The 72,089-nt window shown below is 41.2% G+C and overlaps 2 protein-coding genes across 3 annotated transcripts; one reads left to right on the forward strand and one right to left on the reverse strand.

Moving 5' to 3' along the window:
• Positions 1-1,768: 1,768 nt before the first annotated feature.
• LOC138444815 (gamma-aminobutyric acid receptor subunit rho-1) lies at positions 1,769-20,182 on the forward strand. 2 transcript variants are annotated; one of them, XM_069598290.1, is made up of 8 exons: positions 1,769-1,787; positions 3,434-3,501; positions 5,372-5,595; positions 9,961-10,043; positions 12,991-13,131; positions 15,507-15,659; positions 17,518-17,714; positions 19,472-20,182. In XM_069598290.1, exons 1-8 carry the CDS (start codon positions 1,769-1,771, stop codon positions 19,763-19,765), a joined length of 1,179 nt encoding a protein of 392 aa, XP_069454391.1. In that variant the 3' UTR covers positions 19,766-20,182. The 2 variants fall into 2 exon arrangements, 1 of the variants encoding a protein (XP_069454391.1); XR_011258605.1 differs by lacking the exons at positions 1,769-1,787; positions 3,434-3,501; positions 5,372-5,595; ... (2 more) ...; positions 17,518-17,714; positions 19,472-20,182 and adding an exon at positions 10,924-11,038 and having other exon boundaries at positions 12,991-13,052.
• A 6,959-nt stretch (positions 20,183-27,141) lies between these two features.
• PM20D2 (peptidase M20 domain containing 2) lies at positions 27,142-44,512 on the reverse strand. Its single transcript, XM_069598288.1, has 7 exons — positions 43,775-44,512; positions 41,318-41,466; positions 37,010-37,152; positions 35,526-35,680; positions 32,786-32,921; positions 31,678-31,785; positions 27,142-31,453 (listed from the first exon to the last, which is right to left on the reverse strand). Exons 1-7 carry the CDS (start codon positions 44,228-44,230, stop codon positions 31,314-31,316), a joined length of 1,287 nt encoding a protein of 428 aa, XP_069454389.1. The 5' UTR covers positions 44,231-44,512; the 3' UTR covers positions 27,142-31,313.
• Positions 44,513-72,089: the final 27,577 nt, after the last annotated feature.

A 72,089-nucleotide genomic window follows, 5' to 3' on the forward strand; every position in this document is an offset into this window, starting at 1 on the left:
GTGCAACACTATGTAGTGTGAAAAAGAATATGAGGCTTGGGATACTTTGATATGGAAAAAAATCCAAGTTATTATATATATAAAGAAAGAAGTAAAAAGTGTAAGTTTATGTGTTACTTGATGTGTAAAAATAAGAGACCATTTGCCACAGCATATATGACAAATCACTTCTATGTGGAATTAAAAAAAAAAAACTAGTAGATACGGAGAACAGATAGGTGGTTGCCCTAGGTGTGGGGTGTGGGGTGGGTGAAATGGATGAAAGGGATCAAGAGGTACAAGCCTCCAGTTATATCATAAATAAGTCCCGAGGATGTTAATGTACAGCATGGTGACTATAGTTAACACTACCATATTGTGTATTTGAAAACTGTTAAGAGTAGCTCTTAAAGTTTCTCATCACAAGAAAAAAAAACTGTGACTATGTGAGGTGAGGGATGTTAACTAGATGCATTGTGGTAATAATTTTACCACAAAATATACATGTATCAAATCATCATGTTGTACAACTAAAACTAATACAATGTTAAGTGTTGTTTATATCTCAAAGCAACTGGAAAAATACAGGATATAAAAATGTATGTTTGTATTTACTTGTACCTACAAGATACTCTGAACAGGTAGACCAGACATGAATAAGAGAGGTACCAGGGGGAAGGGGGACTTGCCTGGCGGTCCAGTGGTTAAGACTCATGCTTGCAAAGCAGGGTCTCTGGGTTGATCCCTGGTCAGGGAACTAAGATCCTACAAGCCCCACGGCCAAATGAAGAACAGAGAGAGAGCAGTAACAGTGGTTGGAGGAATGGGATGAACGGAGGCACAGGTAGAAAGCCAACTTATCACTGCATTTCCTTTCTCTTTTTAATTGTCAAGCCCTGCAAATATATTACCTACTTAGAAAAACTGAATACGAATTTAAATGGCCCTAGATTTGATTCAGAAGCAGAAGCACAGGAAGCTGCCTCCCAGGGAGCCAGAATGGTTGGCATTTGAACCAAGGGCAAGTCCATGCTTTCTCTGCAGAATGGGCCAGAGGGGTCTAAGGGAGCCAGGCTTGGCCAACACCCACTGCCTCTCCCCTCCAGCTGCAAACTGCCCCAAATGGCTGAGGAGCTTTGGGTGAGTTTAGACTTATTAGTAAGCCCAGGACCAGCAGTTTTCAGCCTTGGTTTCACATTAAAATCATCTGGGAGGCTTTTAAAAACATTAATGTCCAGGTTCCATTCTGCCCAGATTGGCACCTCTGAGATGGGGCCTAGATGTTGGATTTTAAAATATTTTATTTATTTTGAAGTCTTAGTTGAATTTGTTACAATATTGCTTCTGTTTTATGTTTTTTGGGTTTTGGCCAAGAGGCATGTGAGATCTTAGCTCCCTGGAGAGCGAACCTGCACCCCCTACGCTGGAAGGTGAAGTCTTAACTGCTGAACCACCAGGGAAGCCCCCTAGATGTTGGTATTTTGCAAGCTCCTCATTCACATTCCTAAACTCCTGTCTTGGATCATCTGCGTTGGTTCATTGACCCAGAAAGCCGGAGAATGGAAGAGAGGATTTCCAGTAGCTTTAAAGAAGAAATACCACAGCCCATCAAACTTGTCAAGATCAGGTCTGAATGCAAATAGTTTTCATCTGACTTAATTAGGGTATGTGATCAACCTCTCGTTTTCTCTCGCTCTGCAGCCCAATTCTTAAACGAAGCCCTGATATTACGAAATCGCCACTAACAAAATCAGAGCAGCTTCTGAGGATAGATGATCACGATTTCAGCATGAGGCCTGGCTTTGGAGGTATGAGGCATGCACTCTTGAGGCTCGTCTTCTTTCCAGGTCCTTCTGTCTGTCTGTGGGCAGCATCTGACCAGGGAACCATTCAGCATTGCTCCCTACTCCAATCAGGTCTGCCTAGGTTGTGAACAAGGCCTGAGCCCTCAGCATCATCTGAGCACCTGCTCTGGCTAGCCTGCCTTGGACTCTGCTGAACACATTCTTGGGAGGCAGCTGCTGGTTTGTGGCCAGACCAGCCGAGCTGTCCTCAGGCCATGGCTCCCAACAAGGATGTCTCAGTATTAGAGAGGCTAATAGCTGGCTGTGGGGACAGTTGCAGTCTAAAGTTGCCTCCTGAAAATGCTTTGAAATAACAATTTTTTTAAATTGGGTCTTCTAAATTTATTTGTGGAAGCAGTTTTTGAAATTTTCTTAAATGATGCTCACTTTCATAGCTCCTAGAAATGCACAGTTTTTAAAATAAAATGTAAAAGTTCTGTCTGCAATATACATTTAAAAATGTACAATAATCATACCCCTAAAATCATGACTATTATCAATTTAATGTGAAATATGAATCTTGGACTAAATTTGTTCTTATCCTGGAGCTGGCAGACAGAACTCTGGGCCCATATCCTAGGGTAGAGTGTGGTCTGCTGAGTTTAATTAAATGAAAACTCTTTAGAAAATAATGAGTTAGTGCCAGAGCCCTTTGAAGCTTAGCCTGCAGCTGCCACATTTCAGATTTCTTAGTGTCAAATAGGGTTTTCATTCTTATGAGGTTTTTTTTCCTCCCACTGGGAAAAAAATATTTATTTCAGAAATCATTCTCATGCCTTTTACTTCTTCCAGTCACTTTTGCCTAAAGGATAAACAGGTTCTAGAAGGGAGTCTTTATTCAGTCCCTAATCTGCTGCTGTTGGACCCAAATTCACCTTTTTACTCCGTGATGATATTCCATGATGATATTCTGTGATGCTGTTCCATGCCTGTCCTACACACCTGAAAGCAGGGAGGGAAAGAGGCAGCAATCTACTTCCCTGATAATTCTTTCTTTTTATACATATTAAGTTTTTATGGCCTAGAAATGCCCCCCAAATATAATATTTTCATATCCACCCAGTGTATCACATCCCCCATGGAGGCGACTCCATCGTCTAGCAAAGATACAGATCAGTACCTTGGCAAATGTTTTGAATATGACCTTGGTTCTAATTCACCAAGCAGGGCCTTTCTCCTGGCCAGAGACACTGGCTTCCAAGATGAAAGAGGGTACAAAATCAGGAGGTAAATACAAAAATTAAAAAATATGTGACTTCATGTTAAGGAGTAACTCTTTAGATGGGACCCAACTTTGACCCAGGTCTCATTGTTCCTTTAGATGAGCATATGTAACCAAAGACAAATGCTTTGCATTAACTTCCTCATTTCAGAATCATCTGACTGATTCAGACCAAATAGGAATTTTTTTTTTTTTACCTTCACTGGAATATTCTAGGGAGCGAGCCCATGATGCCACCCTTTTATCTCTGGTTTGACTTTAGCCTGGCATGTGGGACACCAAACCTTCAAATCTGAATGTGCTATGAGAAATACTGCTTATGCCTGTCTCATTCGTAGTCAAAGTTCAAATAAAAAGAGTAAATGCTCTTGCCATGCCCCGTCCCCAGGGCCAGCCATTCCTGTTGGCGTGGACGTGCAGGTGGAGAGCTTGGACAGCATCTCAGAGGTGGATATGGTAAGCGCTTCTCTGGCCAAGGCTGCGGGTGGGGGATCCCCTTGGGCCCTGTGCTGGGCCAGGAATGCCACACACCACAATTCCCCGGGCTCACAATCCCGGGGCTCACAACCCCGGGCAGTGGGAATTCCCACACTTGATTTACAGGTGGCTCAGCGAGGTCGAGACACTTGCTCAAAGCTGCCCCGTTGGCAGGGAACAGAGCCGCATGACAGACATGACCGTCCCCACCCCAGTGTCCAGGCTCTTGCCACCTGCATGTATTCTCTGCATGCTGTCCAGCGTAAGCAGCGGGATCCAAGGAGCCAGACACAAGCTACTCCTGTGGACTCTGTGTCTGGCGGTGAAAATGCAGAAAAAGCTCAAGTTTCCTCTGTTTTTCTTTTTTAAATCGGCTTTGATTAACAAACAGAACATTCTGCAACTCCTTGACCTACAGGACTTTTTAGAAGCTTGTCTTAGCTGCGGAGAAGCAGGCCTGAGACTAGCACTCGGGCACAAGCAGTTTAACGGCAGCCACCCCAGTATTCTCGCCTGGAGAACCCCGTGGACAGAGGCGCCTGGTGGGCTGCAGCTGACAGGGCTGCAAAGAGTCAAACGCGACGGGGCGCACACACAGACACCAAGGAAATACAGGAAAAGAGTGGGGGGATTCTCTGATGACCCAGGGCTTAGGACTCCATACTTTAACCACTGAGGCCTGAGTTCAATTCCTGGTCCCAGAATGAAGATCCTGCAAGCTGCGTGGCACAGCCTGTGTGTGTGTGTGTGTGTGTGTGTGTGTGTGTGTGTGTGCGCGCTAGCTCATTTCAGTCATGTCCAGCTCTGTGTGACCCTATGGACTGCAACCTACCAGGCTCCTCTGTCCATGGGATTCTCCAGGCAAGAATACTGGAGTGGGTTGCCATGCCCTCCTTCAGGGGATCTTCCTGACCCCAGGAATTGAACCTGCATCTCCTGGGTTTACCTGTATTGGCAGGCAGGTTCTTTACCACTAGCACTACCTAGGAAACATATATATATATATGTTATATATATATATATATAACAGAAGAGGGTGGAGAGGTGAGACAGGGAAAAGGAAGGAAGCAAAAACAGTCATGTCATCAGATCAGATCTATGTGAGAATCAGTCCCTCTGGGCTTCTCTGCTGCTGCTCCTAAGTCGCTTCAGTCGTGTCCGACTCTGTGCGACCCCATAGACGGCAGCCCACTAGGCTCCCCTGTCCCAGGGATTCTCCAGGCAAAAATACTGGAGTGGGTTGCCATTTCCTTCTCCAATGCATCAAAGTGAAAAGTGAAAGTGAAGTTGCTCAGTAGTGCCAAACTCTTAGCGACCCCATGGACTACAGCCTACCAGGCTCCTCCTTCCATGGGATTTTCCAGGCAAGAGTACTAGAGTGGGTTGCCATTGCCTTCTTCGCTGGGCTTCTCTGGGAGTCAGCAAAGAGCTCACCTCAGGGTTGTCCCCACTGAGGGGCCAGAGAGCTGGGTTATCCATCCCCCTTACCCATCCCCAGCCCCACTCCCTGGCTGAGGGCTGCTTCCAGACGCATGAACTCTTAGGCTGGCAGTTGGCCCTGTGTGTGGGCAGGCTGCCCTCAGGCTGGGGTCCCAGCAATGGCAGGAGCAGCCTTCTGCAAGTGGAGGCAAGTGCCCAGGGGTGGGGTGGGGTGGATTCAAGGCCCCCTCTGTACAACCTCCTGCTGAGTCCCCCATGCAGGGTTCCCTCCCTCATGAAGCAGCAGAGACTAGAAGCAAGGCCGCCCTGGGCTCAGTTCACTCCTCAGCCTAGTGGTGGGGGTGCAGGGTGCCCTGCTATCACCCGGCTGTTCAGTGTGTGGGCTCCTCCTCCCTACCCTTGGTCCCAGGACTTCACGATGACCCTCTACCTGAGGCACTACTGGAAGGACGAGAGGCTGTCCTTCCCGAGCACCAACAACCTCAGCATGACATTTGACGGCCGGCTGGTGAAGAAGATCTGGGTCCCTGACATGTTTTTTGTGCACTCCAAGCGCTCCTTCATCCACGACACCACCACAGACAACGTGATGCTTCGGGTCCAGCCCGACGGCAAAGTGCTCTACAGCCTCAGGTGAGCCCTTCCCAACGTCCTTCTGGGCCTCTTCCCCTCAGCGTCCTCTTAACCCCAAAGCTGGGAAGAAGTACAACTCATTTGTCAACCAAGAGTATCATTGCTCCCACCACAGCACTTTTGCTTTTGGCTTTGAACAGTGAAATTCTAACTTTCCAGGGGCTCTGACTTTTCAACATCAGGAAAACTTTACACATGAGTAAACATTTTAAAGAATTATTTCTCCTTAAAAATACATTTGGGGAAATTTCTCATACTGATGCTTATGATTTAGGCCCTGTGCAAGTTCAATTTCAAATGTTTAATGAAGGTTTTAGTTCTCTAGTAGGAGTCAGAAAAGTAGATAATGTAATTCTTCTCAAAGACCTGGCTCCTTTGACCTCTCTGATTCCCATGTTGGAATTTTGCTTTAAAAAAGGCATTTACCTCACCTGGTCAGTTTAGCCATGTTTCTTTTTTAAAAAGTTCCTTCTCACCAGAGTGTCTTCCTTGAGAGACTATGGGGAACCCCGGGCCACTTGAGGACTTTAAATGGTATTTTGAGCATCACTTCGAAAACATAAAGAATAAAATCATTGAGCACAGCTGACTTAGAAATTTTTTTTCTTTTTTTTCTTTATTCCTTCCTTCCTTTCATTCATTCATTCTTTCTGTGCAGTTGATTTACAATATTACCTTAGTTTCAGGTATATGACATACTGATTCAATATATGTATAGACTATACTCCATTAAGTTATTATAAAATATTGGCTATATTCCCTGCTCTGAACAGTAGCCTTAGAAATGTTTAACTACTCATTAAGCACTGACCTGGATAACCTTCCCTTAGCCACAGACATTGCAGTGGGGCTTTCCCTGTATGCCCCCTTGAGAAAATCTTGGTGCCCACCTCCCCCCGGAGGACGTGTAGAGATGAGCTGCAGGCCTTTAAAGAGCAGCACCTCAGCTACTGGCTGAGATTTACTCCTTCTGTGCTGTGCTGAGAGTGCATTTCAGTTTTACAGACTTTATTTTGGTAAAGCTGAATCCACACACCAGTGTCTAAGAAGGGAGTGCCTATACCGATGCAGTGTATTTTTAGAGTCAGAGATGGCAATATTGAAGCTGAATTTCTGCCCTAAAAGAATATTTATAGTAATCTTTTATTACTTCATCCTGACTTAGAATCTAAGCAGCTAGGTCCCAGACTCAGAGTTTTACTTCTGTTCTTAACATAACATTAATTTTTAATAATGGCTATGTTTGGGACCTTCTTGGTGGTCCAATGATTAAGACTCTGAGTTTCCAGTGCAAAGGGGACTCTATCCCTGATCCCACATGCTGAGCAGCATAGCCAAAAGAAAAAAAAAAAAAACAACTTATGTTTAACAAGAGGCTTTCAAACTTCTGATAGTCTAGCATCAGGTCTCATGAACTGCTGGAGGTCCAGTCTGGCACTATTGGACATGACACCAGAGGCAGAAGAGAGAAAAGAGGAAGTGGAAAACCTCAGTTCATTCAGCATCAAAGTTGTCAGTGAGCCTCCAGGTGCCTAAAAACATAGAATTTGATTTTTCATTGCAAATGAAATCATGGATTTGTTTAAGGGAGAAATAAAGAGGTCCAAGTTAGTGAGAGCTGTCACTTTGAGATTTATTTGGGGGAAAACATGGAGGAGCTGGGTACTGTCACCTCTGTTAACAGCAGGTTAACACCAAATCAGTACTAATCTGTTGCCCTCCACCGCATCCATACTCATTGATCCATTCAGCAGAATGTGTTTTTATTAAGACTGGCCGCCAGAGTTGTACAGATAAAAACCCTGTCAGGTCTTGTCTTAAGCTCTGGGTACATAAAGATGAATAGTATAAAGTCACTGAGCTTAGCATGATTGCAGCCTGGTGGGGGAGCCCTGCAGGAACCAAAGTATTAGATGCAGAGAGAGGCACGGACACCAAGGAGGTATGGGCAGGGAGCGACAGGTAACAGGATGGTGAAGTTTCCTAGGCATCAGGAGACAATAACAAGTGAAATTCACAAATGAGATGCTCCATCACACTAGGTAGATTGAAAAATCAATTCCATGGTTCTTGAATTCCCAGTCAGTTTCAAGATTTGAGAGTCAATGATTGTTGGGAGGAAGAGATTTTTCTTGGGAGAGAGGTGTGGGCACGCCATTTGCCGGACTGCACAGGACACATATGTGCTTATGGTTGGGGGACACTGCAGTTAGAGGGTGAGAGAAGAGCTGTTTAACTGCTGAGGGGCAGAGCTAGGAGGAGTTTTGGCTCTCATGGGGCCAGTCTGCATTCCCAGGCTTGTTGGGAATAGTTCAGCATGTGTGGCATGGAGAGTGGTGAGCCAAGAGATGCGGTGGGAGATGCTGCTGGAGGATGGAGGTGCCCAGTGGGGGGAATGAAGGACCTGGGAAAAAAGTCTCAGCTTCAACCACATAGTGGTCCCAGAGAGCTTGAAACCACCTCACCAGAGAACCATCCCTCTCTTATCTCACTTCTACCCATGTGGGAGGTGATTAGAGATGGGCAGACACTGACCACTCAAACGCCAACTCTGTGCCTTAGCTGGGAAGGAGGAGCAGAAGTCTCAATGTGAATGAAGTCTGAAGTGTCGATACCTTGGACCAAAATTCTTTGTTTCTGAACTGAGATATGTTTGGTTACTTGTGAGGGTTTTGACTGCCTGTTACATGAGAGGGTTAAGCAGGAAAATCTCAGGACTGGCCAAGCTTCCAAGGGAAGATGCTCTAGATGAAATAATTCAAAAGAACTTGAGGGAAGCAACAGTGAGCATGGGTGAGATTATACCACACGCTGTGCTTGTTCAATGCTTGGGTTACAAGTGGAAAAGCATCAAGTCAGGGTGCCAAGAACAAGTCTGATAATGTCTGTGATTCTAAAAAACCTGCTCCTGTATCAACTGACAACAGAGAAGAGCTATTTAATACTTTCTTTCATAGCAAAACCTACCTGCATTTGACATTGGATGTCCCCAAAGTTTGCCACAAGTGTCTCCAAGCTTAGCTCCTAGTTTCTTTCTTGCTGGTGACGCCATCATGTGTGGTTGTGCTGGTGATGTGCCCATAGAAATTGGAGCCCACCCATTAGGTGTCCAAGTCAGAGGCTGGCCTGACCACCCCCAAAAAACATCCTGTGTATCAGTATTCCCAGGAGAGATAAGATGATCCAGCTGCTAACAATATAAGATCCCTCCCAGACCACAACACTCAAATGGAATGAGGAAAATAAGGCAAATATCTGGATAACTGAGTTTCAAAAAAGCTCTTTTCCTTGAAATTTCCATTTAAAAGTGGTTTTTCCTCTTTGGTCATGAATTATCCAGATAATTTTCATAACTTATACATAGCCAATTTTCTGTGGCTGAAGGAAAAATAGTATGTTCACTAGCTAGTGACTGTTAATCATACCCTGCCATGGAATTCCTCACTGGGTGGGAAATCTTTCTTCTGTGACTAACAATCTGTATTTGCTTATTCTTTGATGCAAAAGCCAATTTTCCTGTGTAAACTCTGAAGCAAAACCATTAGATGCCAGCAAGTGCTTGCATGTTGATGCATAAGATCTTCCAGTGTTTTTCCATTTTCATGATCTCCATGGAATTATCCACTAAGAACACCTGCGCCCACTAGTAGATGTTATTATCAATATAGAAATATCAACATTGTAAAAAAAATAAAGTGCCTAATTTGGCAACTGGCATAAATACTTCATGAATATTATTGTAAAAACATTGTACACAAATAGTGAATGTCAGTAAAATCAAGAAAAGAAGAATTTGAATGAATCTGAAACAGGAGAGCAATATACTCTTACAGTTTCTTTTAAGAAACCATAGGAGCTGGGGTTTCACGTTGTTTTATTTTTTATTTATTTTTAATTTCAGAAGTGGCTCTTTTAAAAAATATTTATTGAATTTGTTACACTGCTGCTTCTGTTTTATGTTTTGGTTTTCTGGCCACAAGGCATGTGGGATCTTCGCTCCCTGACCAGAGACTGAACTTGCGCCCCCTCCACTGGAAGGCAAAATCTTAATCACTGGACCATAAAAGAAGTCCCCACATTGTTTTATCGATGGAGACCATTGCTTCTCTAAAATGCTTGCATGCGATGGGGCTTAGTGGAGTCATTGTTGGCCCCATGGTGAGCCTGGGGTTAAATATAAACACCCAAGAGTTCTCCAGTGTGGAAATCACACATAAGCTATTTGGTTCTCTAGGTCCTGCACACTGTTTATGAACTATAAGATTCTATATTGGGAGGAAGCAGAGGCCTTTTCTTTTTGTTTTATCATTCTGTGCTTGTATTTTGCAGCCTCTGCACATTTGGACTTTATCCGTTTGTTTCTAGGGTTACAGTGACCGCCATGTGCAACATGGACTTCAGCCGGTTTCCCCTGGACACACAAACGTGCTCGCTTGAAATTGAGAGCTGTGAGTAAGCCTATGCTCAGACAGCCCCTGCAGACCTTAAGTTACCCTAGAGCCTCTGACTCTCAGGAGTAGGAGCAGGATGTGTTCCTATTTGTGACTCTGCTTTTTTTTTTACAAGAAATTTAATCTCTTAATAAATTTTAATTAATTTATTTTCAATTGGAGGATAATTGCTTTACAATATCATGTTGGTTTCTGCCATATATCAACATGAATTAGCCATAGGTATATGTATGTTCCCTCCATCTTGAACCTTCCTCCCACCTCCCATCCCATCCCACCACCCCTCTAGGTCACCACAGGTGACTATGCTTTTGAGATGACTTTTCAGGTAGAAGCAACGTCTTGGGTAAGTTTGAAAGTCAGGAACAAATTTGGCACTAAAAACCTTCTATTCCCATAATTGACCCTTTTAATACTCATGGCAGTGGTTATAAACTCGGTCCTGTGGAAACTGAAGGTTTGCCAGTTTCCCAGGGCAAGTGCCTGGGGAAGGGGAGCTGAGGGCTCAGCAAACGTGGGTCTCCTTCCAAGCCCCCACATGGCACTCATCACACAGTCCACCAGAGAGCTCCTTATGGATCTCTGTTATTGCTCTTCTGAGTAGGATTTCCGCTGAAGAAAGAATTTCCTGGCAAAAACAAGTTGGGCAGCAATTGCCCCAGGGTACAGCTGCTGTGAGTGCAGGTGGTGGCTGAGACACTCAGGCATAACCTAGGGGCCTTGGGAAACTTACACACATGCAGAAACCCTGGAAAATTAAATAGCCATGGGAGGACCAAGGCTGCGGCCGCGTCCAGGACTGGCCTCCCTAGCTCTCTGTGCACCTGTCCGTGCTCCAGTTTCTGCCAGAATGTTTCCTCTGACTGTCACAGTCTGATCCACCCCCGACCACGACTCCCTCTACACTCGTCTCAAACCAGCGCACACCCACTGACCCGTCCCGGCCCGTGTCAGAGTCTCAGTGAGGACTTTCGTTGGCCCGGCGCATCCTGGTAAGCCTGCCATGGCCGTGGTGGTGGATCAGGAGTCCTCTGGCTCCAATCACCCAGGGCCGAGGAGTTCAGGGACATGGACTCCACACATAGGAGGGACAGCTCTGTGGGCCGCTCAACGTGGGGTCAGGGAGAATAAATCCCAGGACCAAGGGAGTGACTGCCTCGTGCACCATGGCTTTCCGCCTGCTCTGTCCTTTAATCCTCCCAAGCTCCCTGTGAGAAGGTTACTGTTATCTCCTTTATGGAGCTTAACAGAGAAGGACTAATTTTGCTTTCCCCACGACACCCAGGCAGTGGTACCCGTCAGGCTTCCACCAGAGAAGCAGAACCGTAGAACAGGGGTCCCCAGCCTTCAGGATCTAATGCCTAATGATCTGAGGTGGAGCTGATGGAATAATAATAGAAATAAAGTGCACAATAAATGTAATGTGCTTTAAACTATGCCCCTACCCTGGTTCATGGAGGAAACTGTCTTCCACAAAACTGGCCCCTGGTGCCAAAAATGTTGGGGACCACTGCCATAGCACATAAACAGGGAGAGGCTGGTGTGGAGGACTGGCTCATGTGAGCATCTGTAGGGCAGGTGGTGGCAAGGGCAGGCTGCGGCCTCTCGGGCAGGAGCCCACCCTGCTGTCCACATGTGGAATTTTATCTTCCTCCAGGGAACCTCAGGTCCGCTCTTAAGGCCTTTCAACTGATGGGATCAGACCCACCCAGGTTATCCTGGGTCATCTTTATTTCAAGTGAGCTGGGTGTAGATAACACAGCAACAAGCATCTCCCCAGCAGCATCCAGATTAGTGCCTGATTGAATCCCTGGATACTTCCGATAGCCTGGCCAAGTAGACACGTGAAAGGGGTCATCGCATAGGTCAAAGGTTAAAGGTAGAATAAGAGAGGAATAAAACAGCCTCGGGGAGCCCCAGAAAGAACTGTCGACACAGGAGCAGCCCCTTCAGGTTTTACCCCTAGATCTGCCCAAACAGCAGGTAGGTCTGCCGGGTTTGGGTAAGCAGTATGCTCACCTAAAATAAGTGGGGTGGGGAAGTATGGGGCCAGAGGGAGGGATCCTCAGGGAAATCCCCTTGATTCTACCCTGGGCAGAGCAACGAGAGGTCTACAGAGAAAGACCTTGTTAGGGTGCAAATCTCCTTGTGGGTCTTTCCTTGCTAGAATGCAGCCCCTATTACCTGAGCATGTTTAAAGGTATTTGCCATCAATGATGCATCATCACCCTTTGAAAGAAGAAAGGGCTAAATTACCTGTGGTTTAGAAAGTTGAACTATATGCAATGTTGCTGCCTTGGACTGCAAGGAGATCCAACCAATCCATTCTGAAGGAGATCAGCCTTGGGATTTCTTTGGAAGGAATGATGCTAAGGCTGAAACTCCAGTACTTTGGCCACCTCATGCGAAGGGTTGACTCATTGGAAAAGAGTCCCACATCTGATGATGGGAGGGATTGGGGGCAGGAGGAGAAGGGGACGACAGAGGATGAGATGGCTGGATGGCATCACTGACCTGATGGACGTGAGTCTGAGTAAACTCCGGGAGTTGGTGATGGACAGGGAGGCCTGGTGTGCTGCAATTCATGCAGTCGCAGAGTCAGACATGCCTGAGCGACTGAACTGAACTGAACTGAACCTGCAAAATAAAAAAAAATTTTTTTTTTAAAGAGCAAATTGTAGTTTCTGGTCTACAAAAATAGCAATTTCATCTGCTTTTAGGCTGACTTGAAGGGTGAACACTTGCAGTTAGGATGAGTATTTAGGCCGGAGAGCTTTGCCCTGATGATTCTGGAAGACTGAGGAGAATTAGATTTGTCTTTTTGGATTTTGTTGTGCTTTGTTGGACTGCAGTTTGTTTATTCAGCTGATCTTGTTACAACCTCCACAGAGCCTCGCAGACAGGCTCATCTTTCCTGGCGTCTGATGCCATCTTGTCTTTTTAGATGCCTACACGGAAGATGACCTCATGCTCTACTGGAAGAAAGGCAATGACTCCTTAAAGACAGACGAGAGGATCTCCCTCTCCCAGTTCCTCATCCAGGAATTCCACACCACCACGAAGCTGGCCTTCTACAGCAGCACAGGTGGGGAGGAGGGGGATGGGGGGCGGGGAGGGGCAGGGAGCTAAGAGAGAGGGCTACTTGGATCTCAGGAGGCGTGTGGACTGGTTGAGCAGAGCCTGTGCCTCTAGGATTTGAAACCAAAGATGAGATTTCCAGATCGGGTCTAGAGGGCGGTGAGCACAGGGTGAGAAAGGTTTTTTGATACCACCACAGCATCAGAAGTGATAACCTAGAAAATCTTAATAAAAACTCCAACATAAGCCCTCTGTGCAGGTCTATTTGAGACAATTGCATTGACAGTTTAACAGCAGAAATTTCACCCTGATATGACTCCCAGAGACACCTCTCCTATGGGCAAAAGATAGTCCAATTTCAGGTTTATTGTTTTCTGTTTATGTTCGCTTGACTTCAGCCCCTTTGAGTTCTTCTCTCTTAACCAATCCCCTGCTGCCATATTGTTTGCACAGCTCCTCTTATGACCCTCTTGTGAGCCACAGTGCAGGAACTACAGCCCACGGGCAGTGTCGTTGTTTTTTGAACCGAGTCTGGGCAAGCTTGCCATTGTCACCCCCTGCCTCCACCACCATATTGTCTGAGGACAGGCACTGTGGTCTTCTTGGCAGCTGAGGTTACAGCTGAGCTTCACTCTCTCCAACCCTTGCCTCTTTCTTAACTAATCCCCTTTCAAGATGACTTTGCTCTTATCTTTCTGCAATTTCTGTTGCTAAAACACTGCATGGTTGAGTACACTCTTTGATCTGTAACAGGAGGCATTGCTCATTTCCAACATATGGTGATATCACATCTCTTATCTTTTGCACACCTCACCCACCAGTCTTGGTCCTTTGGGGAACCCTCATTCCTTTGACTCTTAGCATTTTGACATTCCCTCTTGTCTGAGTGTGCTTGGGCTGCTATAAAAAACTACCATAATTCTCTCTGTGTGTGTGTTTGTGTGTGTGTGTGCGCTTAGTTGTGTCTGAGTCTTTGCAACCCCATAGACTGTAGCCTACCAGGCTCCTCTGTCCATGGGGTCAAGAATACTAGGATAGATCACCACTTCCTCCTCCAGGGGATCTTGCCAATGCAGGGAGCGAACCGGCGTCTTCTGCATGTCCTGCATTGGCAGGCAGATTCTTTACCACCAAGCCACCAGGAAGCCACAGACTGGGTGGCTTCTAAACAACAGAAACTGGTTTTGCACAGTTCTGGAGGCTGGGAAGTCAAGACCAAGGAAACTCACCCTACTTACAACCCCACAGAGCCTCACAGACAGGCTCATCTTTCCTGGAGTCTGAAATATTCAGTGTCTGATGAGAGCCCGCTTCCTAGGACTCACTGTGTCTTCACAGGAAAGAAGTCGCAAGGGAGCTCTCTGAGGCCTATTGTGTAAGGGCACCAATCCCATTCACAATGAAATAAAATTCACAAATGAAATTCACCTTCCAAAGGCCCCACCTCCAAATACCATCACTTAGAGGATTAGGTTTCAACACATGAATTTGAGAAGGACATATTCAATCTCTAGCACCTCCACAATCACTTTCTGGAGCTGTTATAAATATAACCGTTGCACTAAAATTGTCCTGGGATGCCAGTTTTCCAGTTAATGTTGCCAAGTCCCCATTTTATTTTCAGTTCTTGTCATGTCAAGTTTATCCTGCCTTTTCCTCTCCTTCCACCATTTTTTGTTCCCTTCAATTCCTCCATACAAGTTTTCCTTGTAAAGAGCACCAGGGTGAAGCTAAAGCATAGCCGAAATGTACTGTTGTAGTGAGCGTGGTATTTTTACTTTAAACATATTTTTCCCCATAAAGAAATCCAGAGGGAGTTGTTAAATCCACACATCTCAAGCTTTAACATATGTAGGAATCATGTGGAAAGGAGTGTTGAAAGAAGTTTCTTTTTCTTTTTTTTGACCACAGTGCGGGGCTTGTGGGATCTTATGTCCCTGACCAGGGGTTGAACCTGGGCCACCACAGTGAAAGCACCAAGTTCTAACCACTGGAAAATCAGGAAATTCCCAAAAGGAAGTTATGATTCAGTAGATCCAGAGCAGGGTCCAAGAATCTACGTTTCTAACAAGCACCCAAGTGATGGTGATGCTGCTGGGCCGTGTGCCATATTTGAGTAACAAAAGTCTTACATGGCCTTCCTGAGGGGTTCCCTTTGTGTATAGGATGGGGGCCAAAGATTCCTTGAAATGTACTGACCCTTATGATATGGGTTATCATATAATCATTCTGTTCCATGGTTTTTCTGTCTTCCATTTTATAAAGATAGGGTAAGTTTCCAGGCAAGCATCTAAGGCATTTATGATTCTCTGAATAAAATCTGTCCTATGGGGAGGCTAAGCGGCTATGGTGTGTATTCTTTCTTCTTCCTGTGTCCCGCAGGCTGGTACAACCGTCTGTACATCAACTTCACGCTGCGTCGCCACATCTTCTTCTTCTTGCTCCAAACCTACTTTCCTGCCACCCTGATGGTCATGCTGTCCTGGGTGTCCTTCTGGATCGACCGCAGAGCCGTGCCCGCCAGAGTCCCTTTAGGTAAGCAACATCTCAAGTGCACGTTCAAGACATCTGAAAATACAAGGAATTCCTTCCAGATAAAACCCTTCTTTCCAAATGGGTCCTGAATCCCTGTAGGCATTATAACTCAGAAAAACATCAAGTTATTCATTCACAGGTATAATGCCACTATTAGGAATCTGTGTAGCAAAGCCGTTTCTAGGTCCCCCTGGGAATCCACACAAACAGTTCATCTTTTAATCGTAGTAGAGCTGAGTTCTGGAGTGGGTTGTTCTGGTCTCCGGTGCTTTCTCTGCTCATCTGGATATGAAAGTCACATTCTGTAGCAGGGCTTTTCAAAAGGTGGCTCAAGGGATCTTTGTGATAGATTCTCTGGGGGAAATTGTTTAAAATGAAGAATCCTGGGGTCTATCTACATGTATAGGATCAGAATCTCTGAGAAAGTTCCAGGAATTTGCATTTTGAACAAGCTCCCCCAGTAAACCGTTTTTTTCTTTTTCTTTGATGTGGATCATTTTTAAAGTCTTTATTTAACTTGTTATAACACCTTCTGTTTTATGTTTTGGTTTTTTGGCTGAGAGGCATGTGGGATCTTAGTTCCCTGACCAGAACTCGAACCTGCTTCCCTGCATTAGAAGGTGAAGTCTCAACCACTGGACTTCCAGAGAAGTCCCTCCCCTAGTAATTCCTATACATTCTTGACTCTGAGAATCCCTACTGTACTATCAATAGCTGTTTGCCATCCACTCTCCTCCCTGATTTAAATATTGCACCCATTCCACACGCATCCCCATGGCTCAGAGGTCCAGGGGCTTCAAGGGAGAGAATGACTCACCAGGTTTTAGTGAAACTGGATTGGTGCTGGCTCTTAAGATGACCCCAATCCGCTGTGATTTGGTGTTTGCCAAGCAAATGTTCTGAGCTTAATTTGAAATCTCAGGGACATTCCCACTGACAGATGCCCTGGCCTTTAACGGCGGTTCTGTAGCTTGAACAGTTACTGTGCTGAATAAATAAATATTCTAGTTTCAGAAATCTGTCTCCCATAAATGAGGTTAACATCATTCTTGGTAAAATTGACAGGGTCCTTAAGTCAACACTGCAGTATGGGCAGCCAGGTCCAGGACCCAGACAGGCCCTGACAGCTGATAACACAGGCCAAGGACTACAGGATTCTATACCAGCAACAAGGACACAAAGATTAAAATATAACTTGTGTACTTTTCCCCCCTCTTTTGGAGAAGGAGTTCCAAGAAACATACATACCTGCTCGTATATACAGTCTTCTTCTTATTTTGTTTATAAATATTTATTTTATAAATAAAGTTAATTAATGTATTTTTTGACTAGTTTGCAAGGTTTGTGAAATCTCAGTTTCCCAACCAGGGATTGAATCCTAACCACTAGACTACCAGGGAACTCCCCTGCAACCTTTGTTTTAAACAACTGAATGTAAAGAATTGTCTTACTGCTAACATGTCAGGGGCTCTCTGCACAAAAACAAAGTGATAAAGGTGCCATGATGAAGACTCAAGGAGGGGGATTTCCCTGGCAGTCCTGCACTTAAGATGCCATATTTTGACTGCATTAAGGCTCCATGCTTTTACTGCAGGGCACACAGGTTCAGTCCCTAGTCTGGGAACTAAGACATGCCACTGAGCAGAGCCAAAAAATAAAAAGATTCAGGGATACGGCTGGGAACAGAGTAATAGGAGAAACTTCATAAAAGCTAAAACTGGAAATGTGAGCAGCTGGAGGGGCAGGGAGGGAGACGTTCTAGGCCAGAGGAGCAGCTGGGAGAAAGAAGAGAGGCACGGAGCCATCCAGTGTATTTGGTGAAAGACAAACCCCTGCACCTTTCTCTCTGTGTCTGCAGGGATCACCACGGTGCTGACCATGTCCACCATCATCACGGGCGTGAACGCCTCCATGCCCCGCGTGTCCTACATCAAGGCCGTGGACATTTACCTCTGGGTCAGCTTCGTGTTCGTGTTCCTCTCGGTGCTGGAGTACGCGGCCGTCAACTACCTGACCACTGTGCAGGAGCGGAAGGAGCGGAAGCCGCAGGAGAAGGTGACTTTACCATGAGCAGGAGTGTCTGCAAGGGTAGGATTTGGTCTAGCAAAGGACCTTGGGCAGGTCCGACCGCCTCAGTAAAATATGGTAATGACACTCCCTTCTCCACTATTTCACCAGTTAGCTGTGAAGAACAAACAAGAGAATAAGTTTAAATGGTGTGAAATTTACTCTGAGCTGCCTCTTTTACTCATTCAAACATACATTTAGCATCTACCATAAACTAGCTTCGGAGAAGGCAATGGCAACCCACTCCAGTACTCTTGCCTGGAAACTCCCATGGACGGAGGAGCCCGGTAGGCTGCTGTCTATGGGGCCGCACAGAGTTGAACACAACTGAAGCGACTTAGCAGCAGCAGTAGCAGCATAAACTAGCTTCCTGGAAATGGCAACCGACTCTAGTATTATTGCCTGGAAAATTCTATTGACAGAGGAGCCTAGTGGGCTGCTGTACATGGGGTCCCATAGAGTCCGACATGACTGAGCGACTTCACTTTCACTTTTCACTTTTCACTTTCATGCGTTGGAGAAGGAATTGGCAACCCACTCCAGTATTCTTGCCTGGAAAATTCCATGGACAGAGGAGCCTGGTAGGCTGCTGTCCATGGGATCTCAAAAAGTCAGGCAGGACTGAATGACTGAGCACCCACACATAGACCAGGAGCTAAGTCAAGTTAACTAAGGCATCTCTTCAATCTTGGTGGTGTTCCTAGTTCAGGGATAAAAGTAAATGGCAATTCAACATGGTGGGACAAATGATTTATGAACATAGAGGAATCATAAAAGAAGCTTCCAGCAATGTCTCTTTCCAAGACAGTCTTTTAAATAGTTGCATAATAAAGAATGTTTTGGATGTATTATAACATGATTTATTCCCCTATTGATGGGTAGTGTTTTTCTTTTCCATTTTTTGCCACTATAATATATGCTGCAATAAACATTATATATATGTATTATACATAGATAGATGGATAGATATATTTGTCTCTTGAAAGCTTATATATATATAAGCTTCCAAGGAACCGCATCCTCCATTCTAGGAAAATTTCCTTCATGTGTGAGCTCATACAACTCCCATCACTTCCCAGATCACCTTCCCTCCCACCTGGTTTCCCCTTCATTCTCCTGTCTGCAGTTCAGTGATTATCTCCTCCAGAAAACTCAGGCTCTGTAGAGGAAACTATCCCCACAATGCCACACCTTTCAAATTCCCACCCCATCTCTCTCTCTTTCTCTCTCTCCGCCTCACCCCTCACCCCCTCACACACACACAATAACTGCAAACATTTCTATCAGGAGTCATATCAGAGAACACGGCGATTATCTGATCATGACCCTTCTTGTGGGCCTCCAATATCACTTGGTGTTTCCTAACAGTTGATGGGTTACCTGCTCTTTCATTGATAAAATGTTTACAGTGCCACCATCATTATTCTCCCAACCCCTTAAAAGAAAGGACTTCCCTGTAGCTCAAATGATAAAGAATCTGCTTGCAATGCAGGAGACTAGGGTTTGATCCCTGGGTCAGAAAGATCCTCTGGAGAAGGGAATGGCAATCCACTCCGGTATTCTTACCTGGAGAATCCCATGGACAGAGGGGCCTGGTGGGCTACAGTCCAAGGGGTCACAAAGAGTCGGACACGACTGAGCAACTAATACACACACCTTGAAAGAAAGTAGGAAAAGGCGATCCCTTCCTCTGTGCAACTTTGTTGGTTGAGTTGCATTCCAGCGTGCATTTGCTATATCCGCAGCTTCCCTGCACCTGCGGGTTGCCTCAGCCGCGCGCAGTCCTCCTGGACGGCAGCTACAGTGACGGGGAGGTGAATGACTTGGGCAACTATACCCCCGAGAACGGAGACAAGCCCGACAGGATGATGGTGCAGCTGACGCTGGCCTCGGAGAGGAGCTCCCCACGGAGGAAAAGCCAGAGGAGCAGCTACGTGAGCATGAGGATTGACACCCACGCCATCGATAAATACTCAAGAATCATTTTTCCAGCTGCATACATCTTATTCAATTTAATATACTGGTCGATTTTCTCATAAATGCCTGTAATTCTATACATTTTACATTCTTATGTATGTACTAGAGAAATAATTGAGTGATGAGACATAATTTAAGGCTATGATGAGAAGAAAGCTCCCAGTACCCACCCTTCTCCAGCTTTCCAAAACTACGCTGACAAGGCACTTACTGTTTAATTTACACTTGTTAACTGCTTATTGTATACACAGCATTATACTCGGTACTGAAGGTATAGAGACACCCGGAGCAACTGATGGTAGTTGTTACTGGGATCTCTTAGAAAAGCGCACTGCTTTTCTAAGAGAAAAGGCACCCTGGGGTGGGGTAGGCACACTGTAGTTCAACCTCTTTTAGACTCTAGATACTTATTCATACGAATCATATCCTTTATGTGAGTGTGACTCTATTCGCTGGACCAGGTGGATCTGGGAAGCACCTAAAGTTCTTTTGTTGTTGTCATTTAGTTGGTTAGTCATGTCCGACTCTTTGCGACTCTATTCTTGCCTGGGAAATCCCATGGACAGAGGAGCCTGCTGGGCTACACAGTCCATGGGATTTCCCAGGCAAGAATACTGGAGAGAGTTGCTGTTTCCTTCTCCAGGGGATCTTCCTGACCCAGGGATCAAACCCACATCTCCTGTATTGGCAGGCTAATTCTCTACCGCTGAGCCACTCATTTACATGCACCTAAATCTCCACTTTGACCAAAACTTATGCTTCAGTCTGTAGCCTCTTACCTATTTTATATGCATCTCTTCGTGTTGATTTCATTACAAGGCAATAATAATATTCCTACTTTATTTACATCTTGTGGTTCCTAAGGTTTCACCTCTTCACAAGAAAAGCTCTTTAGATTGGTACAGTGGTTTCTGATTTTGGTAGGTATTTCCCTGGTAAGGAAACTTTGAAGAAGAGAGTATTTGCAGGCATTTTGTCAGTTTTGTCATAGGGGTAACTAGCCTAGAAAATTTGTGTGAGTGTTCCCTGTTTGATAATCACTGCTTCATGAATCTCCACCTTGCAGCATGTCCAAGTTCAAAGTGAAGTTAGTAATGTGGTATCTTCACTGATGAACCTCGGATTAGACCAACTTTTTTCTGTATAACCGTGGCAAGGAAATGCATAATTTGGGACTACCTATAATTTGTTAGGATGAGAAATACATGGTTACTGAATGTAGAAGAGAATGCCAAAATGAAAAAGAAATGGTTACACATCACTGGACATCTCCATTTATGCTCAGTGAATACCACCATCTTCTGTGAACCAGAAAGCAATGGCCACTGATATCAGGGCAGCGGATAAAGGAGAGGGTTCTAATTTGGTGTATTATTTAAACAACATATAGCTATTCATACTGTATAGCCACAGGATCAACTCCCATCAAATTTATACATAAAGCATTTGTTTGAAATTCAAGTAAACTCTATACCCTATTATGTCATTTTTACTCCAAAGGTAATTTGACTGATCCCTATATCACGTTATTTCTTCATGAAGGCTATACTTTGGTCTTTGAAAAACAAAACCAACAACAACAACAACCAAAATTTCAGAAAGTCTAGTTACAGGGGAATCTCTCATTTTATTGAAATAAAAAAAAAAGCTTTTTTTAAAATAGCAAACTCTAGTAGAAAAATGTAAAGGAATATAGATGAAATAGTTAAATGTCAACTTTTAATACTAAAAACATTTTTAGAACATTACCTTTTTCATGCTTATTTTATGAAACAATTCCAATCAAATTTCAAAAACATCTCTGCCACTTGCTTCTTCGTCAGAGCAGGACCACTTTGAACCATCTGGGCGGGTTTCCAGGACACATAATCTGAACTTCCATCCACAGCATTTGGGGAGCTCTGCCATTTGCCAGCATATAGGATGCTGTATTGTATTAGTCCGCTCTGACTGCCAGAGTGGAGTACCATAAACTGGGCAGCTTAAACAATAGATATTTATTTTCTTTCAGTTCTGGAGGCTGGAAGTCCAAGGTCAGGGGGTTGGCAGGTATGTTTTCTCCTGGGTCTGTCTCCTTGGCTGGCAGATGGCCGCCTACTTGCTGTCCTCATCTGGCCTCTTTCTCTGAGTACATGCATGTTTGATGTCTCTTCTTTTAGGTGACACAAGTCATATTGGATTATAGCCCTGCCCTTGCGATCTCATTTAACCTTAATTACCTCTTTCAAGGCCCTATCTTCAAAGAAATCACAGGGGTGAGAACTTTAAAATACAAATTTTGGGAAGACACGATTTAGCCCATGTGCCTATGGGAATTATTCAGCTTCATAACAGTATATCTAGTGCATCTGAGGGCAGGAGGAGACGGGGGTGACAGGATGAGATGCTTGGATGGCATCACTGACTCAATGGACATGAGTTTGAGCAAGATCCAGGAGATAGTGAAGGACAGGGAAGCCTGGCGTGCTGCAGTCCATGGGGGCACAAAGAGTCGGACATGACTGAGCAGCTGAACAACAACAACAACAGTGCATATTACAAGTATTTACTCTTGATCTTTACAACATTATCACATACAGTATTGTTTTCTAGAGTGATCTTTAAAAGGCTTGTTTACATTGATATCTATACTAGTGGTATGAAGAATGTTATTGAATTCATGTTCAGTGTCTTTGCTACCTTTTCTAGCAATTCTCAGGTGACCTCTACAAGCATCTAACAGCATTGATTGAGGTGACAGTACTGTGCTCTCAAAGCTGTCACTGAGACAGGACTCTGTAATTTGACTTCATAAAAACCCAAATACAAAGCAACTCTCCTTTCTGATAATTTTGGAGAAAACCACCCTTTATATGTGGACATCTATAGTACTTAATAACTTGTTGGCTTGACTGGAGAGTAGAGAGATTTAGTTAACAATATTGTCTAGTTAACAGGCAGGTATGAGGACTTCCCCGCCGATCCAATGATTAAGACTGTGTCTCACTGCAGGGGCATGGATTCAATCCCTGGTGGGGAGACTAAGATCCTGCATGCCATGCAGTACAGCTGAAAAAAGAAAAAAAAAGGCAGGTATCACATGAATACTGAACAAATAAACAAACTGTCACTCACAATGCATAAACGTTAATATGAGGAAAAAATTTTTAATAGTTGCACTTTTCTATTTATTCATTTTTAATAGTGGCATGTTTTGTATTTATTCATTCATTCACCAAGTAATTCTAAGCACCTAGTATGTAGCATGCAATGTTCAAGAGCAGTGCTTCTCAAACCGTCTGTGGTGAAGGACCAGTTTGTTTAATTATTTTATATTTCCAATTCACTGGAGAACTTCACAAACTTAGATCTGAGCCTGAATTCCACCCTGTAGGAACGTGGACTTGTGGGTTTGACCATGGAGCCCAAAACTGTGTGTGAATGTAAGTCATAATGATCACAATAAAGCATACAGAGAAAGAACATTTCATTCTGATTGTTATTAAAAAAGCTTGTTACAACTGAGTGTCTTTGTATGGGAAATTCCAGTGTTTGCAGTAATAAAAAAGCACATTATCCAACAAACACATTAATAATGTTAGAATAAAATGATTTAGTTCACTGAAGTATTATCACCGGAGAAGGTGATGGCATCCCACTCCAGTACTCTTTCCTGGAAAATCCCATGGACGGAAAAGCCTGGTAGGCTACAGTCCATGGGGTCTCGAAGAGTCGGACACGACTCAGCAACCTCACTTTCACTTTTCATTTTCATGCGTTGGAGAAGGAAATGGCAACCCACTCCAGTGTTCTTGCCTGGAGAATCCCAGGGACAGCGGAGCCTGGTGGGCTGCCGTCTATTGGATTGCGTAGAGTTGGACACGACTGAAGCGACTTAGCAGCAAGTATTATCACCACTCTCAAAATAACTGGATGCTTTAACTTTTCAATTTTATATTGTTTAGTTTTTATCTATATATAATTGGGACAAATACTTGTAATTCCCAGAAGAGCGCTGACATTACCTAGGAACATGTTAGGAAAGCAGAACATCAAGCCTCGCCCCACACCCAACTAGAATCTGTATGTTAACAAGTTCCCCGGGTGACTCTTACATACATTCAAGTGAGCAAAGCACTGAACTAGGTTTGTGTAACCATATACCTTTAGTATCATTCACAAAAAGTTATGGAAGAGCTGCATTTATACATGAAGCAACTCAGCATTTCATGCTTACTCTATGTGGGAGGAATACTTCCTTTCTTTCTATCTTTTTTGTTTTGGAGGGGATGGTCATTTTTAAAGTTATAAAAAGCAGAAAAAAACCCATTCATAATCCTATTAGCCATGGGCAACTAGTGTTACTTCTCATCTTTTTTTCTACATAGTTTTGTATAGTTGCCACCATATTTTATATACAAATTGATACAGGTTTTTTTCCATGACATAGTATGACCATTTTCCTACTAAAAACTCCCTATATTTTGCAGCCATTAGAATCATTCCATACTATGAGTGTACATGGCAATCTTTTCCTTAACACTGGATAAAAAAATAATACTGTGATGAATCTTAGGGAAATATTGTCACACTCTAGACTTAATTTCCTCATATTAACAATGAATGTATAGAATGGATGCTGATTTGAGATCAGTATTAATATTATATTGAGTAAATAGTGTGTAGTGTAATTCTAAGTTCTCAGCTTTTTAAAACTTTAAAAATCACAAATGGAATTAAACTGTACCTTGTTAATCACTCATTATGTCTGACTCTTTGTGACTCTATGTGACACCATAGCCTGCCAGGGTCCTCTGTCCATGAAATTCTCTAGGCAAGAATACTGGAGTGGGGGTAGCCATTCCCTTTTCCTGGAGATCTTCCCAATTCAGGGATCAAACCCAGGTCTCTTGTATTGCAAGCAGATTCTTTACCATCTGAGGCAACCAGGGAAGCTCAAAACTATACCTTAGTGATTCAATGGAACAGTAACCCACTCAAACGAACTTAAGACCACAGGAATCACAAAGACGTGAAGTAAATAAATGGCTGTGCCTGATGAGCACTTTAACGATTGCAGACAGCTTCTCTTTCTCAGCAGTTTCCTTTTTTTTTCAGTGTGATTTGCTTTATTCACTATGAAGATTGTCCTTCTCTGCTCACACATGACATTCACCTCCAGATTCATTGACTTTAAAATCCCAGAGGTCATCATTCTCTAAATGACCTCAACTCTTAATTCCCAGGAGAGCTGTCTCTCCACCCTTTTCAAAATTCCATTTTAGTTTGTATAGGCCTTCTACTGAGCTAAAAGAAGGTGAGCTGGCCCTTCAGGAGATGTGAAAAGAATTAGAAACAAGAGTAAGAATAAGCCTTTTCCTACTCAGCCTACCCTGCACTCAATAATAGCTGTCTGCTAATGAAGCCAGAACAAGGACACTTCACAGTGTCAAAAACAAACAACCCACCCTCGCAAATAACCAAAACATCAGAAACTGGTTCAACGTGAAGAACATGCTTCTGTACAGGCAGAAAAATGTATTTCTTTGGCAATGGGAATGGATAAATCAGGGCCATATATTAATAGGTAATAAATACAGTTATGATATATTGGGGGTGAGGACAGAAAACAAGTTTTATTAGTCAAATTGTTGTCATCTTAGAATAAGAAATCTATGCTTTGTGAGTTAATTTCTAAAGTTTTGTTATTATTTCCCCTTGATTTTCTAAATTCTTTTGTTCCAACCTTGGATCAATGAAACAAGTAATATGTAGGCCAGAACTTAGAAAATGGCCAAGGGTAGGTAGGGTAATAGCAACATCAGAAGCTGGGAAACATGGGCTAAAATCTGATTGGAGAGACTCCTAGAGATAAGGGGCTTCCCCAGGTGGACCCAGTAGTAGAGAACCTGCCTGCCACTGCAGGAAACATAAGAGATGTGGGTTCATTCTCCAGGTTGGAAAGATCCCCTGGAGGAGGGCATGGGAACCCACTCCAGTATTCTTGCCTGGGAAATCCCATGGACAGAGGAGCATGGTGGGCTACGGTCCATAGGATCATAGAGTTGGACATGACTGAGCACCATCATAAACATCTGAAACAGCTGTGGCTGCGATCTCTTTCTGGCCGGGATTTTCTATTATAATCTCCTCTTACATACATATTTTTTACAAAAGAGCTTGTCTTAAAAACACACAACCCACTTGAGTGGGAGGTAAGACAATGGGAGGTATACCAAACAGTTGCTGTGGGTAACCGCTCCATCTTTGAGGAAACATTAGGCTGAACAATAACTGAGTAGCCCCTCACCACTTTCAGAGATTAATGGACAGACAACAACTTAAAGTTTTGCTAAGATTTCAGCTGCACCTAAGTCTACTTCTTCACAGGTGGCCTCTTACTCCTCTATCAAGCTAAAATCAAACTTCAATTTTTATAGTTCAGGGGTACTTAGATTTGGATCAAACTCTTTTAAGCTTCTCATACACAACACATGATCCTCCTGTGAGGAATGAGTCAGGTCTGATGACAAGGCTTGAAGTGATGGTTAATCCTGAATCCATATCATTCACAGGCAGTAACAATGCTTGGGATCTAGGTTTGGTTATTCCTTAAATAAATTAAGCTCAAGTGGGAAAACATGAAGTTTTTGAACTGCTTTCCATTCTCTCGGGTCAAATAAAAAGGAGTCAGGCATTAGCAACACAACTAATAGATAAAAGTTCAAACCCTCAAAGCCAACTCATTGTTTACTCAGTGGGGCAATGTCTACTTAGTCTTTTGAGCCAAATAAGAATTTTGTCTATTGAAGATCTTGATTTGATAGTCTTTTCTATTTTGTATTTCTAAGGTTTATTTTTTAAAGTGATTGGATGCTATGAGCCATTATACTAATTAATGCTGATTTTACATTTTAATCATTGGAAAAAAAAGAACAGATCTGGACTCTATTTTGAAAGCCAGTTCAAACCAAAAAAACCATGGACAGTTGTAATTTTTTTCATATGAGGCACTTATTCTCTAGCCATTGATAAGAATCTAAAAATCTGCTCTGTTGCATTTCAGTTATTACATGGTATGACTTTGTACTGAAGTTGAAAAACATTTTTTAAGAAAATTCAATACTGTAATTATGTACCTATGTCTTATCATGCAAAACTTGTCCTGGCATTTCTCAGCATCTGAGACTAGTAAAACACTCCTTTTTAAACAAAAATAATTGTTCTTTTTAAATTTTCATATAAATAACATGACATTATAGTACAAAAGCAAATCAACATCTGTAATACTGAATGGGAGACTATAATATATACAGCAGAAACTAACACAACATTGTAAAGAAATTATCCTCTCTAAAAAATAAATTTTTAGAGAAGATTATGTCACAGTGTATTTGGGTAATTGTGCTTTATAGTCATATATTTTCAAAACTCCCTATATAGGTTGAAAAAACCATAATTGCTGTTTGATAAATACATTTATTAACATTATACATTTTTTCATACATACTTTAATATATGTATGCATTAAAATATTTTTAAAATGACTATGATCTGATGGTAGTAGAGACTGATTTTACTTGAAAATATTAACTTCATAATATCAAACGCACCATCCTTAACTATATAATTTGTTTGCAAAAGGCTTGCTGAAGTATAAACAAAAATAAAGAAACAGTTTTTCATACCTTACACACTTTATAAAGAGTTGCTAGCTAGCAGGAAGACAACTGACTTATTTTACAATGAAAATTTACTTTGATCTTTTGAAGGCTAGTACTACGTAGGACATTTTCCAGAAGACCAGAGATACTTCAGATAAAAAGTAAGAAATGTATAAAACTATCTGAAAGGTTTTCTAAAAAGAACATATTATAAAGTTTTGTAGATAATCATTCTTTAAGAAGACTTTTCATATCAATTTCTTTTATTCAAACAGACTGACATGACTCAGGTATTTTAAAATATTTTAGAAACACTTCCTCAAAAATTTCCGAGACAGCCTTCAGGTATTCCCTCAAACCCAGTGTTGCTTAAATGAAGCAAATTTTATGAGAAGTTACCACCAACCACAAGATTTTGGGAACATGAACTATATCTTACTATTTACCTTACCCCCAGTGCTTAGAAGTAGGCTCTCCTTGACAAATGCTCACCAAACTCAACTGCTGAAAAGATTACTACAACTTACTAATAAATAAACAGTCCTTTGGAGGATTGTGGGAAACCAAAACAGTTCCAGTTTATACAAGTATTCACAAACACATGAAAATGTTCTAGTTTAACCTAAATGTCCCAGCCCTTATGAGTGCTACAGGAAGAAGCAATTAAAAGGGAAAAATTCCTGAATAATTAATAAAATGAGTAGTTTTTAAAACTAATAGGACCTGAGAATTTTAAGAGGCAAGCTAAATATTAGCTACACTCAATCATTATATAGTATATAGCAACTTAGCAGTGAGTAGTACCACATAATTGTTTTATACAGGTCCCATATTCAGTCAGGCCTGCTTTTAAAATTAAGTCACAAAAGAAAGCACATGTTCAATCTGTTATTAAATTTAAACCATTAATCTGGATTATACATTTTAGGTCTATTAATTTAACAAAAATAGCCAAAAGTTGGTATTTGAAGAAAAGGCTTTCAGTTTAGCCTGTGAACAGTGAAAGTTAAAAAAAAAAAAAAAAGCATGTAATAAAACACTTTTCCATAAATCTCAAGCAGGTCTACCTATGTCTTAAAAGTCAAATTACTTTAAACTTTATACTAACTTAGCTTGGCTTGTTTTTTCTTTCAAATGAGTCAGGTTTTAGTGTACTTAAAGGAAATTAAGCATACTGAAAAGACAACAGCTTCAAAGAATACATAACCGATCGGAGGAACAACATACAATCACTGAATCTAAGAGATAGTCAAGTGTCATTATTCTAACTAATTCTGGGAGAAAAAGTTAGTTGCCCCCTTTCTCAAAAACAAGACACTAAATTATATTTTGAAAAGGTCTTATTCATGTGTCAACCACCTAAAAATACTCATCATTTACATATATAGAGTATATGTATATACATATATATATAATCCTTTTTATCTAGAAGTGACACTATTCTCCTGTAATTGAGTGGTTTTCCATTTATCTTCCAAATAATCTTTGGAGATTTAATCTAAAATGTGAGGCCCAATCAACAGAATGACAATTTAAGCTAAGTATAAACATTTATGAAAATTTAGCACATTACAAACATGCCACTGAAGTATTAGGATAAAGAAAGACCTTAGTTTCAAAAGGAAAAACTACCGTTACAAAGAAGTGAGTTTCCCTGGTGACTCCAACGGTAAAGAATCTGCCTGCAGTGCAGGAGACGTGGGTTTGATCCCTGGCTTGGGAAGATCCCCTGGAGAAGGGAATGCAACCCACGGCAGTATTCTTGCCTGGGAAATCCTATGGACAGAGGAGCCTGGTGGGCTACAGTCCATGTGTCACAAAGAGTCTGTCACGACAGAGCAACTAATACTTTCACAAAGGAAGCGGTCTCCCAAATTCTAATTGCATAGTGAAGATTAGCTACAGTTGTTCCTCTGGACGGGAGATTTTGACTCAGCATTTATTTAAGCATTTATTTACACACCTTAATGTAATATGGCTCAGTTAACTCACTAGTAAATAAAAATGAAGAGGGGATTTTAAAAGTCTGAATTATAAAGAATAAAGTCTGAATTATACTAAATAACTTAACATAAAATGTCAAAGCGAGATCTAGGGGGAAATGGAATTCTCCAGGCAAGAGTACTGGAGTGGGTAGCCATTCCCTTCTCCAGGGGATCTTCCGGATCCAGGGATCTACTCTTAATTTTTAAAAATCAGACAAAGAATGTCAAGGAGGATCAAGTTCTAAAAGCAGATACAAAGAGTTAAGAAGAGTGGCTTGCACAGGAGACAGCCTTAAAGCTGGATACTACAAGAAAGCAAACTTCCAAAGGGCCGGAACCCCCAGTGAGGACAAGCTGCTGACACATTACGGGTACTGCTGTCTAAATCCCTTTCTCAGTGTTTTCAATTCAGAGGCTTGAAGTCTTCTTCTAGGAGAAGATCTGGTTATATGATGTAAGTCAAAGAGAACCAGTTTTTATATTAAACAGGATGGACTGGCAAACTATTTTACAAAGGGGCAGACAGTAAATATTTTAGGTGTTGTGGGTCACACAATTTGCTCTCTGATGCTGTTTCTTCCTGCGCCCTTTAAAAAAAGAACAGCTCATTTTCAGCATGCTAGCCGTAAACAATCAGGCTGCTTGCCAAATCAGGCCAGTCTGCAGACGGCAGATACAGAAGAAAGCAATTCTCAAATATTAACTCTCCTCTCAAATTTCCCTCTCTTTCAACTTTAAGTAACTTCAGACAGAAGAGGAAATAGAGGTTTAAAAGACTATAAGGATAAGGGATCAAATCTAACTTTCCAAATGAGAAGCCAAAGTCTCAAAGCATACAAGTTGACTTGCTTACAGCTGAGACCACATGCTCACTTTGCTCTCTTTCCCTCTTCCATTTTTGGAATGCTGATGGCTCAAATTTGAGGACTCCCTTTAAAACAAAGACTCCTGGACCTTTACTATACTCATGGCTTAATGTATTTGTTTTACTGGATACTTTTCACATTCTTCTATCATGATAAAGAAAGTCACACCAGGAAAAACTAATACTTTTTAGTTTATACTGGGCTTAAGGGGGCTTAGAATTCTGTCCCTTAAATTTAATAAACTACCGACTTTACTCAGGCAGGACAGGCTAGCTTCTGAGGAGAAGCCTGAATAGGGCTGCTAGGTAGAGGGGACCAGTTCCATGACATTAACATTCAAGATAAGCAGACATCACTCCTCTCACCATATTCCTCTAGGACACGTGGGGCCACCAAGCAAAAACCTTGCAGGAAGAGTCTAATCCTATCCATCTACCATTTTCCCTGTTATAATAATATGGAATGAGAAACAGCACTTCATTGCCACTTCTCAGAGTAGGTTATATACAAAAAAATTTTCATTTTCTTTCAAATGGTAACTTAAGCTCATTCTTTGTAGCTGAGTTTCTAGTTGTTTCCCACAGCATTTCTGATTAAAAGCCTACTTTTATTATCAATGAAAAGAGTCTTTAGACCAAAACAGATACAGTCAGATATTCCAAATGAATCTTCCCTAAATTTAGAACAGGAATTTTTAAACAACTTTATAGAACAGTGTTACCAACCAATACCAAAAATATCTTTCATGTGCCTATTATGAATGTAAGGCCTGAAATCTCTTGGATCTTTTAAAATACACTCACACAACATATGGCTTTATAAAATATTATCACCGATAAACCATGTGTCATCCAGGTTGTTTATGAAATGCCAGCTCTGAAAGGTCACAATTTCATCAGACACAGATTTGCGAAATTTTCACTGTAGATATGAGGTAATATGTTTTTTCCACATCGTGTCCTCACTTTTCAGGTAAGAGGAATTTGACTCCTTTAAGACTGAAAAACAAGCCATGCCTTCCTCACTCATTAAAAAAGATTACAGGAAAAAAAAAATCACCACTTCTTCTGAATGATCTGTAAGTAGCTCCTAAACCTTCCTTTTATTCTACTGTATTTAAAACTGTTCTTCTTGAAGTTTCAATTTGAAGTCCTCTCTGATTCTTTCCAGCAACTCTGGTTTAAAAATAACATCCAGTGCAGTCATTGCCAGAGCTTTGGCTGTTCTTAAAGTGTAGAACTGAGCTTCTTGTGATCCTAAAAGGAGAGAAGTTAAATAAAGGTAAGCAGCAGCATATGTGTTACAACTAATTTAGTCATTTTCAGGTTAGCTCTAAATATCTAAATTGCCTCTCCAACTGACCACCACAATATAGTATTTTCTGAGGTGTTCAGTAAAGAAGTGATAATGGGCTAAACTAAGCAGTCAGAAAGGCAGCTACTACTACAAAAAGAGCTCATGTCAAAACATCAACACTTACCTGCAGCTTCAGTATATTGTTCTGTATGATTCAAGGCATTAGACCCAATGTAAAAATATGGATGAATCCCAGGAACCACAAAAGAAACATTTCCAAAATCGGTAGATCCTTGGAAAGGTAAGACAAATCATGAATTTTTAATTGCTAGTCCAATGGAGTACCTGTACCTTAATCTCTATACACCTGGCATGATTTACAAAACCTTTCCTTCCAGAAATTCTCTACTCTTTTGTTTTCCATGAATCCACTATCTACTGACTGTCTGGCTTTCTCTATGACTCCCTCTCCAGTCACTTCTGTTGCCTGTTTCCTGAGCACTGGTGATCCCTAGGGCTTCATCTCTGGGTTACTCCTTCCTCTGTGTCGTCAGGCAACCTCCTCAACATTGAAAATGTCTTCAATCACCTCTCATGTGTTGACAACCCCTAAGTCTTGACCTAGACAACTTTTGGAATAGGCTACTAGACAGCTTTCCTGAGAAGTCCTGTGAACACCTCAAATTTAACAAATGCATAATTTATACCAACCTACCCTACTTCAGCCTGCTCTTTCCCTTGAACTCTTATCTTGTTGAATGACATCAACATCCTGTTTTTATCTCTAAGTCCCCCTGAGTCTATGTCATCAACATCTACTGTATTTTAGGAGATACATTTTAACATGCAAACATGTTAACAATAATGCTCTTTAAAGGAAAAAAAAAAAAAAACTAAAATGACCTGATATACTTATGAGTGTTTAAATTCTAATAGTTGTTTGTTATTTCTCAGAAACTGAAAATGTCCCCATATAACCAAGTCCTTAAATTTTGATTTTCCCTTTAAGTAGCTTACTTAAAAATTATAACTATGAAAATTTAAACACTAGAAACACTTAGAATATAAAGCCAAGAGTAGGTTGGCTGTTTCTAAAAGCAAATCTGACATTCTACATTCACTGAAGAGTTCTTTAATGTCTTTCTCCTAACCATTAAGTTTGTAAAAAAGTGTCATTAAAAAGCGTAAGCAATACTTCCCCCAACCTCCAAAGTTGTTAAGCAAAACCATTTAACCTTGGATGGTACTTCCCTTCCTCAAACAGCATGGTACGTTTCAAAGAACTTAATTACCTGAAGGGCCATTGAACATAGCATCTTCTGAAATGAAGTCTATTCCCAGCTTTTTTCCATTTTCAACATAAGTTTTCCACAGACTCTTATTGGGAAGAACATTGTAATAATCATGTGCTCCACCATTAATTTCCACCTAGTAAAAATTATAACACAAATTTAAAATTAAGAAATTTGAATTCACAATCTAATTTTCAAACCAGCACTGGTTCTCTAATAGAAAGAAGTTTTAAAAGGAGGCGCCTCCCCTTCATGATATAAACTCTCTCAAAAGTTTACTTTAAAAAAAAATACATTTTTCTCTAAAGAGAGCTCCTAGGACCCTATCTCCTTTATGCTTTACATGCACCAAAGCACACAAGGTCACCTAGTTCTACCAACCAGTAAGCCTCAGTTTCAGTCCCCTAAGCCAGGAATGGGGGCAGCCAGGAATCTCCACTTTAACCAGAACCCCCAAGTAATTCTGAGGCAGGGGTCCCAAAGCCACATAAGAAACACTGCTCTAGGCTACAGCCCTTAAAAGACAAAGCAAGATTTACTAATTTTCAGCCTGGAAAATCCCATGGACAGAGGAGCCTGGTAGGCTGCAGTCCATGGGGCTGCTAAGAGTCAGACACAACTGAGCAACTTCACTTTCACTTTTTACTTTCCTGCACTGGAGAAGGAAATGGCAACCCACTCCAGTGTTCTTGCCTGGAGAGTTCCAGGGATGGCGGAGCCTGGTGGGCTGCTGTCTATGGCGTCACACAGAGTTGGGCACAACTGAAGCAACTTAGCAGCAGCAGTAGTATACAAACTGACACTGACACCACTACCTGGCCTGAAAGGTATAAAGTACTTTAAGAGAAAGACAGAGGATCTGCAGTGCAGAGGGGTTGACTACAGTCCTCTTTTATTAATTTCAGTGCATTAAGATACAGAAGCAGTTTACATGCGCCCAGTTAAGAGGATTTACAGATTTAGATTTTATTAAATAAAAAACGGGCAATATTCCCACAAACTAAAGATAATCCCAATAACATTAGCAAAAACCAATTATAAAATGGCAGACATAATAATTATTCTACTCTCAGCAACATCTAAGTTAGAAACAATGAAAATCTAAACATACTAAGTTGCACAGTTGTGTCTGACTCTTTGCGACTCCAAGGAATTCTCCAGGCCAGAATACTGGAGTTGGTAGCTGTTCCCTTCTCCAGGGGATCTTCCCAACCCAGGGATTGAACCCAGGTTTCCCGCATTGCAGGTGGATTCTTCATGAGCTGAGCTACCAGGGAAGCCCAACAGATACTATAAGTCTTCCAAAACATAAAAATTATTAAAAGACTATTTAAATATAAGAGGAGATAAGCAATCTATCTGATAAGATATTTAAAGTAATAATCATAAACTCAAAGAACTCAGGAGAAGAATGGATGAACAGAATGAAAAGTTTTAAACAAAGAGTTGGAAAATATAAAAAAGAACTACACAGAGCTAAAGAATATAGTAACTGAAATAAATACACTAGAAAAAATCAACAGTAGGTTAAATGATAACAGAGTAATCGATGAGCAAAGTGGAAGACAAAGTAGTGATAATCACTCAAGCTGAAAAGAAAAAAGAAAAATGAATTTTTAAAAATGAAGACAGTTTAAGAACCCTTTGGGACAACATCAAGAGTATTAACATTTGTATTATAGGGATCCCAAAAGGCGAAGAGAGAGAGAAAGGAGCAGAGAACACACTTGAAGACATAATAGCTAAAAACTTCCCTAATCTGGGACAGTAAACAGACATCTAGTCCAGGAAACACAGAGAATACCAAACAGGATCAACCCGAAAAGGACCATGCTGTCATTAAACAGCAAAAATTACAGATGAAGACAGAATGTTAAAAAGCAAAAGAGAAAAGCAACAAGTTACCTACAAGGGAATTCCCATAAGGCCATCAGCTGACTTTTCAGCAGAAACGCTGCAGGCCAGAGGGAGTAGCACAATATACTTCACGTGATGGAAGGGAAAACCTACAACCAAAAATACTCTCCTGACCAAGCTTTCCTTCAGATTTGAAGCAGAGATCAAAAGTTTCACAGACAAGCAAAAGCTAAGAGTTCAGTATCACAAAGCCCCAACTTTCTAAGAAATGTCTGAAGGACTGTTTAAGCAAAAAAAAAAAAAGGCCATGACTAAAAATATGAAAATTACAAAAGGAAAAATCTCATTGCCAAAGGTCAATATATGGTAAAAGTAGTAGATCACCACTTTAAAGCTAGTAGGAAGGTTAAAAGACAAAAGCAGCAAAATCATCTGTAACTATAATAAGGAGTTAAGGGACACACAAAAGAAAAGGGTGCAAAATATGATATCAAAAGCAGTAACCGTGACAAGAGGAATAAAAACAAAAGATTGGTCTGACTGATTTTGCCGTAAAGTTGCCTTCATAGCAACTATATAGAGCAATTCTAAAAGCATAACTGCCAATAAGGAAAAATATAACTTGCAGAAAGGCAGGGATTCTAGCTCAGCAATACCAGTTATTCTAAGTCCTGTGTGATAAGACAACTGTGGTCTTCCCTATGTGAACACCGAGTAAAATAAATAAGAATGAAAGATTTCAAATCAACTGATTTTAGCATATTTAAGACACTGCCAAATGAAAGAAAGGCAAAATTAGGTTCTAATGTAACTTAATATAAACAGTCCCAGCCCACATATATACTTCTGATTATAACTTAGATTAACTCTTAAAAGTTCTTACTGTGCACCCAGTAGCCAAAGCTGCAGCTCTGAAGCAATCTTCTGCCTTTTTGGTCAAAACTGGAAGTTCTTTCATTGAGGGTGCACGGAAGTAATAGATTAACTCAGAATAAGAGGGAATGATATTGGGTTTTACACCACCATTTTTTATTATACCTATAAAAAGAACCAAATTACTGGAATTGAACTTGGAGCTTGGAGACCATTCCTTTAGTTTAAATACAGCCATAAATTTTTTCAGCCAAAACATATATACAGAAAAATAGTTTAAACTTATCTTCACATATACACCAATCAAGATTTTGATGTTATACAAGTTTCTATGCATAGTGTGATACTTACTGGCTAAAAGGAAAAATAAAATAACTGTCTATATGTACTTTAGCCTGAGGAATTTACATGAGGTTAAGAAATTATGATTCTTGACTAAAAAGAAACTGTCAGAAATTTTTACAAGTATTGTTAGCCTTCTGAAAGAGACTTTGATTTCAGTGGGCTTTCTTACAGTTGTATATTTTGCTAAACTTTTGACATAAGGAAAAACCCCAATGGTATGAGGTTCTATAATTACCCTCATATCTTAGGAATCCTGCTTTAAATGGCATTTGGCTCTGGGGAAATATTTGAGAATATTTTTACGTCAATAAGAAACCAATACAAATCAAAGATCACAAAGTATACTCTCAACTGTCAAAACAAATGAATTTATTTGGAACTACACTGAGAAGGAAGATGTATCCATTCAAAATAATAACTAAAATAAATAAGCAAAGCCTAATATTTTATGACCTGCTTTTTTTAAAAAGTATTTTTACATATTCATGTTTGGTCCTTTCAAAGAAACTAAAGTAGAAAATTGGTAAAAGTGCAATTACGAATTAATTTTTATAGCAAAATCGGGTAAAGAAGAGATTTGAAGTATAATAATTTCCCAAAGCATAAGGAAATAAACTAAAAAATAAATCTGCAACTTTAAGACAGTACTTTATTACTGTATTTACATTAAGGCGCTACACATAATTTTAAATTAAGCATAATACTTTTACTTAGGATTACCAGCACTTGAATATATAAAACCAGTAACCATCAATTTTTTTAAAATGAGAAAATGAAATTTTGTTATCAAGAAACAGGATAACTGGGAAATCAAGTTCTAACTTTCAAATACCAACAGAAATAACATATATCCCTACATAAAAACATCAGTTCTAACACTCAAAATGACCATTCTATTTACGCACAAATAATCTTAATCACATGTAAACAAACATCTACTATCCTGCCCCAGGAATTTCTGAAAATGTTAAAAAATTTTTTGAATATTCACAGAGTACATAAAATGTTCCCAATTTTTTTTTACATTTAAAAAAATTTATGTATTTATTTTAAACCCCAATTTTTTTCATCAAATAGTCTATTAAAGAATTGCATTGCACTCAAATATATTAAGCACCATCTATTACCCAAAGTATCTGACATTTGTACCATGAACTCTCCAGGTTGGTTTCAGTTGCTGTCTTAACACAGACAGATTGTTGTAAGCGAGGACAGCAGCATCTAACGCATTCAGCCCTTCCCAGGGATAAGCAGCAGCATGAGACGCTTTACCATAGTACTTCACAGTCACACTAGGAAATGAAAACATCATTAGGAATTACTTTTTTCAATATCACTAAACAAAGAAAATCCAATTATTATTCAAAATTAATTCACACTGCTGGAATTTTTATTTGCAAATTATTTATAGCAATAATGTATCAATTTACATATCTTAGTTCTAATTTATATGTAATATAGGAATTAACACAAAGAAGGCAGTCCCAAAAAAGAATTTTGCTCAAATTCCTCTTCAAATTAAATCTGTACACCATTAAATTTAAATAAACAATCCAATACTGTATTAAGTGCTGGTATTGCAAAAAAAGATGGCTCCTGTCTTCTACACTGTATTGTGACAGTTCTGTATCAAAGGTCTGCAGAAACTCAGATAATTCTGTCTTAGGGGCGGGGAAAGGTCAAGGAAAGACAAAAAGGAGGTCACTTTGTGTGTGTGTGTGTTTTTATTTTTACTTTTTTTTTTTTGGCAGAGCCACCCAGCTTATGGATTTTTAGCTCTCTGAGTAGGGATCAAATTCTGTGCCCTTAGCAGTGAGTGCACAGAGTTCTAACCAGTGGACTGCCAGAGAATTCCCAGGATGTAATATTTGAAATGCGTTAAGAAAACCTCTAAAAATCAGATTAAACTCAGTTATAAAAAACTCTTGCTTTAAGTCAGCTGTTCCTGTTCAATACTTTATTAATGTTCCAGAATACCCATATCACTAATGCCTTAAAATTTTATACACTGTTTTCTCACTTTCAAATAGTTCTCATGCTAGTCTAACTATTCAGATACAATAAAAAACAAATTTCAAGGGATTAGATCTGATAGACAGAGGGCCTGAAGAACTATGGATGGAGGTTTGTGACACTGTATAGGAAGCAGGGATCAAGACCATTCCCAAGGAAAAGAAACGCAAAAAGGCAAAACGGTCCTCTGAGGAGACCTTACAAATAGCTGTGAATAGAACAGAAGCAAAAGGCAAAGGAGAAAAGGAAAGGTAAACCCATTTGAATGCAGAGTTCCAAAGAATAGCAAGGAGAGATAAGAAAGCCTTCCTCAGTGATCAATGCAAAGAAACAGAGGAAAACAACAGAATGGGAAAGACTAGAGATTTCTTCAAGAAAATCAGAGCCAAGGGAGCATTTCATGCAAAGATGGGATCAATAAAGGACAGAAATGGTATGGACCTAACAGAAGCAGAAGATAATAAAAAGAGATGGCAAGAATACACAGAAGAACTATACAAAAAAGACCTTCATGACCCAGGTAATCACAATGGTGTGATCACCAACCTAGAGCCAGATATCCTGGAATGCGAAGTCAAGTGGGCCTTAGGAAGTATCACTACGAACAAAGCTAGTGGAGGTGATGGAATTCCAGTTGAGCTATTTCAAATCCTAAAAGATGATGCTGTGAAAGTACTGCACTCAATATGCCAGCAAATTTGGAAAACTCAACAGTGGCCACAGGACTAGAAAAGGTCAGTTTTCATTCCAATCCCAAAGAAAGGCAATGCCAAAGAATGCTCAAACTACCGCACAATTGCACTCATCTCACACGCTAGTAAAGGAATGCTCAAAATTCTCCAAGCCAGGCTTCAGTGAACCATGAACTTCCAGATGTTCAAGCTGGTTTTAGAAAAGGCAGAGGAACCAGAGATCAAATTGCCAACATCCACTGGATCACTGACAAAGCAAGAGAGTTTCAGAAAAACATCTATTTCTGCTTTATTGACTATGCCAAAGCCTTTGACTATGTGGATCACAATAAACTGTGGAAAAGTCTGAAAGAGATGAGAATACCAGACCACCTGACCTGCCTCTTGAGAAATTTGTATGCGGGTCAGGAAGCAACAGTTAGAACTGGACATGGAACAACAGACTGGTTCTAAATCGGGAAAGGAGTACATCAAGGCTGTATATTGTCACCCTGCTTATTTAACTTCTATGCAGAGTACATCATGAGAAACGCTGGGCTGGAGGAAGCACAAGCTGGAATCAAGATTGTTGGAAGAAATATCAATAACCTCAGATATGCAGATGATACCACCCTTCTGGCAGAAAGTGAAGAACTGAAGAGCCTCTTGATGAAAGTGAAAGAAGAGGGTAAAAAAGTTGGCTTAAAGCTCAACATTCAGAAAACGAAGATCATGGCATCTGGTTCCATCACTTCATGGCAAATGGACGGGGAAACGGTGGAAACAGTGACAGACTTTATTTTTTTGGACTCCAAAATCACTGCAGATGGTGACTGCAGCCATGAAATTAAAAGACGCTTACTCCTTGGAAGGAAAGTTATGACCAACCTAGACAGCATATTAAAAAGCAGAGACATTGCTTTGCCAACAAAGGTCTGTCTAGTCAAAGCTATGGTTTTTCCAGTAGTCATGTGTGGATATGAGAGTTGAACTATAAAGAAAGCTGAGCGCCAAAGAATTGATGCATTTGAACTGTGGTGTTGGAGAGTCCCTTGGACTGCAAGGAGATCCAACCAGTCCATTCTAAAGGAGATCAGTCCTGAATATTCATTGGAAGGACTGATGCTGAAGCTGAAACTCCAATACTTTGGCCACCTGATGCGAAGCACTGACTCACTGGAAAAGACCCTGATGCTGTGAAAGATTGAAGGCAGGAGAAGGGGACGACAGAGGATGAGATGGCTGGATGGCATCATTGACTCAATGGACATGAGTTTGAGTAAACTCCGGAAGTTGGTGATGGACAGGAAGGCCTGGCGTGCTGGAGTCCATGGGGTCGCAAAGAGTTGGACACGACTGACCGACTGAACTGAACTGAAGGTTTAGAGAAAGGATTGCATATTAAATAGTTATTTACAAAGATGACTTGCTTAGATAATACTTTTTAAGCCTGAATAATAGGACCCATGTGTAAATTAATAAAAAGTCACTTAGATTTTTTTTTTAATGAGTAGATTCAGGAGGCTCATGACAATTCTTTACTGATTCCAAACATTCAATTAGCAAAACAAAAACAAGTAAAAGCATTCAAGTAAAATACATTTTAAAAATTTTAGGATACTTGTTATTTCCTCAATATATATCTTATCACCATCACCCATAAACTGGAATTTTAACAAAACTGGTGATAAATATTATAAAATGGAAAAGGATGTCCTTTATGAAAAAGATTCTAGCACTATTTTTTCTAGGATTCAAATCTATGTACAATTAAAGCACTAAACTACAGGAAAAGAAATGCTAATGCTTGTTTTATATTAGCATTAGTATTTTAGGCTTAAAAACGTATTTAAAAAGTGATATGGAATGATATTCAAGACATATTGTTTAATTTAAAACGCAAGAGCAAGATCACAATATATTCAGAAGAATCTTTTTTGGGGAAATCCTCCTTTAAAATTTAATTTATACATGTACCTATTTTATGGCTATAAATATACCCTAAAAGTTCTACAAGAAAAAAAAAAAAGTTCTAGAAGAATATATATCTCTAGAAAAGGACTGGATGTGGGGAAGGTGAGTAATAGGGACACAGTGCTCTATTTATTGTTACAGATTTTTAGCATAAATAGAGTAATTAAAAAAAATTTTTGTTCTTGTTCTCTTTCCACCTTAAAAGATGGCCAATGAAAATTTAAGAAGTCAGATACTAAGAGAAGGCCTGAGGCCAAAAGGGCTGACTTCAGGATCAACGCCAATAAACCTACCTAACCCTAAATCCTAGAAGGCTAATGGACTGGGAAGCCTGCCTGCAGTCACTGGCCCCTTCTAGCCAGAGGTATTGGCAGAGATCTCTAATCTCTAAGGTTTTCCAGAGGTGTACTACTACACATCATCCTTGAAACCAAAGATGAAAGATTCTTCCTCCTGTCACAACACCAGTTCCTGGTGATAAGGCCAAAGACACCAGGACAGTTAAAATACTCACCCTCTGAAAACAGGGGGTGCAGAGAGAGGTAGGATAACTGAACTATCCTTAGCACTGAACTATCACTAGCCCTGCTGGGTTGGTTCCTCTATTACTCTCTAGCTACTGCAGAAAATGTAGGGTTTTCCTGAAGCACCTGAGCAGTGGCTCCTTGGAACCAGACTACTGACTGGACCATTAACTACTATAGTTGAAACTTCTGATGTAAAAATTTAAACCAATTCAATGATGCACTCAGATATCAAAATAAATGAATAATAAGTTTCTTTCAACTTGATTACTCACTCATGTTCAGCAACATCAGGTAGATAAGCAGCATTCTCTTGAGATGGATGGGCCATAAAAACAACATCAAGATTTTTGAAAGCCCCGGCTTCAATTAAATCAATTTTGCCACCACCATCTTCCTCTGCAGGGGTTCCCAGGACAATTACCTAGAAAGAAATACCTGTGTCAGAGGGACAAAAATTCCTAGTAGGAAATGTCAGTCAGATTTCCTTGCATATATATTCACAATCTACATCAAACTATGAAGAGAGATTTTGTTCTCTGACTCTTAAATTATGCAGTGGGCATAAATCTATGGTGGTAAATTAATCACAAACTTGCAGTTGACATCATTATAACAATTTATTGCAAAGTATGTCCTAAAACCTCTACAGGAAATTTTCCCAATCCTCTAACACAATTTTATATAACTAATGTCAAAGATGAAAAAAGATAAGTACTATATACTAAGTCCCTCAAAATTATTTAGGAGTTATTTCTTAAAGCTTTTATTTGATTATCTTTCAGTATATGTATATAATGATTCATAATCACTTTATTGTAAGGAACTTTCTAGTTACTTACTAGTTATCCTCACAACAACCCTGTGAGGTAGGTAAGAAATCCATGTCATCATTTTAAGGTGGTTTTGAGGCAGGGAGTGAAGTGTCTTGCCCCAGGTCACAGAGCAAGTCTTAAGGCAGAGCTGGGATAGATATCCTGACCTTCAGGCCTGAAGTTTGTTTCTTTACTAAACTACCTCTTTAAAAGGTCTTAACACATTAATCCTTTATGAAAAGTATTAAATAAATCTTAATACCACAGTTAGAAACGGCCAACTGTTACACAAACTTACTAATTCGATTCCACCAGCTCAACCAGGCAGATTTATTGGTCACCAAACACCTAATTAAACAAAAGAGAACTTTACAGAATAAACATTTTACTTTGATATTTAAACTTTAACTTCTTCAAACAATTTTTAAAAGTAAAGACAAATTATCTATAAACAACTAATACACTTTCAAGGTCACGTATAAGAACACAATGAAACAAGCTGGAAAAAGTCTTGGCTTGCAAAGAGAATCAACATAAACTCCATTTTCAGGTAAGACAGATAACCTTCTAAATCTGAGTATTATGGTTCAAAATCAGAAGTGTGTATATTTCCAGGCATTCAAACTCTTATATTAAGCTTTTTACTCTTAACATTTGGCTCAAGAAATCTGATGACTTTTCAGGTTAAATCTTGCTGACTTCTCTGAACCTTTCATAAACCTGGTTAAAGCTAAACCTCTCCAGTGCTTCATGCAACAGCAAAGGACACCTCCTCCCCCAAACAAAACAAAACTCTAGCTGGATGAAAAACAAAGGCCCAGTCAGAGGCAGAAAAGAGAAGGCAGTTAGACAGAAAAAGCCACAAAAGATGGAACTGTTAGAATAAAAGAGAGAGGTTACTGACGCTGGAAAAAAAAATGGGCTAAAGAATATGAAATATAACACTAGTCTTCCCCTTAACCGAAATGGTGCTGACTGAATCTTAGCTCACAGAATGAAGAATATACAATCTGGAAAAACAGAGTAACACAAGATTAAACTTGCCCTATGACTAACATAAGCAACATTTCCCTGTTTAATTTCTAGTTTATTTCTTAAAATCGCTAAATAAACTTTAAGACTTAAGGATCAACTCATCTATATTCTTAATGGTCACTCTCCTCCCATTTTCTGTATACTTCTAGAGGTTTTGTAGTTCTAATGGCTGAACATTTCTTATCCAAACTCCAATGATTCTAATCACAACAGCTTCTAGAACTGCCACAAACAAACAAACAAAATTTTTGGAGTCTAACAAGGAGGGTCTGCAGGTCTCCCTACAATAACTACTTCCTTCTAGAGATTGCACAAGCTTGTCAGCCAATTGCGATTGCCCGTTACCAAAAACAAGCCATCACGAAAACCAGGCTTGGTTCTAAGGTTCTTTCCTAAGGGAGAAAGTCGACTCAATTGTTTACAACTATACAGGAGAGACTTCCTTGGCTCAGACGGTAAAAGCATCTGCCTACAATGTGGGAGACCTGGTACGATCCCTGGGTAGGGAAGATTCCCTGGAGAAGGAAATGGCAATCCACTCCAGTACTCTTGTCTGGAAAATCCCATGGACGGAGAAGCCTGGTAGGCTACAGTCCGTGGGGTCACGAAGAGTCGGACACGACTGAGTGACTTCACTTCACATACAGGAGAGAAAAAGTAAAAATCTGTAAAATGTCGCTAGGTCGGCAACTCATGAACTACTGATTTTGCTCCAGGGATTCTGCCCACTATAGCAAAGGCCAGGACATCGAGCGCTGTCTCTTACACCTGCCCCGGGGTGGGAAGGGACTGATGCGCAAGGGAAGCGCCAGCTGCCGCCCTTTTCCGGTCGGTCCCGGACTGGGCAGGCAAAGAGAGCCCCACTCCCGGGTCCCACCTCACCTTCACCGGCAGAGGCAGTCCGGCGAGGCTCTCCAGGGCCCCCTTCACGCCCAGGGCGGCCGCCGCCCCGACCTCGGCGATCAGGTTGTGGCCGCAGGCGTGCCCGATGCCGGGCAACGCGTCGTACTCGCACAGAAAGCCCAGGTGCAGCGGGCGCGGCGCCGCCCAGCCCCTCGGCGACCCCCACTCGGCGCGGAAGGCCGTGGCCAGCTGGTAGTGCGGCTGCACGGTCCACGACCCGGCCGGGGTCTCGCTCTGGAAGAAGCGCGTCAGCACTCCGTGGGCGTGATGCTCCTCGTAGGCCAGCTCGGGCTCGCTCCAGATGGAGCGGCTCAGGGCCCCCAGGCGCTCGGCCGCCGCGTCGATGCATTCCGCTGCGCGCAGCTTCAGCAGCTCCAGATCGGAGACGCTGGCGCAGGCACCCCCTTCCACCGGCCGCTCCTCTCCGGGTCTCATCGTGCCCACAGCCTGTGACCCGTCAGCAGTTCTCTCCGTGGAACGCTGGCCGCTCCCGGCGGCCCACCGAGCCTGCGTACACGCCCGGCGTCCGTGGAGGTCGTCGCCACAGCTCCTGGGAGACCCGCCCCCGAGTCCCCCCGACCCCGCCTCCAGAGCCTTGCCCGAAACGTGCTCCGCCCCTTCTGCAGCCCGTAGGTGCTCCGCCCCCCAGTCCGGGCGGGGGTCGCTGGGGAAAACCCGGTTCCGGCGACTCCTGCGCTCTTCTCAGTTCTCGTGGCTGTCCTGACAGCTGATCTATGCTTTAAGGGTATTATTCCTTGCCCGTCGTTGCTTCTGTCCCGCAGTAGCAGAATGGGGACGGTTTCATTGGCTAATAGGTATCAGAGGCAGACCAAGGGAACCTTTGTTGTTGCTTATAGTCGATAAGTTGTGTCCGACTCTGCGACCCAGTCCACTGTAGCCCGCCAGGCTCCTCTGTCCATGAGATTTCCCGGGCAAGAATACTGGAGTGGGTTGCCATTTCCTTCTCCAGGGTATCTTCCCAACTCAGGGATTGAAACACAACCCCCCTCCCCCCACCTCAGCCCCACCATTGCTGCAGTGCAGGTGGATTCTTTATCGCTGAGCCAATCAGGGGAGTCAAGTGGAACATAGTCTCCCTGAAAAACCAGCTCTCTCTAAAATAGGAATAAGCCCCTCTGTTTCTAGAATAGTAATACAAATTTATACAAGGTTTTTAGTTCATAAAATTGGGTGCCGATATAAATGGTTTGCAAAGAACACCGGTCTATAGACTACGAACTTCCCTTTGCGGTTTGCCCTCATTTTCTTCTCCTTGAGATTACTGTGTAATAGAAAGGCTGAAACTACTGTATACAGCTTTCTCATTAGAATCAGAACTCACTAATGACTGGAACAGCGTCTGGAATGCAGTAAGCACTATGTATGTATTCCCTTTATAGTCTATTTGAGTAGAATAGAATTAGAATTAAGAATCTAAAATGAGGTTTTGTGGGGTTTTTTTAAGTGCAAAACAAAGTTAATTAAAAGATATATGGTTATATATACTCATTCTACTTTGTTGATTTGACTATGTTTTTTTAATAATAACAGCTTTGAGAGAGAGAGCATATTTTCTGTTTTCGTTTATAATTTTGAGGCTGAACTCAAGTAACATGAGGTGTGCAGTTGGTGTCCACAGTATAACTCGGTTTTAGATTACCCAATGAAGAAATTCAAGATGCTGCAGAGTGAAGCACAAAGTCTGAAAAACTGTTGTTGATGATATAACTATTAATAGCATGGTAGAGATTTATAATCTAAGGTGTTCCACATAGTAAAAGCTTCCATTAGCATCTCATACCCTATCACCTCTATCCTTCATTTGTCACAATTAGGTTAAGTCAGACAGAATACATTCATATAATAAGACAAATATATTTTAAAAATATTTTTTGGTATGAATCATTTTTAAAGCCTTCATTGAATTGCTACAGTATTGCTTCTGTTTTATGTGGGATGTTAGCTTCCCAACCAGGGATTGAACCCACACCCCCTTCACTGCAAGGGGAAGTCTCAACCACTGGACCACCAGGGGAGTCCCAAAAATGTACTTTTTTTTTGAAAATACATTTCTGGTCTAAAGAAAGCTAATATACATGAAGACTATCTACTGCTGCTTTTAACTACTACACATATTAACATACTAGAGTATGTTAAAATACTAGAGTAATGTCACATTCTAGATCAGAAAATACTGCCATTCTCAGTCTAACCAAAACTCAGCCCTATAGACAACAAATGTGGAATTAAATTCCTGGACCCTCTTGTCTATGCTTAATAAATTTACGAATATACACTCCTGCAATAATCTCCTTTGAGTCGATGTGATTCAGTATTACTGTGCTCAGCTAGCTAAAAAACTGGCCTTGTTTGTAAAAGCAATAGGTGACATTTGTAGAGCACTTCCTCTGTAACAGGAGCTAAGTGCTTTACAAGTATTAACTCATTTAATTCTCGTAACAACCGATGAGGTTGTTAATGAGATTATTTATCTTTACAGGTGCATTGTATGAGATTTCACTGCTAGTAAGTAGTGGATCTTTTAGATATGTATAGATAAGTATAGAACAGAAGCCAGTCTGGCTCCAGGGGCCTGCTTTCAGCCACTGTGCTCTATTGCTTATCCAAATACTTAAATTCATCTATAGCTTGTCAGTTGACACCAGAACCCATAACAGTTACTCATTTTGAATAAATTTACTGCAGCAACCCTGCCTGGTGACATCAGTAGCACTCATATTTGCTTGCTTTTATAGGCAGCTATAAACAACAACAGAAAAGGGGCACATAGAAATTCTACATAGAAGCTGCTATTTATATGACTTGTGAATTAACAAAGCTGTCACTTGAGGTAGAGAAAATTAGATTCATTTCAAGCTTTGTTTTGTGTGTATGCAACATGCGTGCATTCATGTGTTGGTTTCCCATTGTTGGCAGCCTGTGTTTCTTACTTATTGTATTCTTAATTTATTTAATAAGTTGTAATAATTTGTTGAATATATATCTTCCCCTCCAGTCTTTAAACTTCTTTTGCCTTCCCACTGTGTTTCTAACATGGTACGGTGGTGATACAACCTTTCCTTGTCAATAAATGTTTGTTGGTTGATTTTTCTTCTTGAATCTAGTAGGCTAATGGAGTAATGGTAGCAATTAACCACTCAGCTATGATAAATACCTACAGATACTGTGTGTGTCAATGTGGTTCTTCTCCCCAGACTTCTCAGTCTTTTGCCTGTGGGAGTTGAGAAGCAGGAAGAATGGCTTCTGGAAGCTGATGTAGTTGGACATATGCCTTCTTGAATCAGGTCAGCTCAGTAGTTCTCACTATCACAGTCACTTATATGCATAATATTCATACAGCTGTCTATGTGCTGCCACTAAGGAGCCTGTAATTCTTTTTCCCAGAAATATTTTTTTTAAATGTAGAGTACTTCCCTTCCTCTACCAGGTGCTATATCTGCAAAAATAATACAGTACCCAGAATTTAGTACTAAAGTGTTTCATTTTGACCTTTGTTTTGGGGATGGGTGAGTAGAAAGCATTCTCATTAAAGGATTGGTTTTAAAGTCCAAGGTACTTCTCTCCCTGCTCAGGAAATGAGCCTCCATGACACCTGATTCCATATCTTTTAGAAGAGGAAATTCATTACAAATGAGTGCTTTGGTGGGAAGAGTAGATCAAGTATTTCCTTTACCCTGGGAAAGCAACATTGTCCATGACTGAAACACTAGCCAAATTGTATAAGACTAGCCCACTCCAGTACTCTTGCCTGGAAAATCCCATGGATGGAGAAGCCTGGTAGCCTGCAGTCCATGGGGTCTCTAGGAGTCAGACACAACTGAGTGACTTCACTCTCACTTTTCACTTTCATGCGTTGGAGAAGGAAATGGCAACCCACTCCAGTGTTCTTGCCTGGAGAATCCCAGGGATGGTGGAGCCTGGTGGGCTGCCGTCTACGGGGTCGCACACAGTCGGGCACGACTGAAGCGACTTAGCAGCAGCAGCAGCAGACTGGATGCATTCTGGGCTTCAGATTTAGAACTCTTTCTGGCAAGACAGCAGACTTGGATAAGGTTTATATTCTTATGATTATAATAAAATAAGATAGTAAAATAAAACCCTCAGCATAGACTTGCAAAGCATGACCTAAATGGGAAGAAAAAAAATATGTTGAGAACCCAGAAAAAGAAATAGAGTGAAAAATTAGATAGCACATTAAGAAACCACTTCTGGGCTAAGATGTTGGGAAAGCTGGCTATAAGGCTGAGTAACCAGAGAACTGATGCTTTCAAACTGTGGTGCTGGAGAAGATCCTTGAGAGTCCCTTGGACAGCAAGGAGATTAAATGAGTCAATACTAAAAGAAATCAACCCTGAATATTCATTGGAAGGACTGGTGCGGAAGCCGAAGCTCCAATCCTTTGGCTACCTGATGTGAAGAGTCGACTCATTGGAAAAGACCCTGATGCTGGAAAAGTTTGAGGGCAGGAGAAGAGGGCGACAGAGGATGAGATGGTTGGATGGCGTCACTGACTCAATGGACATGAGTTTGAGCAAGTTCCGGGAGTTGGTGATGGGCAGGGAAGCCTGGTGTGCTGCAGTCCATGGGGTCTCAAAGAGTCAGACACGACTGAACAACTGAACAACAACGACAACAATAAGTGAACCAAGAGAGCGGGTTAGCAGAAAGATGAGTTTTGATTAAGGGTGAAGGGACATAGCAGAGTTGTATACACTTTTTTTTGTAAACATTTATCTATTTTATATATTATCTGGCCACACTGGGTCTTAGTTACGGTATGTGGGATCTAGTTCCCTGACCAGGGATGAAACCCAGCCCCCCTATACTGAGAGCATGGAGTCTCAGTCACTGGACCACCAGAGAAATCCTACACTGTTAAGGAGACGGTGGGTAACTATCAAATGTTACTAAACAGGAGAGAAATAAAATCAGATTTTTGTTCTGGAAGAATAATTGATGATGATGTGGAGGATAAATGGAAACAGAGACTTTGGGCTGAGACAAGCTAAAAACTTCCTGCAAAGTCCCTGGACTCTAAAAACATTTTACAGACAGAAGTGGCCAGACTTGATGCCTGTTTGAAAGGCATCCTTTTGCGGGGAAGAGAAATGAGCAAGGGAGGTGAGATGACTGAGGTTTCTAGTGGGAATGGCTAGGTGGATGGTAAAGTCATTCAACAGATAGGGACAGTGAGAACGTGAGGGGCCAGTGGATGGATGTGTGTCAGGGGACGTGGATGCCGCCATACTAGAGCCTAGCAGTGGCTGGAAGGAAAGAGGAGGAGCCAAGGAAACTGCATATCCATGTATCTACTACGCATATTGGGTTATACCCAGAGGAGAATTAAACCATCCAAGGAGTGAGTGAGTAAGCAGGAAAAATGTTAAACTGAGGAAGAAACTCTGGAAAACAAAAACAAAGGGAATGAGCAAAGATGTCTGGCAGGATCTTGCTTCTGTTGGGTAAGGTTCTAGTACAACTTGTTTTCAAGTTCTGTATAGATTTCTTCAAATGACCCATGAGGTAAAGGCAGCTATTTTAAAGCCTGGAATGTCCTGGTACTAAGTTACTTGAGGCTCCCTTTGACTTCCCTCCCTCTTGGCAGTGAGATTAGCTGCTTTGCTGACCATAACCATTCCTGGAAATGAGGACAGTGAGCTTCTCTCAGAGGAAAGGTGTCTTTACTGCCTGATTCCCTAGGGCTGGGGGGCTACAAAACTGTGAGGACACAGCCCAGCTTGTGCTATGAGAGCATTTCTCCCCTAAGGTTGTGGTTCAGAAAAATGGAGACAACTTTTATGGCTCCCCTACCCTTGTTGATACAACATTTAGAACTTGGACCCAATGCAGTACTAGAAAGTCCTTTAAGAGAGGACATCTCTTCAAGGTCTTCTCTCAAGCAATGTGTACAGCTCGACCATGTACGTATCATGTTAACAATTACCTATACCAACGATTCACTTCTCAAACTTCTCAGTCATTTTGGTGTTACTTGTTTATTTATTTTTGGCCGCTGTGTGAAGCATGTGGGATCTTAGTTCCCTGGCTAGGGAAGTGCAGATTCATAGCCTCTGGACCACCAGGAAAGTCCTGGTGCTACTTATTTTGAGTTACTAGCAGGACTGGATTACATGAATGGTCATGGGATGCTTAAAATACTCAAGAAGATTTATAAAGGATGTGATCATGAAGAGCCATTCAGTTCAGTTCAGTTCAGTCGCTCAGTCGTGTCTCTTTGCGACCCCATGAATCGCAGCACGCCAGGCCTCCCTGTCCATCACCATCTCCCGGAGTTCACTCAGACTCTCGTCCATTGAGTCGATGATGCCATCCAGCCATCTCATCCTCTGTTGTCCCCTTCTCCTCCTGCCCCCAATCCCTCCCAGCATCAGAGTCTTTTCCAATGAGTCAGCTCTTCGCATGAGGTGGCCAAAGTACTGGAGTTTCAGCTTTAGCATCATTCCTTCCAAAGAACACCCAGGACTGATCTCCTTTAGAATGGACTGGTTGGATCTCCTGAAGAGCCATTAGTGACTTTTAAAATGTGTGGGCTAAAACTTAATAAATAAACATCTAGGAATTAAAGGTATCATGGAACATGAAACAGGAAGCAAATGAGAAATATCCAATAAAACTGATTAGGAAAAATGCAGTTACAGTGTTCTCTAAGGTCTTCTGCATAAAGTGCTCCCTATTCTGTTTTGCTTTCGGAGAAGACAATAGCACCCCACTCCAGTACTTTTGCCTGGAAAACCCCATGGACGGAGGAGCCTGGTAGGCTGCAGTCCATGGGGTCGCTAAGAGCCAGACATGACTAAGAGACTTCACTTTCACTTTTCACTTTGATGCATTGGAGAAGGAAATGGCAACCCACTCCAATGTTCTTGCCTGGAGAATCCCAGAGATGGGGGAGCCTGGTGGGCTGCCATCTACAGGGTCGCACAGAGTTGGACACGACTGAAGCAACTTAGCAGCAGCAGCAGCATTCTGTTTTGCTACAAAGTGTAAGACCAAAGTAAAGAAAGAGACACTGGTGAAACTTCTGGCTGACCAAAAAAGACAGAAAAGCCAAGTTAAGTCTTTTTACTGGTTAACATCCGAAATATTTTGTTTGTTAATATGAAACAAATAAGCTTCTGGTACTTGGTTAAATTGAAACTGGAGCCAAGCTAGAAGGCTCAGTGCCTGAAGAGAAGTGGTCAAAGGGTACAGAGTTTCAGTTATGCAAGATGAAAAATTCCTAGAGATCTATTGGACAGTGTAGTGCCTGTGTTGACAATTAAGACTTGATTTCCCTGGTGTTCCAGTGATTAAGAACCTGCCTTTCAATGCAGGTGATACGGGTTTGATCCCTGGTCAGGGAACTAAGAGCCCACATGCCAGGGCAACTAAGCTGACGCATCACAACTGGAGAGCCTGTGCACCACAACAAAGACCCCTCTTAGCCAAAAAATATTTTTTAAGAATTGGTTAAGAGAGTAGATGTTATATTAAGTGTCCTTATCACAAAAAATAATAATAATGAAGGCAGGAGGAAGCTTTTGGAGGTGATGGATATGTTTATGGCATAGATTGTGGTGATGGTTTCACTGATATATTCTTATATCCAAGATCATCAAGGTGCATACATTAAATATGTATAGCTCTTGATATGTCATTCATGCCTCAATCAAGTGGTCCATTGAGAAGGAGGTGCCTGTAAGAACCACAAAGGCTTCCTGAGTATCATATTGACAGTCACCCCCCCTCCCCCCGCCAACAATAGCATGATGATTTCCAAGTTAAAAGGTTTCAGAGGAGTCTGCTCAACTCTAGGGATAATTCCTAGTTTAGGTTAATTAATGGCTGAGAACGTTTAAATATTAGTGGCTATGGTAACGAATTATAATTGAGTTCACATTTTTAAAACATGTGTCTAAATTGTGTAGCCTATATTTATGTAACCAGAGACAGAGATCTCATCTCAGTCCTTGACACTTGATCAGTGTCTCCTTGGGTCATTCAGGTTCTTACCTGTAAAACGAGGAGATTAGACTCAGTTTTGGGTAAAACCCATTTTGGGGTAAAGATACTCCCCTATGATCTCTTTCTTTAATCATTCTGCCTACCTGCTTCAATAAAATATTTTCATTTTTAAAGCACAAATTTACTAGTAAGCATGCTTTTCACTGTGAGTTGATCATGGTGGTGAGAAAAAAAGACCTAGCACAATCTACCAATACATTCTGTAGTTTCCTCTCATCCGCACTCTCCCTTTTGCTCTCTTCTTTTTGAGTGTCATTTTCCTCATTTCTGATTTTTAAATGTAATATATCATGGGAATTCTCTAGTAGTCCAGTGGTTAGGACTCCAAGATTTTGGTGCTAAGGGCCAGGGTTTCATCCCTGATCAGGGAACTAAGATCCCATAAGCTGTGTGGCATAGCCAAAATAAACAAATAAGTAAATAAATAAAATAGAAAGAAAACAACTAAGCCCAAGTGCCGCAATGAAAGATCCTGCATGATGCAACAAGGATCCTGTGTGCTGCAACTAAGACCCAACACAGCCAGATAAGCAAATTAAAAAAAAAAAACACAAAACAGTATCAAGCCTTTGCTTTGAATTGCTCCATTTACTAAGTCCAGACATCTGAATTGCTTTGAGAGAAAATAATAAAATTTCTACAATAGAAATATCAACAATGATAGAAATTACAAATTCTCAATCTCTTATGCAATTCTTGAAATACTGTTAGAATCTGTAATTTAGTGACCAGCTGAGTAAAGTAGATGCGTCATCACCATCAAATTACTTATATTGTAATGCTTTAACTGGAAATATCTCCTCTGTTCAAAAGTGGTATTTTCGTGCTCCCCAAGGTGAATCTGATGCTATCTCTACGCTGTGCATCACATCAGACCTTGCCAATCCGCAGACTCAGAATTTTATTTAATGAACAGTCCTTTTAAGTCTGTATTGTGCCTTTATCTACTATCTTAGTCTGCCCAGGCTGCCATAACAAAATACCAGAGCCTAGGTAGCTTGAACAACAGAAGTTTATTTACTCACTGTCTGGAGGCTGGAAGTCCAAGATCAAGTTGCTGTCAGGATTGGTGTTTGGTGAGAACTTTCTTCCTAGGGTTGCAGACAACCATTTTCTCATTTTGTCCTCAAATGACCTTCCCTCTATGCTGGGGAGGATGAGTGGGGAGTGGAGACGAGAAAGAGAGAGAGATATCTGGTGTCTTTGCCTCTTCTAAGGACATGGATCCTATTAGATTAGGAGTCCATCCTTATGACTCATTTAAACTTAATGCCCTAAAGGCCCTATCTTCAAAGACAGTCGCAGTGGGAGTCAGAACTTCAACCTATGAATTTAGGGAAGTGCAATTCAGTCCACAACAGCTACCAAACACCAGCAGCTCTAGATAACTACGTATCAGCAAAGCAGATGATTTGTTTTGAGTAATCTCTCATTATAGGCTATGATAATAAGTATTTCTAAAGAGACATGTATGGTAAACACATAACAAAACTAGATATATTTTTCATAAAGGCTTCCTGTGTATTGGCCTTGAAAAATTAAAAATTGTTAATGTATATTTATGATAACGTTAGAATTGAAAATATTCATTTCCTTTCTAGAGATCATTCCTTGAAATTACATGTTTTTTTAAAGTAATAAGTATGAATCAGATTAAAATGTTCTTCAAAAGGTGCTTTTCACCTCAGCTAACACATATTTAATTTTTTAAAAATTATTGTTATTATAAGCTATTTAACTTCACTGAAACTAGCTTCCTTTGTTATAAATTAATATGGCTTAGGAGAAAAGTTCATTCAAGCTCACTTATGAGAAAAGAGAGATTTCATTCAATATTTTAATTTTTTTCAGGCAAATATGATAGCTGGCCAGTTTTTGAAAATCTAGAATATCACTTATCATTTCAGAAAAACATATTTTATTCATTGTCTAATTCATATCGAATGGCAGCAATTAGCCTGTCCCTCGAGGTTGGCCCACTCCCACTATCTGCTGTTTAATAAAAGTTCTGTCTGCTTGGACTGTATAAAAAAAAAGGCAGCAATTGATGCTCTTGTGTGTTTGTTTTTCTTTTTCTTGTCTAAAATTAGTTTATAATTTTACCTAAGTGTTGTTGGTGCCAAGAGGTCAGTTTCTTTCTCCAGGAACACTTGACTATGCAGTGCTCTGCCATCATAAGGACATGTAATAATGTACCTAGCACGTTGCTTTGAAAGCTTCAAAACCCAGATTTGACCATAACATTCAATACCAGAGTTCAACACAGAGCAAAGTTAACTGTAGAACAGCGTATACTACTGAATAGAAGTGAACCAAAATTAATATTTGAAATGGGAATAAAAGGTCTAAAGTCAAAGTTATTACATAGAATTGTTCAAGGTTTATACTTGTCATTAACAGACAGACCCTATACCATGTAATTTTAGAATACTAGAGAAACTATGAAAAGAAATTGAAAATGCAATGTATATGAAGGAGAGGGTGACAAAAAGAGGGGTAAGCCTGGTGGGCTGCCGTCTATGGGGTCGCACAGAGTCGGACACGACTGAAGCGACTTGGCAGCAGCAGCAGCAGCAGCAAGGAAACATTTTGCAGCTGTGAAATGTTTACATGGCTGTAGTCTCGTCTAAATAGTGTTATTTTTAAAATTAAGTCTGCAATATATACAATTAAACACACATAAATATGCCATTTTTAGCCCAGGGAATACACAATGAAGGTGAAGATGAAGAAAACAAACTGGGCTAAATTAAATGAGTAAAAAGGCCAAAATTGCCAATCCATGACCAGCCTATCTGTTTTCTTTCAGTTGATGGCTACACGAATTTTACGCAAGATCAAATTCAACCCAAGTTTCTGCATTGCATAATAGGATGATCCACCATACCTGCTAATCCAAGATAATTTGATATTCAGATACTAATGCTGTGAAATAAACTCTGCAAATCGTAACCAACAATCTGGTTTCAAATTCCCAAATTCTTTCTGAAAAGTGCCTATTATGTCCCTATATTTCCATTACCTTTATTGTATATTTTTACATCAATATAGAATCTCAGTAAGTGTTTGTTAGTTAACTTTGATTGATGTGGTATCTGAAACAGCAGTTATTAGTAAAGTTTCGGTAGAATTGAAACCCATGTGTGCAAGGAAATTACACTGCTCTCCAGAGTATCTGCTTAAGCAGCCTATGATTCTGATAAGACGGCAAGCCTGTGGAAGCTGAAAAAGCTTAAAAGTTGACAGAACAATCCTGGCGAAACATCTTATGAAAACTATCATGGTAAAAGTTCTGTAGCAATGGATTCTACTTTTAGCCTCTGCTACTCAGAAAAACTGCCCACCCCCATTGCTACACTGCCATTTTCTTTAACTTATAATGAAGTGTGGTTGTCGTTGTTGTTGGTTTTCAGTCGCCAAGTCGTGTCTGACTCTTTTCGACCCCATGGACCATAGCCCACCAGGCTCCTCTGTCCATGGGATTCTCCAGGCAAGAATACTGAAGTGGGTTGCCATGCTTTTCTCCAGGGGATCTTCCTGACCCAAAGATCGAACCCACGTCACTTAGTCTTCTGCATTGGCAAGCAGGTTCTTTACCGCTAGCGTCACCTGGGGAGCCCCCATAATGAAGAGTTCAGTTCAGTTCAGTCACTCAGTTGTGTCCGATTCTTTGCGACCCCAAGAATCGCAGCACACCAGGCCTCCCTGTCCATCTCCCGGAATTCACTCAGACTCACGTCCGTCGAGTCCGTGATGCCATCCGGCCATCTCATCCTCTGTCATCCCCTTCTCCTCCTGCCCCCAATCTCTCCCAGCATCAGAGTCTTTCCCAATGAGTCAACTCTTCGCATGAGGTGGCCAAAGTACTGGAGTTTCAGCTTTAGCATCATTCCTTCCAAAGAACACCCAGGGCTGATCTCCTTTAGAATGGACTGGTTGGATCTCCTTGCAGTCAAAAGAAAAATATATTCTGAGGAAATGTGTAAAATTAATGTGTATAAAACATGAAACTTTCTGAGTACAGTATAACAGTATGCATGGTATATCTGGTTAGGATTATATGAAGGAATAAAGCATCATGTGGATATATGTGTTTGAAAACGACTTTGTGTACTAATAAGTTAGAAGTAAATTGTACTGAATTAGTAGATTTAAGTGAACATGACTCATTTGCCAAGAATGGGTCTCGGTCAGCAAGATATTTGGAAATAGATCCAACAAAGAGGATGAGACCTCACAGTGTGAAATTCCTGCACCACAAAAAGAGGGAGAAATAGAAGTGAAGTTTGGGAAGAATTTATGCAGAAGCCAGTGTTGAAGATCACGAGAAGTGATTGGTTTGTGAATAAAAGGATGTTCTTGCATCTCATTCAACTGAACATTTTGGGCATAGTGGCTGTTGTTTCTCCTGGTACTGTGATTGCAACAACATAAGTAAACTAATGTTCCTGTTTGATAAATATTATTCCACCTGTCCAATCGGGATGCAAATATACGATGAAGCTAATGGAGCATAAGCTTCAGAGCCCCTCACTCACACAGACTGCTTCTAAGTCCATTCGGGGCCTAGAAATGATCTCACATGGTCATATATTTGAGTAGAATTTGCCAAAGATATTTCAATCACAATCAGTTAGGACCACTATTTCTTTCCATTCTGACGTTCCCTCTGATAGACTTCCCCTTAGTCATGTCACGTTGGAATGGCCATAAGCATTTTGGGATGCAGTTAATGGAAAGCTGAACTGCACACACATTGGTCTGAGTTTCATGGAATGTGATTATGTGTGATGCAGTGCTTCTGTGTGGAGATAAGTATTACTAGCCATCCAGGTATAGAAATGGCTTTCAGGAATATCCCTACTGCCCTCTGTGCCAGTTCACCTGGGATCCTGTCATGTAAAGTTGCAGAACCAGAGGGTACATTGCAATGTGACTTTTTCCTACAATTGATGGCCTGGTTAGTATTAATATGTGGGTTAGTGGAGAAGAAACAAAGACTAAAAGGAAAGGAGGTAAAAGTCAGTCTATTGGAAATTCTTCCAGTCACTAGATAGGTAAATTGTTAAGGAGAGAGAAGTCTATTTTTATCCTCCTAGTCAAAAAGGAAGTTCTATCCTGTCAGCAACATGCTCAGTAATGCCATGTACACAATTATCAATGTTTCATAGTCTTTTCCCCTCTTTTGAAGGAAATTGTACATGTTAGAATTTATCAGAATTACTGTTAGTATGAACGAAGTCTGGTTGTAGTCTGGGGTAACTCTACAGCCACCAGGGACCAAGGCTCCTGTATTTCTGCTTTGTCATCCTTAGTATGTGGCTTCCTTCCTGAAGATTCTCTCATGAATTCAGAATAATTGCTGGTGTTTCAGCTATCATGTTTACCTTCCAGGAAGAAGAGAAAAATAAAAGGATGTGCCCTACAGCCAAATCAAATCCCGTTAAGGGGCTATTCCAGATATTTTTCACAGCATTTCCCTTTTGGTCAGAATTTAGTAATGTGATCATAACTAGATACAAAGGAGGTTGAGATGTGTAGTCTTCTCAGATAGGCAGTTTGCGGCTAGAATACAACTTGGAAAATGGCAAGCAGGTGGACAAATGGAGACTTAACAAAGCAGAGAAAGCTGACATTTAAGCATCTGCAGTCAGGGACTTCCTTGGTGGTCCAGTGGTTAAGCCTCAATACTGCCAATGCAGGGGGCCCGGGTTCCATTCCTGGTTGGGGAACTAGATCCCACATGCTGCAACAACAGCAGCGAAAAGCATCTGCATCAGAAAAGACAAAAATGGCTGCAGAGTTGGAGTATCCGTCACTTTGAATGGGGTGTGGATTAAAAACAAGATTAGTTGAAAGTCTGTATAAATCCCTGTTAGGTCTCTATATGCCAGCCCTAACATTGCACAGCTAGGCGCCTAAAACTTTCCCACCCCGACAGAAGACAGATATTCTCACTGGAAAACTTGAACCAGAACTCTAGCCTCAGGAATATTTTAGGAAAGTAAGACAAAAAAGTAAAACAAGGAGGTAAAGTTAAATTTTATATCCTGCATTGTGAGAACTTAATTCCCTTGCCCTTACTCAACTCCTAGAATGATAGAAGCCATGTTTACACCCTCTTCTGAAACATACAACAACAATAATACAAACAAAAAAAAAACCCAAAAGGAAAAAACCCAAAGATGCTAATATTTGCACATCTACAAAGTAAGGCCTGAGTATAGGTCTACAGTAAACTGTACAGCGAAGCCATCAGTTACCAGCCCCTAGCCAAGCTTTTAACCCACTCCAGGGAGGGGGGAGCCTGGTGGGCTGCCGTCTATAGGGTCGCACAGAGTTGGACACGACTGAAGCGACTTAGCAGCAGCAGCAGCAGCAGCAGCAGCAGCCGCCAAGCTTTTAAGCCATTCTGATGTTTCTCTCTTAAATAAGAACAGAGAACAAAAAAATCACTAGATCTTTAAGGATGTCTCTGCAAGATCACCTTATTGGCACTCTAAAGGCCTGGAATCATAAATCCCAGTGTGTGTGTTAGTCGCTCAGTCATGTCCAACTCTTTGCGACCCCACAGACTGTAGCCCACCAGGCTCCTCTGTCCACGGAGTTCTCCAGGCAAGAATTCTGGAGTGGGTTGCCATTTCCTTCTCCAGTAAATCCCAGAGATGCCTGCAATGGACATTTATGCTATTTCAGAAGCTTTCAGTTCAAGGAAGCATATGTTAGCCTGAAAGACTGAAGGTGATTAAAAAAAAAAGACAGTGTTCATGTCTGGTGTTCTCTGCTATAGTGTGCTCTGTCTTATTTATTGTGCACAACAAGATTGATAGGGTGCTCCCAGCTCTAATGAGATGGCCTCTGACATAGATCAGGACTGGCTTAAGTGCAGAACTCCAGGCTCTCAGCTCCTAAAATTACCCGACATAGCTGCTTGCCACTTTTCTACTGAAAATGAATTACTAGACTGCTACCAGACAACCCGTTGACATGGCGGCACAACTGAGGGACACTCAAGACCAAAGGTTCCCATAATTTCCTGGGTGGTGTCAGAGAAGCAATGGAATAAGGAAGGAGCAGTTACATCAATCTCATTGATTTAATGTGACTGATACATTCAGGAACATTTGAAAAGGGGCAGGATAGGAGGAGTCTAGAGAATTCATAGAGCAGAGGCATCCAGTGCCTGGGGATGACATTGTCCCCATTACATGCTGTCTCTCTAACAATGGAGACTGCAGTTCAGCTGAAGCAAAGCGAAGCAAAGTCGCTCAATCGTGTCCAACTATTTGCGACCCCATGGACTGTAGCCTACCAGGCTTTTCCATCCATGGGATTTTCCAGGCAAGAATACTGGAGTGGGTTGCCATTTCCTTCTCCAGATCTTCCCAACCCAGGGATTGAACCCAGGTCTCCCGCATTATATGCAGATGCTTTACCACCTGAGCCACCAGAGAAGTCGAAGTTCAGAAGTGATTAAGCTTCATTTATTGATGGCAGCATCCACAACCCTGGTAGGAGAAGGCAAGGAAAAGTCAGCCTGAAGGGCCTAGTTACATACGGTGTGGCTGGCTGTACATTCCAATGTCTTAGCGTAGTTTCGTCTGAAAGCAGAGCCAGAGACATACTCTCAGGGGCATGTAACTTATTTGGAAGCTAATCCCAGAAAAAGCAGAGTGGTACAGGCAAGGAGAGAGAGCCAGTAAAATGTATGTTATTGAATTGTTACCATCCTATAGAGCTCGGGCTCAATCCTACTTGTGCTGTGCTTAGTTGCTCAGTCGTGTCTGACTGTTTGCAACCCCATGGACCCCAGGCTCCTCTGTCCATGGGGATTCTCCAGGGAAGAATACTGGAGTGGGTTGCTATGCCCTCCTCCAGGGGATCTTCCCAACCCAGGGATCGAACTCAGCATTCCTGGTCTCCAGCATTGCAGGAGGATTCTTTACCATGTGAGCTATGAGGGAAGCCCTCAATCCTGCTTGGGACTCTCTAAGGAACCATAGAATCCTCTTGGAATTGTATGCTATTGATAAACTGCACATATAATTAAAGAAAACATAATATTTATATTATATATTGTGAAAAGTAAAAATAATTTAATTATAAAATTTATATAAAAATAATTTCACAAAACCCTATTCAGAGAACTAAAGGTCTATTGATTTTTTAAAAAATATTTATTTTATTTATTTGTTTGTACTGGGTCTTAGCTGTGGCATGCGGGATCTAGTTCTCTGACCAGGGATCAAATCTGGGCTGCCTGCATTGGGAGCTTGAGTCTTAGTCACTGGACCACCAAGGAAATCCCTATTTATTGTTAATTAGAGCACAAGTATGGTTCTTGAAGTAGCATCAGTTTTTAAAATGCTGATGAATGAGATTAAAATTCGTTTTGAAGAGACATGATTTGTAAAAGTCTCTAGTTTCTTGATGTTGGTTCCAGTAGTTGGTTCATTTGAAATTTGGATTAACTTCATAGGAACTCACTTCTGTTTTTAGGGCTTGAGGGTTGAGGAGAAACTCCAGTCCAAGAAGGGAGGTGGTCCATGAGCACCTCCCAGAGGAAGAAGAGAAAGAATAGGAGGTCTCTGCAGGAACTGTTTGCTTTCATCACAGGCAATGATAAGGTCATACTGGAGGGGAGGTGGGTGTATGTGGCCTGGCAGCACAGGAAGCCTCTGCTTTCAGACCAAGGCCCACAGTTTGGAGGGACAGCAAGGAAGCTGTTGTTTGGAGAAGTTTATTGAGATGTGTTCACTCCTATTTCAGTAACTGGATCAGTCTTGTAATTTCAGTCATCATCTCCCTTTTTCCTGAGTATCTGGATCTCTCTTCATCTCTCTCTTTTACTAAGGAAGTATTATTTTATTATTTCTTCCTTTAGGATACAGTTGGTATTCGTCTGTACTCCCTCTGATTCTGCTAGGCTCTGAAATCTTTGATAACTCTTTCTCTAGGCTTGTATCCTCCAGAGATGACTCATTCGCTGCATCCCCCCTTTGCACAGTGCCATCCTTGCCAAGGAGTTGACACTTCTCTTAAATTAGTGCCACCAATGTTTGTGATTTTTCAGCCAGCATTTGTAAAAGCAGCATTTCCTTTTTCGCATAAAGTCAGCTTTTAGACAACAAGTCTGAACAAATATTCTAGGTTGCTTCAGTTGTGTCCAACTCTTTACAACCCTATGGACTAGAGCCTGCCGGGCTCCTCTGTCCATGGGATTTTCCAGGCAAGCCTACTGAAGTGGGTCGTCATTTCCTCCTCTAGGGGATTTTCCCAACCCATGGACTGAGCCAGCATCTCTTAGTTCTACTGCATTGACAGTCAGGCTCTTTACCACTAGCGCCACATATGAGACCCACCAAAAGGCTGATGACTGGTGTGCACACCTTGACTCCAGCTGGAGGCTGCAGAGGGCAGGGCCTGGGTACCTCTCACCCAGCCAGGGCTCCACCACCACTGCTTGTAGCTTCCCAAGGACGCCTGAAGCCAAACTCTAGAGTGACTTAAATCCCTCCCATGTGACTGAAGCCCACCACAGAGTCCTGTGGAATAACCACACCCCTACCCAGCTCACGAAAACTTCTGAGATCCCTCTAGTTATGCTGGCAACATCCCACACTAGCAACCTAAGCAAGCCATCAGTGGAGCTGGTTCAGAGAATGGGTGCGTGCTAAGTCACTTCAGTCTTATATGACTCTTTGCAGCCCTATGGACTGAAGCCTGCCTTGCTTGCTGTCCATGGGAATCTCCAGGCAAGAATCCTGGAGTGGGTTGCCATTTCCTTTTCCAGGGAATCTTCTTGACCCAGGGATCAAACCTACGTCTCCTGTGTCTCCTGCATTGCAGGCAGATTCTTTACCACCAAGTCACCAAGGAAGCCCCAAAGAATGGATAGATTAAGTTTTTAGTTTCTTTCAGTTACTGTCCACTGAACCCCTCCTCTCTTCTTAATTAAAAAGAGAAAAAACATGTACCTTTCTTTTTTCAAGCCATGCTGTGTGACATGTGGGATCTTAGTTCCCCTACTAGGGATTGAGCCTGTGCCCCCAGCAGTGGAACTCAGAGTCAGGAAAATCCTGAAACATTTTTTTTTTAATTAAGGTAAAATATATGTTCTGTGAATACATATCTTAAGTGTATATAATTTGATGACTTTTGACAAATATATACACCTGTATAACCAACATGCCACTCTGGATGTAGGACAGTTTCATCACCTTCAGAAAGTTCCCTCATTCCCCCTCCTAGGAATCCCTACTTCCTGAAGGCAGTCGTCTCTGATTTTTATCAACATATATTAATTTGAACTCTTGGCATAAATGGCATCATGAGAATGTATTCTTTTGTATCTGGCTTCTTTTGTTCAGTATCATGTGTTTGGGGTTCATCCATGTTGCTCCAAGTCTTTCATTCTGAGTTGAATGCCGTTGTACAAACACACATGATTGGACATCATCAGCCCACCCTTCTAGCTCCCCATTCACTCCACTGCCTCTGACCTCACATCAAGAAGGCAGCCCCCTAGCTCTGCAGCAAGAACCCCTCATTGAGTGCCAGGGGTCCTCAACCGCAAAATAAGAGGCCACCACATCCTCTAATTCACATTAGCTTCCCTCCTTTTAAAAAATGTTTGCAATTTATTTGTTAAGGAAACTGGGTAGTTACTCCTATAGATTCCCACATAGTGAAACTTGTTAACTGCTTTCCTCTGGTATTGGACAGTACAGATACAGAATACTTCCAATATCAAAGAAAGTTCTGTTAGGCAGTGCTGAGCTATAGGCTGGATCACTCAGTGTTTTTGCAAGAGTATACTGATATGAACTTCCTTCAAGAGGACATATAACTGGTTGTTTCTTTGTGTTAATTGAACAGCCATTCATGGTCATTGCCTAGAGCCATTATTTCTCTAGAAGTTGCTAAACTGTGATATTTTAATCCTATCCCTGGAGAAGGAAATGGCAACCCATTCTAGTATTCTTGCCTGGAAAATCCCGTGGATGGAGGAGCCTGGTGGGCTCCATGGGCTTTGTGTCCTTGGTCACAAAGAGTCGGACACTGAGCAACTGCACTTTAATTCTATTGTTCCTTCTTTAATTCTATCATTCCTTCTTTACTGACTGAAATACTTTTAGAAAGAAAACTTCTCTCACCAACCATTTGGGTTTCCTTGAGGTATAAGTTTGTACAGAGAAGTTAGGTTCAAAAGGTAATCAATCAGACATTTTTTAGTATGAATGGGACCTTGCACATTTACAAATAAATGATGCTTTAATTCATCTTCCTTATTGATACTCAAATTGTCCCCTCTTTAGCTATTACTGCCTTTTGAATACTTTTGACAGGACTTCAGAGGACTTTGATAGCTTCTTTACTTCTGATTTGACAAAATATTCTAGATTTATTTTCTACATTTCTTTGCCCAGACCTGACATTAGCCACTCTTTCTTTTTTTTTTTTTAGCCACTGTTTCACAATCATGGTTCCTTTGAGAGAACAATTATGTTTAAAGACTATAGTCCATGCTTTCAGGGTGCTAAGTGCTACTGGTCATTGTTTCTAAGCCTGTTCAGAGGACAAAGCTAAGAAATAGTATTTAAATTGAGGTATAATTGACATTGGGGAAGGAAATGGCGACCCACTCGAGAATTTCCTGGAGAGGAGCCTGGTGGGTCACAGTCCATGGGGTCACAAAGAGTCAGACATGACTGAAGCAACTTAGCATATTTGCGTATAATTGACTTGTAACATTGTATTAGTTTCAGGTGTACAACATAATGATTTGATGTATGTAGATATTGTGAAATGATTACCATAAAAAGTGTCTTCAACATGTATTACCACACACAGATAAAAATTTTTGTTTACTTGTGATGAGAACTATTAAAATTTACTTTCAGCAACTTTGAAATGTATAACACAGTATTGTGAACTCTAGTCACCATGCTGCACATTTTACCCTGGACTTATGTTCTCACTGTTGGAGATTTGTACGTTTTGATCACCTTCATTCATTTTCTTCCGCCCTTTCACCCTGGCTTTGGCAGCCATCAATCTGTCCTCTGTATCTACAAGCTCCATTATTTTAGATTTCATAAGCAAGTGAGAAATAGAGGAAAACAACAGAATGGGAAAGACTAGAGATCTCTTCAAGAAAATTAGAGATACCAAGGGGACATTTCATGCAAAGATGGGCTCGATAAAGGACAGAAATGGTATGGAACTAACAGAAGCAGAAGATATTAAGAAGAGGTGGCAAGAATACACAGAAGAACTGTACAAAAAAGATCTTCATGACCAAGATAATCACGATGGTGTGATCACTCACCTAGAGCCAGACATCCTGGAATGTGAAGTCAAGTGGGCCTTAGGAAGCATCACTATGAACAAAGCTAGTGGAGGTGATGGAATTCCAGTTGAGCTATTTCAAATCCTAAGAGATGATGCTGTGAAAGTGCTACACTCAGTATGCCAGCACATTTGGAAAACTCAGCAGTGGCCACAGGACTGGAAAAGGTCAGTTTTCATTCCAATCCCAAAGAAGGCAATGCCAAAGAATGCTCAAACTACCGCACAATTGCATTCATCTCACACGCTGGTAAAGTAATGCTCAAAATTCTCCAAGCCAGGCTTCAGCAATGCATGAACCATTAACTTCCAGATGTTCAAGCTGGTTTTAGAAAAGGCAGAGGAACCAAAGATCAAATTGCCAACATCCACTGGATCATCTAAAAAGCAAGAGAATTCTAGAAAAACATCTATTTCTGCTTTATTGACTATGCCAAAGCCTTTGAGTGTGTGGATCACAATAAACTGTGGAAAAGTCTGAAAGAGATGAGAATTCCAGACCACCTGACCTGCCTCTTGAGAAACCTATATGCAGGTCAGGAAGCAACAGTTAGAATTGGACATGGAACAACAGACTGGTTCCAAATAGGAAAAGGAGTACATCAAGGCTGTATATTGTCACCCTGCTTATTTAACTTATATGCAGAGTACATCATGAGAAACGCTGGGCTGGAAGAAGCACAAGCTGGAATCAAGATTGTTGGAAGAATTATCAATCACCTCAGATATGCAGATGACACCACCCTTATGGCAGAAAGTGAAGAGGAACTAAAAAGCCTCTTGATGAGAGTGAAAGAGGAGAGTGAAAAAGTTGGCTTAAAGCTCAACATTCAGAAAACAAAGATTATGGCATCTGGTCCCATCACTTCATGGCAAATAGATGGGAAAACAGTGGAAACAGTATCAGACTTTATTTTGGGGGGCTCCAAAATCACTGCAGATGGTGACTGCAGCCATGAAATTAAAAGACGCTTACTCCTTGGAAGAATAGTTATGACCAACCTAGATAGCAAATTGAAAAGCAGAGACATTAGTTTGCTGACAAAGGTCCATCTAGTCAAGGCTATGGTTTTTCCAGTGGTCATGTACGGATGTGAGAGTTGGACTGTGAAGAAAGCTGAGCGCCGAAGAATTGATGCTTTTGAACTGTGGTGTTGGAGAAGACTCTTGAGAGTCCCTTGGACTGCAAGGAGATTCAACCAGTCCATTCTAAAGGAGATCAGTCCTGGATGTTCTTTGGAAGGAATGATGCTAAAGCTGAAACTCCAGTACTTTGGCCACCTCATGAGAAGAGCTGACTCATTGGAAAAGACTCTGATGCTGGGAGGGGTTGGGGGCAGGAGGAGAAGGGGATGACAGAGGATGAGATGGCTGGATGGCATTACCGAGTCGATGGACGTGAGTTTGAGTGAACTCTGGGAGATGGTGATGGACAGGGAGGCCTGCGATTCATGGGGTCACAGAGTCAGACACGACTGAGCGACTGAACTGAACTGAACTGAGATCATGTAGTATTTGTCTTTCTCTGTCTGACTTAAGAAATTTTTTTTTAAAGAGAAAACGTACCACATGCAAGAATCTTTTAACTGAGCTGTTTGTGCCAGTTTCTACTTCACTATTCCTTCCAATTCATCCTCCGCATTTCGGTCAGAATCAGCCTTGTGAAATACAGATCTAATCTTCTTAATCCCCTGCTTAAAAACTTGTGCTGGAGTTCCATTGCCCAAAGGATTAAGCCAAAGCTCCTTGGCATGGTATACATGCAGATCCTCTCAAAATTTGGCTCCTGATCTCCATTCCAACCTCTTTACCATTCATTCTTTCCTCCCCCATAGTTCAGCACACCATACTGTTCCCACCACACTGTCCCTTTGCTTATCTCCCTGAAATACCCTGATTTCTCTATTCCTCAGTAAAGTTGTGTTTATCCTTCAATAAATAGCTCAAACATCAGTTTTGTCTAAAATAAATTGTGATCTCACATCCCCATAGAGAACTAATCTTTTTCTATCATGTTCTTCATAGTACTTTGAAATATCTGTATATGGTGCTAATGAAATTGTATAATAACGACTTGTTTACATCCATCACTCTCTCTCTCTCTTTCTCTAGCTAGAATGTTCCCCCAAAGGTAAAACACTTACCACTGGTGGTACTGTAAATGGTTTTATGTGTTCCACTGATATGACATTAAATACTGAATTCCATAGTGTGAGAGTTATTCCCCCTTTAATACTTTAGGGAGAAAGTTTTAGTTTTGTGCTAGTTAAGCTTCCCTGGTGGCTCAGATGGTAAAGAATCTGCCTGCAATGCAGGAGACTGGGTTTGATCCCGGGGTCGGGAAGATCCTCTAGAGAAGGGAATGGCAACCCACTCCAATATGCTTGTCAGGAGAATCCCATGGACAGAGGAACCTGGCGGGCTACAGTCCATGGGGTCTCAAAGAGTCGGACACAACTGAGTGACTAAGCAGGCACACACACATGCGTGCCTTTAACATCTATTATTGTGTGATTAATTTCCTTTTTAAAAGAAAGAGCAGGTTCAGGCTTGAAATTATGTAGATACCTACTTAAATTGGCTGAAGTTTATATATTTCTTCAAAATATTTTCTTTTCTTTATTTTTTTTTACTTTCTGACCTCACCTCACAGCATGTGGGCTCTTTGTTCCTCGTCCAGGGATTGAACCCCTGCCCCCTGCATTGGAAACACAGATTCTTAACCACTGGACCACTAGATAAGTCCCACTTTATGATATCTTCTGATGATTGCTTTTTGTCTGTGAAATTTTAAAAATTAATATCAATAATAGATTTTTCTTTTAAAGTAAAAGATAATTTAAAGAAAGATAGTGAGCTTATAATAGTGACAAAGTGCATCATTATGGCAAAACTCTTATAGGATATGTGAAAACGACTTAATGCTGGGAAATTACACTAAGTCCTTCAGAATTAGGAAACATCTATTTTCATCCTAGTACTATGTTTAGTAGATCACTAAATATTTGTCAAATTAAGTTAGGAAGAAACACCCACCTCCAACATTTTTGAGATTTGGTGTAATTTGGGGGGATATATAGTTCAAGAGACAAGCTTTCTCTAATCTGACTTTTCTGAAAAAGTTAAATTATACTCATTGTTATCATATGCTGCTGCTGCTGCTGCTAAGTCGCTTCAGTTGTGTCCAACTCTGTGTGACCCCATAGACAGCAGCCCACCAGGCTCCCCCATCCCTAGGAGTCTTCAGGCAAGAACACTGGAGTGGGTTGCCATTTCCTTCTCCAATGCATGAAAGTGAAAAGTGAAAGGGAAGTCGCTCAGTCGTGTCCCACTCTTCGAGACCCCATGGATGGCAGCCCACCAGGGTCCTCCGTCCACAGGACTTTCCAGGCAAGAGTACTGGAGTGGGGTGCCAGTGCCTTCTCCGTTGTTATCATATAAACTACCTTTAAAATGGTTTCCTATAGCTATGCTGTGCTTAGTCACTCAGTCGTGTCAGACTCTTTGCTACCCCATGGACTATAGCCCGCCAGGCTACTCTGTCCATGGAGTTTCTCCAGGGAAGAATACTGTGAGTGGGTTGCCATGCCCTCCTCCAGGGGATCTCCCAACCCAGGGATCGAATCCAGGTGTCCCACATTGCAGGCAGATTTTTTACCATCTGAGCCACCAGGGAAGCCCAAGAATACTGGAGTGGGTAACCTATCCCTTCTCCAGGCGATCTTCCCAGCCCAGCAATTGAACCAGGGTCTCCTGCATTGCAGGCAGACTCTTTACCAGCTGAACTATCATGGAAGAAATATTCATAATCCTCTTAGAGGATATGTTCTCCAATTGGATTGTGTGAAATGATGTCTTATTAACCAAAGTTCAGGGGCAATAGAAGAATGTTTACAAGACATTCTATTCAAATCACCACATCACTTTCTACCATCAACACCATCAAGGTCACGGTACATTTTAAGGGAGGATAGACCAGAATAGCTGTCACTAGAGGCAAGCTAGCACCATCTGTTGGAGAATTAGTTCACAGCATAAGATGATACCAGCTGACTTCATTACTGTGGAATTTATTTCTCCAAAGTACTTTTCATCATCCGAATTTCAACACACTCATGCATATCCAAGTACAATTTAATTTTCATTTACATCTAGTTCTCCACTATGATAGTCAAAACCAAAACTAGTTAATTAAACTGATTAAAATACACTATGATTTTATGATTTGACTCTTTAATTACAGATTTGATAACGAGACTATTTTGACCCATTTAAGAACTGGAAAAAAAGTTAGTGATATTATACAGCCACAGGCATTGTAGGTTTGCTGTAAAATAACAAATACATGTTGCACAAAACAGACTCAGACACAGAGAGCAAGTCAGTGGGTGGTTGCCAGAGGAGAAAGTTGTGGAAAGGTGGACAAAACAAGTGAAGGACGTTAAGAGGTATAAATCTCCGGGTTATAAAATAAGCCACGGGGATGTAATATACAGCATAAGGATATGGTTAATAATACTGTAATAGCTTTGTATGGGGATGGATGATTACTAGACTTACTGTGGTGATCATTTCATAATATATGTAAATGTCAAATTGCTATGTGGTCCTCCTGAAACTAATATACTATTGTACATCAGCTCTATTTCAATTTTATATATGTGTGTGTGTGTATGTGTGTTCAGAATGAAAAACAAAAATACATTGTTTGCTTTTATAAACCAGCTTTGGTATCTCTTGATTATCCATGGTAATTAGAAATAAAGCTAGTCTTAGAACTTCCCTGGTGGTCCAGTGGTTAAGAATCCAACTTCCAACGCAGGGGATATGGGTTCCATCCCTCGTCAGGGAACTAAGATCTCACATGTCACAGGGCAACAAAACTTTCACTTTAACTTTAGATGCTAAACGACAAGTGAATTATCAGCAATTTTCCCAGAGACAGGAGTAAAGTTTCAAACATTAGAAATAAAATCGTAAGTGCTTTTATTTTAAACATAACTTACAGATGGCTGATTTGAAAGATTTGTCCACTATGACAAGTTTTAGCAAGTTAAAAAAAGATTCTGAATTTTTCATGCTATATTCTCTATGGAACTGTGATTTCAATGAAGTTTAAAATCTATTTACTTTTGAAAAGTGAGCTAAGTAAAGTAATGATATTATTTAAATGAGAAATAACCTATTTTTTCCTAAAATATTTTCCAATCAAAGTCTCTCTTATAGGGAAAAACAAGAAGCATTAGATTGTAGCATTTATTAATTACTTATTTATTTTATGGAGCTAGAACTGACATAACATTGCCTACATTTAAGGTGTATAACATTTGTTTGATACATTTATGCATGGCAACATGATTAGCATTTGCTAACTTCTATCACATCGCATAATTAATACCTCTTTTTTTATGGTGAATATAAAGTGTAATATTGAAACTGCATTATTATTATTATTATTATTATGTACTGGCCACACTCCTCAGCTTGCAGGAGTTTAGTTCTCCGACCAGGGACTGAACCTGCACCCTCAGTAGTGAAAGCACAGAGTGGTAACCACTGGACAGCCAAGGAATTCCCATTAAAACTGTATTAAATGGAAAGGAAGTAGTAATTGCTGCAAAGTATGATACATATAACTCTGCTGTACAACAGGGGTTATAGTTATTAAACAGCCATCAGATTTTGCCAGTGGTATACCCCTTGGGAATTCTCTGGCAATTTAGAGAGAACATTAACTCTCCCAAGCCTTGGAGGTACCATTTAATGCCTTAAGGCAATGACTCATTACAGTGATACTTTCACTAAATGCATCTAGCTTAAGTCTAGTCTTAGGGTAAATATGAATATGTCTGTGAACCTGGTGACAGGCAGAGTATTTAGTCTTGACCTAAGCCTTTTCTCGCTTCTTTAAGTAAGAATATCTGCCCCGGTGGCTCAGCTGGTAAAGAAATCTGCCTGCAGTGCGGGAGACCTGGGTTTAATCCCAGGGTTGGGAATATCCCCTGGGGAAGGGAAAGACTACCCACTGCAGCATTCTGGCCTAGAGAATTCCATGGACCGTATAGTCCATGGGGTTAAAAAGAGTCGGACACGACTGAGTGACTCTCACTTTCACTTTGGTAAGTACCCCAAAATGCCAAGGGAAGGGTAAAGCACAGCAGTTACCATCTGAACTGGTTTAAAGACCTGGTTAGAGGCTGGGGGGCCTAACCCTCTGCGTAACACTCTTCAGTTGTCCCTTCCTGACAACAGCCCTCCTCCAGCCTTCCAACTAGAGAGCAGTTTCCCCACACTTCTGTACACTTCATTGCCTTGAATCAAATTTGGAAATAGGAGGAATATACATTTTTATGTCATATAAAAATTAGGGTTCCATAACTTATTTATTATTTTAAATTAAAATTTTACACATTTAAAGCATACATGATAATTGGGAATATACACACGCATAGTGAAATGATTACTACAGTCAAGTTACTTATCGTATCCATCTCTGACATGGTTACCATTTCCATAACTTATTTTAAATCAATTCCAGCTAGTTTTAAAGTTCAAGTTTGTAACTGAACCTTCATAGTTTAAGTCCCTTTCCTCAAATGCTTCTTTCTATAGGAAGAGGAAAAAAACCCACTACCTATCCATTAGGTCTTTTCAGATATGCCAGTAGAAGCTTTTTTCAAACTGTAAAGAGATTTGTAGGGTTTTGCCAATTATAAAAAGCATTTTAAAAATAACTCGACAGTACCAAATGTAAGGAAAAGAAAGAGAAAATCAGAGTGTAACGCCTCCACCTAGAAACAGCTCTGTTTATAAATGAGCATACCAATGCACATATTTTTAACTAATAGGTTCGTGGTTTACATAGAGTCCAGTGAATTTTTACCCCACTTAATGTGTCAGTGTGCATGCGTGTGTGCTAGGTCACTTCAGTTGTGTCCAACTCTTTGTGACCATATGGACTGTAGCCCAGCAGGCTCCCTTGTCTGTGGGATTCTCCAGGCACGAATACTGGAGTAGGTTGCCATGCCCTCCTTCAGGGGATCCTCCCGACCCAGGGATAGAACCCACATCTCTTATATCTCCTGCCTTGGCAGGCAGGTTTTTTAACCACTAGCACCATCTGGGAAGCCCAAGGGAAGAGGCTTATTGATAACTCTCACTTCCTACCAAATCTCTTTCCTTGGCAAGGTCAGTGTAGTGGGTTGAATGGTGGCCCCAGAAAAGACAGGCTCAAGTCCTAATCTTATTTAGAAAAAGAGTCTTTGCAATTAAGTTAAGGATCTTGGGATGAGATCATCCTGGATTACCTGGGTGGGCCCTAAATCCAATGACAGTTGTCCTCATAAGACAAAGAGGAGAAAGCTGTATGAAGATGGAAGCAAGATTGGACGCACTAGGGACCAGAAGAAGCAAGGAAGGATGCTCCTCTAGTGCCTTAGGAGAGAGTGTGGCCCTGCCAACACCTTGATTTCAGATTTCTGGCCTCCTAAATCGTGAGAGAATACAATTCTGTTCTTTTAAACCACTGAATTTGTGGTAATTTGTTTCAAAAAGGTTATAGACAGCATAAAGAGATGTTACTTTGCCAACAAAGCTCCATCTAATCAAAGTTATGGTTTTTCCAGTAGTCATGTATGGATGTGAGAGTTGGACTATAAAGAAAGCTGAGTGCTGAAGAATTAATGCTTTTGAACTGTGGTGTTGGCGAAGATCCTTCAGAGTCCCTTGGACTGCAAGGAGATCCAACCAGTCCATCCTAAAGGAAATCAGTCCTGAATATTCATTGGAAGGACTGACGCTGAAGCTGAAACTCCAATACTTTGGCCACCTGATGTGAAGAACTGATTCACTGGAAAAGATCCTGATGCTGGAAAAGATTGAAGGTGGGAGCAGAAGG

The sequence above is a fragment of the Ovis canadensis genome, chromosome 8 (assembly GCF_042477335.2).
Source record: "Ovis canadensis isolate MfBH-ARS-UI-01 breed Bighorn chromosome 8, ARS-UI_OviCan_v2, whole genome shotgun sequence".
NCBI lineage: Eukaryota > Metazoa > Chordata > Mammalia > Artiodactyla > Bovidae > Ovis > Ovis canadensis.

Coding starts and splice junctions, on each gene's coding strand:
- PM20D2 (XM_069598288.1), bottom strand. CDS start 44,230: ATGAGACCCGGAGAGGAGCGGCCGGTGGAAGGGGGTGCCTGCGCCAGC. Junction 31,786..32,785: donor TATGTTCAATGGCCCTTCAG/GTAATTAAGTTC, acceptor TACCTTTCCAAG/GATCTACCGATTTTGGAAAT. Junction 31,454..31,677: donor ACAATATACTGAAGCTGCAG/GTAAGTGTTGAT, acceptor CTCTCCTTTTAG/GATCACAAGAAGCTCAGTTC.
- LOC138444815 (XM_069598290.1), top strand. Junction 15,660..17,517: donor GCCCGCCAGAGTCCCTTTAG/GTAAGCAACATC, acceptor CTGTGTCTGCAG/GGATCACCACGGTGCTGACC. Junction 17,715..19,471: donor AGCGGAAGCCGCAGGAGAAG/GTGACTTTACCA, acceptor CTATATCCGCAG/CTTCCCTGCACCTGCGGGTT.